The sequence below is a fragment of the Saccostrea cucullata genome, unplaced genomic scaffold (assembly GCF_032062105.1).
Source record: "Saccostrea cucullata isolate Sc308-1 unplaced genomic scaffold, CSIRO_AGI_Scuc_v1 ctg1768, whole genome shotgun sequence".
NCBI lineage: Eukaryota > Metazoa > Mollusca > Bivalvia > Ostreida > Ostreidae > Saccostrea > Saccostrea cuccullata.
In genome coordinates, this window is record NW_026917877.1 from 60,245 (window position 1) to 132,333 (window position 72,089).

At 31.8% G+C, this 72,089-nt stretch overlaps 5 protein-coding genes across 6 annotated transcripts; 3 read left to right on the forward strand and 2 right to left on the reverse strand.

Annotated features, from left to right (window-relative positions):
- Positions 1 to 3,728: 3,728 nt before the first annotated feature.
- LOC134250001 (uncharacterized) lies at positions 3,729 to 7,971 on the reverse strand. Its single transcript, XM_062732667.1, has 5 exons — positions 7,862 to 7,971; positions 7,529 to 7,679; positions 6,570 to 6,694; positions 4,148 to 4,271; positions 3,729 to 4,051 (listed from the first exon to the last, which is right to left on the reverse strand). Exons 1-5 carry the CDS (start codon positions 7,923 to 7,925, stop codon positions 3,787 to 3,789), a joined length of 729 nt encoding a protein of 242 aa, XP_062588651.1. The 5' UTR covers positions 7,926 to 7,971; the 3' UTR covers positions 3,729 to 3,786.
- A 9,652-nt stretch (positions 7,972 to 17,623) lies between these two features.
- LOC134251867 (fucolectin-4-like) lies at positions 17,624 to 23,982 on the forward strand. Its single transcript, XM_062734610.1, has 2 exons — positions 17,624 to 17,959; positions 23,755 to 23,982. Exons 1-2 carry the CDS (start codon positions 17,770 to 17,772, stop codon positions 23,961 to 23,963), a joined length of 399 nt encoding a protein of 132 aa, XP_062590594.1. The 5' UTR covers positions 17,624 to 17,769; the 3' UTR covers positions 23,964 to 23,982.
- Positions 23,983 to 29,054: 5,072 nt separating this feature from the next.
- Positions 29,055 to 35,947, reverse strand: LOC134249033 (uncharacterized). Its single transcript, XM_062731716.1, has 5 exons — positions 35,851 to 35,947; positions 35,577 to 35,727; positions 33,611 to 33,735; positions 29,515 to 29,638; positions 29,055 to 29,414 (listed from the first exon to the last, which is right to left on the reverse strand). Exons 1-5 carry the CDS (start codon positions 35,912 to 35,914, stop codon positions 29,144 to 29,146), a joined length of 735 nt encoding a protein of 244 aa, XP_062587700.1. The 5' UTR covers positions 35,915 to 35,947; the 3' UTR covers positions 29,055 to 29,143.
- A 23,837-nt stretch (positions 35,948 to 59,784) lies between these two features.
- Positions 59,785 to 63,368, forward strand: LOC134250921 (fucolectin-like). Its single transcript, XM_062733624.1, has 4 exons — positions 59,785 to 59,955; positions 60,117 to 60,138; positions 61,836 to 62,057; positions 62,982 to 63,368. The coding sequence occupies exons 1-4, from the start codon at positions 59,899 to 59,901 to the stop codon at positions 63,194 to 63,196; spliced, it is 516 nt and encodes a 171-aa protein (XP_062589608.1). The 5' UTR covers positions 59,785 to 59,898; the 3' UTR covers positions 63,197 to 63,368.
- A 2,186-nt stretch (positions 63,369 to 65,554) lies between these two features.
- Positions 65,555 to 68,385, forward strand: LOC134246502 (multiple epidermal growth factor-like domains protein 10). 2 transcript variants are annotated; one of them, XM_062729172.1, is made up of 6 exons: positions 65,555 to 65,671; positions 65,826 to 65,887; positions 66,005 to 66,163; positions 66,459 to 66,584; positions 66,827 to 66,904; positions 68,044 to 68,385. In XM_062729172.1, exons 1-6 carry the CDS (start codon positions 65,586 to 65,588, stop codon positions 68,232 to 68,234), a joined length of 702 nt encoding a protein of 233 aa, XP_062585156.1. In that variant the 5' UTR covers positions 65,555 to 65,585; the 3' UTR covers positions 68,235 to 68,385. The 2 variants fall into 2 exon arrangements, with proteins under 2 accessions (XP_062585156.1, XP_062585800.1); XM_062729816.1 differs by having other exon boundaries at positions 66,026 to 66,163.
- The last annotated feature ends 3,704 nt before the right edge of the window (positions 68,386 to 72,089 follow it).

A 72,089-nucleotide genomic window follows, 5' to 3' on the forward strand; every position in this document is an offset into this window, starting at 1 on the left:
TACATGCCTTAAAGCAACTCACACAAAAATAATACTCAATTATAAATAGTTCCCTCATATGATAGTTATAAAAATCGTTCAGCTAATATGGAGAATATTTTTAAAATTTTAAAAAAAATGACAAACTGTAGGAAAAGACCACCCTAAACCAGAAAAATAACTTCTGAATAATTTAATTTCGATATGACTGCACTTCATTACGCTTAGATAAATTTGGTTAAAGGTGGTCTTTATATTGAAAATGTTGAAAATATGTATTTAATTTTTCACCTAGAATTATTTTAAAATTCAACAACCTGTCTTAATTTTATCCAATTGATAACCAAGACTTCCTAGCATAGTGGTATGATTGCTGGATTGGAGATATAATGATCATGAGTTCGAGTCTCACAGTACGTGTACTATGATTCTATTTTTTTTCTCATGTGCATTTTCTTATGATTTCTTTTATTTATTATTTTATAATACATGTATAAATAATTTTTAAAAGAGATATATAATGCAACATTACACATCTTGGGGAAAGGCAGTCTTAAACTATTTTAATGACCTAAAGTCATAGCTGCTAGCCTGTGTTATTTTTAAAATTTTTAAACAATCTTGTTTAGAATAAAAGTATTGGACAAGTAAAATTACTGTCATGCAACAAACTAACAACTATGAAAATATAACACTGGTTCACAAATGATTACATACATGTGGATTGATTTTGATTTGAAAAGGTACACGTATCCTATAAATAGTAACAGGTGATTTCCTTTTAAATACTTGTGTAGGCCGAGTCGTCGGAAAGGCAGCTATGGCTCTTTATGCAGATGATTTACATGTATTAGTTATTTCAAACGTCATGCTCTAGTTATGATTCTTGCCAAATGGTACGAGGTTGCCATTGGATCAACACAATATCTCTTCTAAGAAAAATATGGAGATAATGAATAGTATTCAATCTCAAAGTCCATAAAACAATACAAAATGAGAGCAGAGCAAACATGGACCTCCAAAACATCAGAGGTGGGATCAGGTGCCATGGAAGAGTAAGCATCAACTGCTGACCGTAATATATGAATGAAATTAAAATATAATATCCGCATGACCTTTTAATTAACATTTTATTCTTCACCCTTTATAATTATGTTTTATCAATAAATTTTGATTATTTATATAGGAGGACGACTACATGATGTAAGCGTAAGTTTCATTGACAATGGACGTAATGTTTCATGCGGTTTCTACCCCGGGCCAGCAGCCAATGGAGACCGTATCCTGTTTCTGTGTGAAAAGGAAACGAGGGGGAGTGGTGTTACCATTTCTATTTTATCACCAAACGGACAAAATGATACTCTTACCGTTTGCGAAATAGAAATATATGGTCAATCTTAAGAAAAAAAAATATTCTAACAAACCTTACTAATTAAATAAAATATGTTTTTAACGAGTTTTTATATGGACAATACCTGAATTATGCATTGGATTACATTTAGTATTCAAGCATTATTCAAAAGGAGCCACTAGCTATCATACATGAATATAGGTTCAGCGATTTTAAATATAATTGTAAAACGCCATTATTTTTTTTTTAACAAAGCATTTCGAGAAAGAGGGATATGTGCTTATATAAATAAAACTTACGTTAAATGTCACTTCTGTAGCAAAAATGTGTAAACAGATATTGATTGATATTTTATATTATGTTGTCGTTGTTTTTAGATATTGGTATCTAATGGTACAAGAGTTTTTATGTACCTTATTTTTTATTTGTTTTTGCTGACAAATTCTTATCAATAAATTATTTTCTTTGTGTTTGTTTGTTTATGTTCTTACTTCCTTTTGTTCTGCCAATTCTGTGTAAACATTGTTCAAAATAACGTCGATACTGAGAATTACTGGCGTTTACATGTACAAAGACTATTGACATAACGTTAAACTTTTAAATGGACATGAAAATACGAGACAACTTAAAATTACTCTTTATGTCCTCCATTTATCTTCTGTTAGACAAATGCCTGTACGGTAAAAAAAGTGCAATAAATCAGTTCTTACATGTACCTTCATAAAAGACTACAGTCAAAAAAAGAGAAAATTACTTTATATAGTTCCCATAATTCAACTGCGGGACGCTGCTTTCTACACATGGAAGAAAAATATCTTATTTTAAAAAAATGTATTCATTTCGTTTTTAAGTAAATATTTTTCTTCCAGATTTTTTAAATATTATTCTTCTTTGCTTTCCCATCTTCCTTTAACTGAAAGACAATAATAAAAAAAAATCCTTCGGATTTTCTGAAGAAAGTTACAGATAAAACATAATAGCAGTGAACAATTTTTTTTAATTTTAGATGTAAACAATAATTTTCAAGTTCCAAGGATTCTTCGTATCATCTTATAATTGAAACATATGAGATTTGAATGTTTAATAAAGTATTTAAATTAAGAAAAAAAAAATCTTTAATCGTTGTTTTTGTTGTTTAAAGTCCTTCTGGATAAAGTTTTCACTTATATGGATATGTCATCACTTGCCGGTGGAGAGCTGCAAATTTTGATCTGTACTCTGCATTCAGGACAATTGAGGAGCGAGGAATCCTTTACAAGCCAGCATTTATTGCAATACGGGACCTTGATTGGTATGGTCTCATCGGAAGGTTTTCTGCTGGTTTTGTTCTTGTATTTCTTCTTCTTTAAGATTAACTTTAATAGTTTATCCGATTCTATTCCACTATTTTTCTCACAGTCAGTCACATTCGAGATTTGATTTATATTTCAGAATTAATTACCAAAAAAGGGTCTACGAAACGCCCTTTCTTCAAAACTTTTATAAAATATTGATAGAATTACAAAAATTTTTAAACACACAATCTTTTGTATCTGTAAATTCGAGTAACATGGCGTACGATCAACCGTGCATAATCACTCAAGTAATCTTCATTTGTAAACGACAATTGTCAAATAAACGTAATTTTTTTCTATAAATAATAGCGTATCAGGTGGCACTCAGTGGTTATTTTCATTTCGAATTTGCTCTGTGAAGAAAATAATGGTTTGAAAATGAATAGACTGGTTCATCGTTATGTATCATAATGTAATGATTAAATAAAATTATGACTTTCTAAAATATTATTTCACTAAATCTACATAAATATCTCTCCGTTGAAAATGTTTTGACCAATAAATGCTTATAAATGCAAAGTATTCTTTTAAGTGTGGAATTGTATATCAACATAGGATTACGAAAAAAAGTTCAGAAATCATTGTTTATTGCAGTGTTGTACTTAGTTTCATCACGGTCCAATCAAATCTCTAAACGGATATCAAAGAAATCATAAATATTTTATAAATTTAGGTCATCTTTAGAAAATTGTTTGATTGTCCTCTCCAGGCTTTTTTTTTACTCCGGAAACGATATCTTTATTTTTTCCAACCTTTATTCATTCCATCAAGATCTATGTTGAATACTTCTAGGAAAAAAATTCAACACCTACGTAGCAAACCAATGTTTTACCCTGAATCGGGAGAGGGCAAGCAAACGTCATATTTAAAATGGCGTTACTTGCTATATCTTCATTGTTCTAGTTATGCAGTTAACGACCTTCAAAAGTGCTTAATTAATTCTAATTGTACCGAAAACACTTCTTATGGCAATTCTATAGTGAATCAAAATGAGAATAGCATTCATGAAACATACTACAATTTCTTTAAACCTATTCACAAATAACAATGGAAAATATATACTAATGCTTTGTTATATTTTATTCCATGCTTGATTGATGAATCAGAAAACATGAGCCAGAACTACAGGCCAAGCAGAGATCGAACGATCTTGGGGGTCCCAATGACTGAAGCTCGTCTGGTGAGGGAACTCTGGGCTGCTGACGTCACTTCCTTAAACTCATCTTTGCAAATAAATATGTATTCCGAATCATTCTCCATTAATTGCAAATAATCTTGTAGTTTGTCTGCCAACTCGTTCATGTACTGCAAAAGGGCTCGCAGACCATCATGGTCGCAATAACCCGAAAGCTTCGTCATAGTGGCACGAATAACTGACTTCATTTCACTAAAATGATATATTTTGGGAAATTTAGTGGCCATTTTCATGACGGGATAAAACAAAATAATGATAAGATACATTGAAAAACCAGTAGTTATTAACCTGCATACGTTAGAGTCATTTCTTTTCAATTTATTCATAAGGGAGACAACTTTCAACTTCAGGTCGCCAAAAAACATTTTCTGGACATCGCCATTGTTCATACAGTCGATCAACTTGTCCAGCCCTGTAAAGGATTAAATATGACAATTTATTATAGCAAACAACATTTTTTTTTGCTAACTGCTAACTTTTGACATATATAGTTTTTTTTTTCTAATACCGCATTAATAGAATTTGTAGGGAGATAAACATTTTGCGATTTTTCATAACAGTATATCGTTTAATTAAAAAAAAAGTAAGTTTAAAAATTTGTGATGTCAATAATGGTTCAGTTGTGGATTTCTGCGTCAGAATGAACTGTTAGAAATGTTCTAATATTAAGTCCTTAACACCGTCGTTAAGACAGCTTTAATTGTCTCACTAATTAAAACTTCTGATTATACAGTACATATATCTACATGTATCAAACCTTATTTATTTAATGTTTTTCGCAATTGATTTTCATTAAATATAAACATTATTTGAAGAAAAAAAGGGTATTGCGCTGGAAAAAATGTCTTCTTTTTTTTTTTAAAGGAAAAAATGTCATTTAATATTTTTTATATTAGTTTCATATTAGTTTCTATATCAAATTAGTACATTCCACGTATTGTAATGTAGCTATATCAATGGGTTTCTCTTTAAGGAATAAAACCACACCATACAGTATCAAAGCTGAATTGCGACTCTTCATGTTTAGAAATCCAACATTTTCTCCATAATTTGTATTCTAAGCATTGATAAGAAATTTGCCAATATGAACACGTATCTCTTTTTTTAAAATTCTGAATTTAAATAAGTTTAAAATTCTAAAACGCAAATTGAGTATTTCCTTCAAAAACTCAAAAACAAAGCTTTATAATTTCCAATTAATATCTATTATTCAATATTTGAAAATTAATATTAAAACTGAAGTCCCTTTTTTTGATAAAGTGTTAAAATGTCGAAAGGCAAAGCTTACTGAAATATTGCACAGGACTTAGATATATAATATAAGCATGATATAATCATGGTAAAACCCGTCGTGTTTACATTTCATGTGTTCGGAGAAAAATCTATGACGTCACATAAAACAAAAAAGCGAAATAAGAAATATCTACGAAAGATTTATTTCAATAGCCACGTGCACGTTAAAACATTTTCATGTTAATTTACAAAATACCCTACCTGATGATGGTCATGATCCCTCTAATGCAATAAAACTGCCATTGTATTCAATAAAAATGATTTTGAAATTCTAGCGAAATTGCACAAAATGAAATAATAAAAAAGAGAAATGTTATATAGACAAATTGAATTATTGTCACTCTAACTATGAGTTCACCTTGAACGCTGGCACTAATTTTGTTTCAAATCTGATTTCATGACTGTGCTGGGTATTCCTACCATTGCTTTATTCATATTCCATTGAACATAAGAAAAAAATGTAATTTTTTTGGCTTTTTGTTTTTGTTATTTCTTATTGTTTTTCAAACTCAAATTTTCACAGAAAAAAAAGAATATTCAAAATGTCTCCATAATTTCCATATGTAGCGAAATCAGGCACATGCATATGTTGATAAAATGCGGTCATCGTTATTTATAAATTAATGAAAAATATGAATTTTAGTCCATTTGTGAGGTATTAAGGGAAACAGGAATCAAAATGATAATTATTGCTCAGATGTTTGCAGATCAATTTTGGTTTTAAATCCTAAACACTATTTCTTGCAAATGTTTAACTTGATGTCATAGTTATCTTCCCTAGAAATGTCAACATACGGGGCTTTTATCACGCTTACGTTTTGATTCATAATAACGTTTGCTATATTGGACCCAGTTACACCTTCCGATATCTCAACAGTTTATTATTGAAATGAAAAACGATCATTTAGTCGTGATTTTAACAGCGTTTTCTGACAGATTTTCCCACAAATTTACTTTAAAAGTTGTTTATTGTAATAACCTAAAAAGTAATTATTCAATACATAAACAAAGGGAGATTAAAAATGCTTAAATATTTTTAATCTGAATTTATACATTAATATTTAAAGGATGCATGTCTTTCTTCATATATATTTTATTTTTATTTGTACTTCATGTTATTAACTCAGTAAAGGACCTATAAATATAAAATATCAAAATCCCATTCCCTGCTTCACTTTGGAAACGATTATGAGTTCTAGCCATTTTTATAAATCAGACAATATAATGTTTCTTTCGATATCGATGAAGGTGTAAATGACATTTGGTTTGAAGAGAAAGAATAAAATAAAAGAAAACATATTAGCATTTATTTGCTTATTTTTTTCTAAGCTTAGTTTAGTTTCAAGGGGAAACATTCACTCCAGCTATTACTATGTTTAACTAATTTTTTAAAAGATCAAACTATCATCTTCCTTACTATCAGCTTTGGAACACGTGATGCTGTCATAAGCTTCAAGAAGTTCCTTCGCTTTCTTTCGGTACTGTATGGGAATACATGGATTCATCCCCGTAGGTACACAAGCCTTGTACATGTCGATGTACCTAAAAGAGTTATGAGAAGGTATAGTAATTAAGCTATATTGATACTTGTAAAGAGAAAATATATGAACTTGTTTTTCTTAATGATATAAAATTTTCAAGGTTTCATGTTTGTTATATTATGGACAAAGTTTATATCGTAGGACTTTGAAGAAAAATAGCAAGAAGCAGCTGTCCAATCCTTTTATTATCTCAGACTAGATGACATTTTGACGAAAAATATTTCCGTGGTCCGTGTTATATGTATGTACTCTTAAAGAGTTGTAATGCTGTTTAATTTCATTTTGATCGACCTCTGTTCGTTATGTTCATCATTTTTTTATTTCATTTCATACATTCAATTTTAATGTAGATAATGGAACAAGTAAGTTTAGCTTAATTTTTTTCAATGTCCTTAAAACTAGAGATTTATATTAGATTAAGATATATCAAAAGATATCTCAAGGTCATTAATATATACATCTTATAAATATGCATGTAAAGATTTGTTCAATATATCATTTACAATGTACACCTAAATTTAACACTTTCCAATCCCTGTATCAGCTGTTTTCTGTGCATGTTGTTTCCAAAAAAAAAAAAAAACAAAAAAAAAAAAAACAAACAACAAACAAAATACTTTAAGAAATCTTATTAAAAATAAACACTAATACTCTTGATCTTGAATACTGTTCGTTATCTCCACATTTTTCATCAAATCATCAGAAAAATGGGATTAAATCTATTGTGAAAACACCAGATTGCCAAATCTGCTACATGTACTAACTATACAAATCAATAATGAAACATGAAATGTACACATTCTTTAGATATCAGACATCTTTTAACTTAACCAACCTGCATTCAAAACTGAAGAGCCCGGGTTTGAAGCGAACTCCTTCTATATCTCCATCGGGTCCAGATGTAACATTTATTCTTTCGCTCAGTTCTCTCTGAATATCAATTTTACTGTCCATGCACACTCTGGTTGGACAATTGATTTGGGTTGCTAGATATTTTAAAAAAAGTTTTAGTTAAAAGCATAAAACAAGTATACCTCGTTTATTCTAATTGACTTTATTTATAACGTCAGTAATACACACACAGAGAGAGAGAGAGAGAGAGAGAGAGAGAGAGAGAGAGAGAGAGAGAGAGAGAGAGAGAGAGAGAGAGAGAGAGAGAGAGACTTACCTTCATAGATGTCAAAATATAGTGTTGCAGTAAAAACTACAGTGAGCAATCGAAAAGGAAACATTTTGAAAACAAGCTTTTCTATTCCTCCTTCAGTTCTTCAGTGAAATATATATTTTGATTCAAGTTTATTTAAAACAAAACACTTTCTAGAATTATGCAATCTGGAATGCGGTGGGAAATAGAGCCAAATTACCTAATTGCATCGTCAATCGGACATTTTGAAGCCATCTGTTGCATTAAATTAATCATATTATAATTTTAAATCATCTTTGTCAAAGTATGTATTCACTATGACAAAAGAATTGACCTATACGAAAGAACAATTTCCAGGAAAAAGTGACATTTAAATGTTAATCTTTATTTGTTGTTTTCTACCATATATGTCTAAATTTTTCAAATTTGTATTTTTATACCTGAAATTTATTATTTACAACTTAACAATAAACCTCCAAAGTTGGCCAAAACACCATTTTTCCGTAAAAGCGTTGATTTTGGCATGAATTTTGGCCTAGAAGTCCTTCAGGGCAGGCCTGCCCCTAAATTAAATTGTGATAATTTGATAGGTTAGAATGTCAGGTATAATTTAAGATATGATTTTTTAGGGGCACCCCTGCCCGAGGGTCGAAATTCACAAAAAAAAACTACAAAAAATAAGGAAACCTGATTTTCATAATCTGCTTCAAATTTATAGCTTTTATTCTTACAGTCAGACTAGCTCAGTTTATATATGTGGTCATTTTTAACACCGTGGAAACTTTCTTCTTTCAAGTCGGGGGATCAAATCCACCTGGTACCACAATTTCAAAGTTTTAAATTTCACCTTTTCAAAGACTATTTCAATTTTTTTACATAGACTTGTGTATATTCCTTCACTTATCTATGATTTATGCCTATTCTTGAAATTAGAAGCAATAGAGAGATATCAAATCGTAGCAATCCAATGTACAGTTGTCAGTCAGGTGGAACAAACCTAAAAGCACACTTTCTCCGAGGACAAGAATAACTCACTATGTGTTACTTGATACAGGTATTCTTGGCAGCATTGAGCTGCCAAGAATTTTAATTGTATATATTCCTTAGAACTTAATCACATTAATTTTGGCTACATATATCAGTAACTGTACTCCCTTGGATTTCACTTAGACCAATTTAATTTGCACACATTAATGACATGTTTTATTATATCATCGAATAAATAGCCTAGACATAAGGACGCAGCACTGTTAAAATGCCTACTAAGAGAAATCAACAGAAAATAGACGTGCAAAAACGGGGATTTTTTCAAAACTGAATACCCGTGGGGATCTGGGTTAGAATAGGTCCGCAGTATCTCCTTGCTTGTCGTAAAAGGCGACTAAATGGGGCGGTCTTTCGGATGAGACCGTATAAATAGAGGCCCCGTGTCACAGCAGGTGTGGCACGATAAAGATCCCTCCCTGCTCAAAGGCCGTAAGTGCCGAGCATAGGCTTAAATTTGCAGCCCTTCACCGGCAATGGTGACGTCTCCATATCAGTGAAATATTCTGGAGAGGGACGTTAAACAGTATGCAATCAATCAATCAATCAAAACTGAATTTATTTTAATAAAGCTGTTTATTATCACATAACTACTTATGGAAATAGCATAATATAACTCACTCTATACTGTATGAAGTTTGGTCCCATCGATGGACAGTCACGTGATGAATGCTTAGTTCGTGTACTGAATGTAGGTATGAACAAATTTCAATATCGCAAGGGCATACCCTAGTTGAAATTAAAAATTCAAGCTATTAATTGTTTCTGCATACTTTGTAGTTATTGAAAAGTGCTGCAACTTTGAATAGAATTCACGTTTTAATAGTTATTTCATTAGGTACATGTAAATAAGAAAATGTCGAAATATATTTGACTTTTACCAAATATTTTATGTATTTATGAAATCACAACCTCGATTTAAAGAAAGCAGCAGCACTTTTCAAGTTAAGAAATATATCCTTTATCTGTATGCAAAAATGGTTAAGATCTATAAAGGATATACCCTTGCGAAAGAACAATTTTATGAGGCATCTCATTGGAAAATGTACATAACCTGTACATAAAAACACGACATAATTAATAAAATACATTCTCTTGATAGTTATAAATAATCACACTAAAGAAAGGATATACATTGGTATTAATCGACCGTTTAAAACATGTAAATGATATTCCGTTCAATAATAAACCGCATTTTTCATTGTTTAAAAATCCCTCAATCTGCCTCTCAGAGCACATGAAATACGTCATTTCAACCAAAATGACGTCATGTTTACAAGTTCATCGCGATCAGTGCTACATGGGATTTAACTAGCAATTGTTTTTAATGCATTGATAAGTTTTATTGATGTTTATAATGGTAATGCAGTAAAAAGTTGCAAATCATTTCATTTTCAGGTATTATGAGAAATACATAAAAGTCATATTTTTATCTGACGTCACAGTAAACTTTTCCCGTATAAATTAGGCCCCGTCCCCTTTTTCGAGCCTTAACAATGCTGCGGAGTAAAATTTCAGAGACAGTAGTCATTTCATTATGCACAATGAAAAGTAAAGACAAATATCACTTATTACATTTGGAGGTTAAAAAAAAAAGATCAGAAAATCAATGACAGGGTTCCTCCTATTTCTTCTCACTGAAATAAAGATTTAGGAAAAACAATTTGTTATATGGATTCAGCCTAATTTCATTAATCGGAACGAAAATGGACAAGCTTTTTGTAAAGAAAAAGCCCGGTTGTATAGGTCAGTTCCCTATTTATGATGAAGTGATCCTTTATTTGAAAATGCTATACCTTCTTATTGGTACATGTATATGACAATAATGAAATATTCTGCAAACTAAATTTTAAACAGACTATACATTTAATAGTGCATAATACTTTGTAAAATTGAAGGTCAGGAGTTTAAAACAGATAAAATGACATAACTTAATGAAAGTTAAAAATAGTTAAAAAGCATTCTATAGCGAATTCTTTAGTTATCAAAATTTAAATCTTAGAATATTGAAGTGCCAATGTAAAGAAAAAGCCCGGTTGTATAGGTCAGATCCCTATTTATGATGAAGTGATCCTTTATTTGAAAATGCTATACCATTTCTTGATAACTCTTCTTATTGGTACATGTGTAAGACAATAATGAAATATTCTGCAAACTAAATTTTAAACAGACTGTACATTTAATAGCGCATAATACTTTGTAAAATTGAAGGTCAGGAGATTAAAACAGATAAAAAGACATAACTTAGTGAAAGTTAAAAATAGTTAAAAAAAACATTCTATAGCGAATTCTTTAGTTATCAAAATTTAAATCTTAGAATATTGAAATGCTTCAGTATTTATATTCGAAATTCAGTTCATCTGAAAATGTTCGTTCTCCCGAATTAGTCTTATATTCCTATGAACACATTCAGCTGTCATACTTTAAGGGAAAAAATTAGTATTGCAATGAGATTTCTTTTACCCGTATGGAGACGCCCAATTTAAATTTGAACGAATTTCGAATTTTTTACATGGATATATCAAATTATTGGATAAACAAAGTAAATTCACGGGTTCTTTGACATTCGCTAATAACTTTTATTGTGCTGTATAAGCAATTATACTCCTTCTCGATCGGCATTTGTTGCTTCTCTTACATTTTTACTTCTAAGTCCAAAACTCATCATTCCAAAAAACTTTACTTTCAGATTAACAGACACTCCAGCAGATATACGGATGGATAGAAAGACATACTACAATGTCCTGAGTCTTATAAAAATTATTTAGCCAAAAATTTCATAAACTTGAAAATCTACTATAATCATGCTCTGATATACTTCAGACGCATCAAGAGCGGGAAGAAACTCTTTACAAACTCAACAATTGAATTCCACTAGTATTGAAGATCTTTTGGAACATGTGAAGAAAATGCAAGAGGATAATGTTATATAGAAGACTGTTATCACACGTTCCATTGTGTAAGGCTAAACCTATCGATTCTAGCTTGAGTCTTTGATATTTCATAGTAAGAAAGAAAATAATGTAGATTTGTTTTTTAATTAAATGGAAAAAAATGAAGCAAGCTAAACATAGTGTACACGGAATCATGGCATATGTATACGGTACATGCATAAATAATGATCACCTTATTCGTGACCTCATGCCTTTTGATCGAATATTTGCCAAGTGAAAATAAAACAAGTCGAGAATATTTAAAAAGTTTAAAAGAACATACTGTGAAATATCATATGTGATGTATATAGAGAATAATACATATCTTTTTCCAGATCACATCCTGTATCAGCCCGAGACACCAATATTAGCCAGAGGGCCAAAGTCCCTTTGGCTGATATAGGTGTCTCGGGCTGATACACGATTTGATGTGGAAAAGGATATGTTTTATTATGTTTAGAACATGCTTAGTAATAAAATCGAAACACATTAAGTTAATTAGAGGAAAATGAATAAATAATCATACGTCTTACATGTACACGATTTATTGTCTCATACGGTTTTTTTTCCTACGTCTATTAGCTTAAGGTTGGCAAGGGTTTATTTGAAAGTTTGGGATAATTATTCTTATATGACAGACGGGTGAAATTCTAGCATTACTTGCATTCCGAATTTCATGAAATACAAATAGAAATTATCGCCAGTGAAGTCTTGAACTTTTCACTTTTATTAACACATCTTTCTCCCTTCATAGTCGTCATGTAATTATGTCATTTTGAATTAATACTTAACGCCTACGATTTATCGCGACTTCCATATTTCAGATGATAATAATATATGACTTTTCTGGTATATCAATGTAAAATTGTGCTTTTGAAAATGTTCATTTCCTAAATAATGATCCCAATGCTGTCTAAACTTACATGCTTTAAAGAGATAAATTTGACATTTTGTTAAATTCCGACAGCATACCATTTGAGAAATCGAAACAATTTTTTTATATCATATATTCATGGTATTAATACCCAGGATTAATTCTAGTTTAATTTTTTTAATATAAAATCTAGTTTCCTGTAACCGTATGTTTAAGTACATAATACCAAAGGCATATTGCATTTAAATATATTGTTTTAGTTTAGTGTCTGTAGAATAAGAAAGTCGGATTTTATCTTTTTCAGTTTTTGCTAAATAAAAATGTCAAGCAATTGAAGCTGCTGAATTTACAAAAAACAGTTGGATCCCTTATTAAACGCTTTTAAGTTTAATGATGAGAAAATATGTATTTATATATTTGATATATTACATGGATGGTCATGAGCTCCTGGGTCAGATTATATAAATATATATTATATATACATAATATAGTTCTTATCAAAATTATATGAACAGTACAATAAGACAACCTTAATTTTCATATCGCTCAAACCGTGACACTTCATTTTTGACAACGTTAGACATACACTATCGAACGTTTAAGTCGTTCAACCTCCAATCGTCCGGTCTTTCTGTCCTCAGCTGATCATTCAATGACCCATGATTCACCAAAAATCGCTGAAACCATCAATAAACAAGTCTCTTTTTTACATTCTTTCCTCTGTGAGTCTGAGTAATCATCGTAACTGTCTCTACAGGGGATATCCCGATTTCAAGGAAAAATGCATTGCAGCTCGTTTCGGCGTTTTATTCCTTTTTGACATTTCCTTTGTTCAATACATCAGATATATAAAACGATGTTTACGATCAAAAAAGCAATGACGTCATCTTATTCTTAAATAAAGACTAGAAAATGTCGCAAATTTTTTAAGATGCTTTTTAAATGTGTCCGTTCTTTTTCATTCTAACAATATACACTTTAAAACGTGACGTTTAGTTGTGACGCGAAGACAACCCTTATGTTTATTATAAACGTCTAAAAAATAAATTCAATTAAACATTATCAAATAAAAATTTTAATTTCAATTATATTTATTTTTATGCATCTTTTGGTGCATTATACCGTATAAGCAGAATTTTTAGCGAGGATTTAAATTTGGCATTGTAAGCGAGCGTGTTGAGATCGCTAAAATTGAATATCGCTTAAAATTAATTGTGTTGTATTTGTAATGTATTCTCTTTTGAATATCGCCAAAAATACATCCCGCTATAAATAAATTACCCATTAGATGTATGGACACAGTGATATTACTTTTGGATCAACCCTCGTAATTTCAAACTTTTTATTTTTTTATTGCGCTGGGATTATCGAATTTAAAAAAAATAATTCTTGGCAATTTTCTCATTATATTAGTAGCTTTGACTTTTAGATAAATGTGCAGTTTTGCAATGTTTTTGCCAACGATATTATTTTGATTCATGATGACATTTGGAGTTCAAGATTTCAAGGCGAAGAGGTGTAATAGTGTAGCAAATGTATCGCATAATTTGCACAATTTTAAATCATTACATACTAATGCATCTCTTTACATTGGGTACCTACTTTCACCAGTAAATGGAAACATTTCTAAATCAATTCTTGTGAAATCAATTTTAAAACCCTAATTCTGTATCACTATCGATGTTTATTAAGTATATCTACCGTCAGCAGATTTCACATTACGAGGGCTGTAAAAAAAATGTCCTGAGCTCTATTACACACAATATAGAAATCATATGACATTAAGCTTGACTTTCTCTCGTGAATAAATCCTTAGTTAATTGATTACTGTTTATCTGACCACTTTTCATCACATAGCTTTATTGCGAGAAACTGGAAAATATGAATTGTTTGAGACAATGCATTAAAAATGAATGGTAAGGTATCAGTAAACAAGAGCGAAATTTAACGCTTCATGAAAGCTGCTGTAAAACTCGCAAAGAATACCAAAGAAATATTCTCTGAAATATGTGAAATTTACAGCAACTGATGTCTGTTTTATAGATACATAAGCAGATAGATTTCAATAAACAAAAATGATAAAATGGACATCAATAATGGGTACCATCCATGGCGACAAATACTTACAACAACCAATGTAATGTTTGCAAAAATTCATCAAATAATTATTGATGATGTTTGATTGAATTTAAAACACATAGCAAAATTGATAGGCATTATTTTAAGGGTAGTTTACAATGTTTTAAAGAAACATATGACAGTAAAAAAGCTTTGTACTCACTGGTCACATTATTTTTTGAAAAACGAGTGATAATAATAGCGTGTAAGAATATCTTAACAATTATTTTTAAAAAACCAAAAATTGAAGTCATCCACGTTTGTCTGAACTTCAAACAGATAGTGAAACTCAATTTCATTGCTTTAAACCATCAAAACAAAAATTAATTTACAATCAGATGCACTTGACAAAAACAGCCAAAGTCTGAAAAAGGCAACGAATTTCAAAAGCACAAAAATATTTTTATATGTCATTTTCTTAAATAACAGTGGTCCTCTTGTTCAAATTCTTATTTGGGAAGTCAGTTCAATATCTGGAGAAGTCTACAAAGAAACCTTTTGCAGAAATAATCAAAGGGTTTATGAGAGGATGGAAACAGAATCAGGAATCCACTAATTTAAATTTCGTCATGACAGCGAGTTCTAACCTACAGGCCATGAAGAGAAAATTAGTTTTGTGTCCAAACCCACAGGCCATGAAGAGAAAATTAGTTTTGGGGATAAATATAAAGTTAATGTTTTGTCAAACCAACAATATTTGCCAGATTCTTCAACTGGCATCGGAGTTTCATAAATATTATGAATTCCGTTGAAAATTACTCCAGACGATAGGCCAGATATGAAAAAGAAGACGTTGACACCTTGTCAGAATGGATTAAATGTATCAGATCCATATTAAAGTCGCGTATTAAAATATTGAGGGGCAATATGAAAACCATCTATCCTTCTGTGTTCAATAACTTAGAAGTGAAAAAGGAATTAGATAGATTTCATGATCAGTACGTTCTGGTCCCTGCCGTTAAAGCACGTAACAACATTGTCTTCGTTTGTAAGGACCGTTATATAAACTGTAGTTTAGAGGAACTTGATTCTACAAGTGGTAATCCTACTTATACTCATACTTCCCTTTCTAAGGAAGAAATTCTTCAAAATTATATGTCAGTTTCAAATATTTTTAATATTCTACAGAGCCAAAATGAATTTGAACTACCCTAAATATATTTGATTCCGAAACTTCATTAAGATTTTTACAAACAAAGATACATTGCAGGTTCCAGTAAATTTTCAACCAAGTCTCTTTCGTTACTCCTCACTAAGATATTGACAGTAGTGAAGGAAAAACTTCAAGAGTACTGTGCAACAATATATTCAATAAGCGGTTTGAATCAGATGTGAATGCTGAAAAATTCCAAAGAACTTTTGGACAATTTGAAATCACAACATTTAACGAAAATCAACATCTTAAAAACTTACGACTTTTAAACTTTATACGTAACCTTTCCCACGGTAAGTTATAGTCCAAGCCTTTTTATATCATTGACAGCTGCTTTTTTGATAAAAATGGAACTCGTTAATTTACTGGTCATTGGTCATGTGTCAGCAAATACAATTTTATTATTGAGTCAAATGCTGACTCACGTTTTTCATACTAATTGTTAGTCCATTATTTATACACTAAATTAACGAGGGATTTTTCCATTATTTCCTGATCATGACAAGGAACACACGGCGGGTGTGACCGGTCAGCAGGGTTTGCTCACTCCCCCATGGCACCTGATCCCACTTTTGGTGATTCGGAGGTCCGTGTTTGCTCTGCTCTTATTTTGTATTGTTTTATGGACTTTGGGATTGAATACTGTTTGTTATCTCCATATCTATCTTTCATTCCTTTACTTTTTCATTTAAAAAAACGCCATTCGGAAAGAAGAAACAAGTCAAAGATATCATAGGATTTGCCATATTCCAGTATACGGAGGGCAATACTCAAAAATACGTTTGAAAAACAATCAGAAACTTGACTTAATTTTTATTTAACTTTGATTTAACTTTGATTTAACTTTTCTATCGTCAGCTTCCCTTACTTATGAATATACTATCATCACCCGCATACTGAGTTAATATATATCTCAGTCGATTCGGTACGGAGAAGCAAATTGTAAACTCTGAAATATTCTTTTGAATACAATAAACATTATACATACTCTTTTGAGTGTATCAGATCTTGTACTGTAAATGTACTTTTTCCACCGTGTCATTATTTTGTAAAGTCCCAAAGTTTACTTAAAAATATTTTGTACGAATAACGATTTCGTCCATACACATAGGTATGCTGGGACAAATTTCACCGGAAAAGGTGATGGTTCGTTTATTTGTTGTTTAACCTCCCCTCGAGAACGTTTCACCCATTTTGACACGCCGCCACTTGTTGATTTAAGGCTGCATTTTAATAAGTACACTCGGCACTCAAAGCCATTGAGCAATGGGTATTTTATTCGCGCCAGCACGTAAGGATCAGCTCACTACTCAGCGACATTAAAGCAGACGCTCTAAGGACTACACCATGCGGGCCATCGAAAAAATTTTAACCGAGTACCTGGCGTGCTCAATATACGGAAAACAGTTCCATAGTATATGTATTTATATTGCTCATCCCCCATAACCCTACCTTATAAAATACCTCCCTACACACACACACCATACACACACACACACACACACACACACACACCCTCACACACACACACACTCACACACACACACACACACACACTCATCCTTAAACACGAACACACACATGTACAAACGCCCACAGATAGTATGTCGGAAATCAGTAAAAAGTCACATATACTTGCATCAAATATATTTTTTACCTTCATGTGAACATGTCATAGATATCGTTTAATACGACAAGATTAGAGCTTCCTCTTCAAATTGTTTAAAATGACTTTTAAATTGATAATTTAAAAGTGTATGTTTATAATTTCTTTGGTAATTGATGCATCTTTTTATTTACAAAAGTTGCAATGACAGCTAATGCAAGTTCAGAGTATGGGGACTTATGGAAAGCAGCCAATGCAGTAGATGGAAAAACAGAATGTGGAACAACGGATGTTGCTATAACCAATTTTCAGATAAATCCCTGGCTGAAAGTCAATCTATACAACACTAGCACTGTGGATAGAGTTTTGATTTACAATAGGCAAGACTGCTGTGGTAAGAATTATTTAAAAACTTGAGATACCAATATTTTTTAAGACCATTACATGTCAATGAAATGCAGATTTTCCCATAAAGATAATTCCATGGAAAATTTACGTGTTGCCCATGCCCATTTCACTGACTTAAACTAATAAATGGAATGTCATCTTTTTTATGAAAGATTCAAAATTTAGCTAGTTCCGAATAAAATTCCGTTTTGCCGATTTGACAGTGCTATAAATATACACGGGCGTTCTTTTAAATCTAACTTGTTTGTCACAATAGTCAATATACAGATATACCTCTTAATTTAAATGTAGATGTAACATATTTAATTCTTCCTAATTTATCTTAACAAATAAACTTGAATAGTTGACCATTTGGGAATAGACCGACGGTTTCCATAAAAATTGATTCTACAGAGGAAAATAATTGCCCAATACATCATATAATCGACCTTCCTGAATATTGTTAAAAATAAATATTTCATTTCTAATTATTTTCTCTGTTGTAACTCTTTGGAAGACAGTTATATTGATTTCTTGATCATTCTACCGGAATGTAAAATCGCCAAGTGAAATCCTGGGAGTTAATGCCTAAGTCACATTTCAGGGTCGATGGCCGTAGACCGGTGGTTATCGCTTATAATAAATCCGTGGTGTGAGCGATTCCCCAACATCAGTCCAAATCGGCCTAGTAGTCCTTTTAATATCAGTCACATTATCAAGCGATGGGGTAAATGTTGGACAACCAATGCGTTTTTATTTTATAAAAAATTGCGTGGTTGCCGGCCGGACTTACAAAGGCCCAGCGATGCATTGCTAATCATAAAACAATGTTACAGGGTAATCTGCCGATGTATATTACATCGCTCATACATAGGTGAATATCGTTCGTATGTCTGTCGACTATGGGCCATAGTTTGGTCAACCATCTGTTGCCATCAACCTTGAGAGATGTGTTTATTATCGGTAGCCGATAAGGAGCGATGTTGGGCATCGGTGGATTCATCGCTAATTTTTAACTACAACTGATTTTCTACTGATGACCTCTCACCGATTCGCCAAATGGCCTCAGTCACCCTAAGATTACTACAAGTGTCCGGCCGGAAACCACGCAATTTTATCAAAAACGCATCGGTTTCTCATAGTATACACCATTGCTGGATAAAGTGACTAATACTTGAGAGGAAAACTGTTTATAAATGATCCCTGCCAAGAAAAGGAAAATAACAGCGTACGTGAAAACTATGCTTTTTGAATAAATCACCCAAGAACTCATATTTAAAATATGATTTTATATGTAAAAAAAGGGTTATCTTTAATGGTGTATACTTTTCAGATGGATACTATAACTTAGAAGAAAAAAAGAATTAAATTATTACAATCAATCTGGCCGATTGAAATTGGGGAGGGGGGGGACCAAAAAATATCGATGTTATGAGCCACATGAAATCTGAAAATGCTTAATTGCCATGGAAAGACGTCGGTAAATTACTAAACATTGAAATATCATATCATTATGTAGAACTTTGACAAAGAAAAAAAATTAACAATATTTCTATCAGATAGATGCCCTATTTTCTTAGAAATACCTTAGAGAAAACATGCAGAAAATATAGCAACGGTCTATTTAAAAAGGATGTTTTTAACAGAAGATTTGATAAACTTGCTTGATAAATGACAAAACGTAGGAAACTTTTTATAGCCGAAAAACAAAATTAATAAAAAAAATGTAGAATAAAAGAAAAGGTGTCATTTTATTATGATAAAGAGAAGCAAATGCTCCAAGCATGTACATGTTTTATTAGTTTTCGTGTTTTTAGAGAGAACCATTAGAACATGTTCATATATCCAAAGTAAGGACTAACAATGCTACTTTTTATGTTCGAATTGCGCCAAGTAAAGTTGATTTCCTGCAAGTCAGAAATTTCGGTGACTAGGGCATTTTTCCTGTGTCTGACAACGCAGTTGCATATAAGCTTAGAGAAATAAATAAGATCTTGAAGAAAATAAGGTGAACTGAACTTTTCCATCTGTCATATTAGATAGATCAAAGACATTGTGAAATCTTTTAATTCTCAAAACACATGAAAACAATCAAAGGAAGATTGCACAATGTCAAAAATGCCATGGGAAATAATATGCGTCAGAGCCATAATTTGGGCCATTCCTGAAGATGAGTATGCTGAGGTTTTCTGTGCATGGATACAAAGACATAATACATGTGTAAAGGGTAACAGGGAATTGAATCGGAAAAGGATTGAATCTATTCAGAATATGTATTATGTGCTTTTTTCATATTTGCAGATGACATGTTGCATTATTTATTGAACGACCCTCGTAATGCTAAGGAAATCAAAGATAGTAAGAAACGTGGGAGAATTTACATATATGCATAACAGCTTCGCCAACTATCGTAGATCCCTGGAATACTCTACTAACTAGACAGTTATTCCTCAAATATCCAGATGTAAGCCTTATTTCCCAATACATTTATAGAATTAGAAAAAAAAACACATTCAAGAATAGGGTAAAGAAAAAATTTGAAGAATTATTAAACATGATTATTTTCTCAATTCAAACATATTTATAGAACATATTGCATCATTTAACGTTAAAAATCATATTTGAAATGTATCAAAAAAACAAATAACATAAAATACTGCAATTGAAAAAAATGCTCTGCATCAGTATTTCTTGTTTTAAATCATATTTTGAAATTAATTACAACAATAAAATGTTATAATATTGAATAAACTATTCTTTGCATCGTTGAATGTTGTTTTTTTTAAATACATGTAGGTGATATAAAGAAAGAGGCAAATCGCATGAAAAATACTGCAAGGAATGAAACTGTTGATACTGTTTCTTGGTATTTGAAACTGTAAAATGAGTTCTTAAAAAATTTATACATGTACTTTAACATATCATTATAATGCACTAATATACATGTAAATAAATGGGGAAAAAGTCTTCAAAACAGATTTGTCTGGAATGGAATTAAATAAAATATTAATTTAAGGAAAATATTTTTGGGGCACGGCCATGCAGACATTTAATTTGGGGCAGTTTCAACTACAAAAAATTCCTTTACAAGCAAAAAAAAAAAGCATTATGCAACTGGTAATGTTTTTAAGAGGGCACAAGCCTATCGTAGTGGATTTTTCTACAGTATTCTATGTGTTGGTAAAATACTTGGAGGATCCCTCCCCCGTATTAACATACGGTATTTTTTATTTTACATTCATAGATACAATTGAAATATTACATTACTTCTTCCTTATCGGGATCGTTCAAATGAATATTTCACGGAACAGAGGATATAAACCCACAACATAGAAAGGATAATAAATGTCATCAAAATATAATCAAAAGTTTAATTTCTATAGATTATGTCATGTGCAATGAATTTTGAAAGGGAGGGTTCCTAACAATTTTAAAAGGAGCCAATAGACAAAAATACTAATATTTAAAAACACAGCAGAAACCATTTGTATTAGGTAATAACTTTTAAATTTTCATTTATAAATTCTTTAGCTTAATTCTTCAATATAATTTTCTTGGACAAAATATTATTGTCTATTGATTGAAGAGACATTAGTTCATTGTATCCTTATCCTATAATATATTGAAAACTTTCGATTGGTGGTATGAAACATGACTCTTGACTTTCTTTATTGTTCAGATGAAGACTCCAATTCCCCTACGTGACCCCCCTCCAGTGCGTTTTCGCCGGATATCTTGTTTTGTCAATTAAATTTAATAGAGATTTAAAGAATTTGTTTTAAGACAACTGGAAAATCACATATCTGATGTTTTAACAAGTTTTAAACGCTATTGATTTAGTTTATTTGTATCATCCGTATATTTTTTTCTTATAATTTAAGTAAATATTCTTAATTATGATTTATTTTGTAACATTAAAAAGAAAAATGCTACAAATTAAGATTTTGTTGTTTTTAAACTGGCATACTACAAAACCTGACCTGATCCTTTTTTTTGCCTCTAATTTGGCTTCAAACCATTTTTGGTTACAAAAGTTGGCCTGGTCTCAAATTTTGCCTTTGAAAAAAATGGCTTTAATTTTGGTCTTAACCAAAAATATTTAGATATCAGTTATAAAATAGGTATAATATACAATCATGTATCTATCACATATCTAATCCAAAAAAATACAGGCATACATGCAACAGAAATACAAAACTATACAGTGCAGTGTGTGAATGGTGATGATCCATCAATAAAAAGTGGGACTTTGTTTAAATTATCAATGACATTTGATATTAATATCATAATTAATATTATACCGAATGTTAATAATTTGAAAAATACAAACTAAGGCCAAAGAATTAAAACAGGCAAAATTTGATGTCAGTCCAGCTTTAAATGCCATAATGAGTACGCAATTTTCTCTATCCAAATGCAATGTGATAATTAAAAGAAGAAGGTACAGTTTCAATACAAAGAAAGCCCGATATTTTTCTAAAATATGAAAGTGATATAAGAAATCAAAACTCATTCTTTCTGATAATAGGAATTCCGTGCAATACGTAAATACAAATTATTTTTCTCTTATGACCTCCTTAATGCTGATTGTGACGTCATTACTTGTACATTTTCCCGTATTTTCTTAAAAAGTTTCAGAGGACATCAATTTTCAGTGGAATTTTCTTACATAAAGAAAGAAAACATACTCTGCCACCGTCACCCAAAAAGATTTTGAGATATTTGATTTTTCATAGCAGTTTACATAGTATATCCAAAAATTAAAGTGGGCGACGGTGACAGACACTATTTTCTAAAGAAAAATTGTTATTATGGACAGAATAATGTACACGTGTATATGGATAATAAAAACTTCAGTTAGGCACCCTAGGGCATGGACTTTGTCAACTAATTTTTCTAAAATAAGGTAAGAAACTTAATGATAGAACTCCATTAAGATATAAAGCCCATACTAAATTAATAATATTCATATGTCCCTACTTCTCTTTAATTTATTCTCCTAACTTACTTGATAGTCAAAGCATGCCCCGAGTGCGATCAAATTTCAAGTCAGGGCAGGCTTCTGACGCAAAAGTTAATATCACAGGGATCTCAACAACTCGTTTTAAGTCGATATTTTTGTAAATTCTATTGTCGTTTTAAAGATCTCATTAGCAAATATAACCTATGATTGGGTCGTATTTTGGCTGATTAGTTTCATAATTTTAATTGTTAGGCTTTTGATTTTATTATAAATTTAACTACGGAATACTCTGTCTACCTGATAAAAACACAGGGTTCATGCTGGATGTGCACGGTCAACAGAGAATGCTTTCTCCTTCTAGGCATCCGATTTCTAAAGGTCCGTGTCTTATGTCCTTAGCTCCATATATATGTATTGTTAATATATGTTTTTCAAATCAATCACTGTTCGTCATCTTTTTTAATCACTTATATTTTTCATAAAAAAAGAAACAGTTTGTAAAACAAAAATCAGATTATGAAAAGAGAAGTAAGCAAAAGAAGCTTTATAACAGCTAGTATAACGCTTAAATTCTGGCTTCAAACTGTTTTATGTAGATTGAATCAAATTGATGCAGATGATGTACATGTATTAGTTATTTCAAACGTAATGCTCAAAGTAGTTATTCTTGCCAAATGGTACGAGGTTGCCAAGGGATCACCTTAATATCTCTATAAACCAACATTACATATAATGAAATTAATAAAAAAAAAAAACATCCGCATGACCTTTTATTTAACATTTTATGCATCACCCTTTATAATTATGTTTTGACCAATAAATTGTGATTATTTATATAGGAGGACGATTACATGATGTAAGCGTAAGTGTCATTGACAATGGACGTAACGTTTCGTGTGGTTTCTACCCCGGGCCAGCAGCCAGTGAAAACCGTATCCTGTTTCTGTGTGAGAAGGAGACCAACGGGAATGGAGTTACCATTTCTATTTTATCAAGAAATGGACAAAATGATTCTCTTAGTGTTTGCAAGGTTGAGATATATGGTTAATCTTCAGAAAAAATGAATTCAATAATTCAGAAAGGAGAAAATATGTTTCTTGACGAGTTTTATATAAACAACACCTGTATGATGCATTGGTTTACATTTGCTATTTAAGCGTAATTCAAAATGAGTCACTAGCTATTATGCATGTATATAGGTTCAGCGATTTTAAATATCATTGTAAAGGCCATAAATCTTTTTAACAAAGCAATTCAAGAAAGAGGGATATATGCTCATATAAATAATACTTACGTCGAATGTCACTTCTGTAGCAAAAATGAGTTAACAGATAATGATTGATAATTTATATTATGCTGTCGTTGTTGATAAATACTGCTATCTTATGGTATCAGAGTTTTTATGTACTTTTTCATATTTTTTAGTTTATGCTGACAAATTCTAATTAATAAATTATTTTCTTTGTTTGTTTGTTCTTTTTTGTTCCATCTTTTTTTCTACCAATTCTATCTAAGAAGGATATAGAGATAACGAACAGTATTCAATCTCAACGTCCATTAAAAAATATACAAAATAAGAGCAGAGCAAACACGGACCTCCGAAACAACAGAGGTGGGATCAGGTGCCATGGAGGAGTGAGCATCCCCTGCCGACCGGACACACCCGCCGTGTGCTCGCTGTCATGATCAGGAAATAACGGAAAAAATCCGTCGTCAATTCAAATCAATAATTCAATGTAAACATTGTTCAAAATACTGTCGATACTGAGAATTCCTGGCATATACATGCACCAAGGCTTTTGAAATAAAATCATTTTTTTTTAAATTGACACGAAAATACGAGGCATCTTAAAATTACCCTTTACGTCATCTATTTATCTTCTGTTGGACAAATACCTATACAGTAAAAAATGTGCAGTAAATACGAAAGCCCAGAAGGCTTATTCGAGATTCGAGCTTCGAAATACGAGATTCGAGTTTCGAGATTCAAATTCCAAACTAACCAATCAAAAGGCAGGTTCAACATTTGATTACTCCCCTTTATTACGTTTTTACTATTAAGAAATCGTTGAATATATTTATAACAAATGGGTCATTTGCTTAAATAATAATGCAAGAAAAAATGATATATGTATTAAAATGAAATCAAATTGAATTTTGGGTTACACTTTGAAAAATATATATAAAATCTTATTTTTCCTCATTAAACAAAACAATAGATACGTAAATAGAATAATATATGGTCTTATCGTTGAATTGCGGAAGTTGTAGGCCGACAATTGTTTTTAATGAGAACAATGATGAGGGAGAAAATTATTATTTATATGAAATACTAATGAGGGTACATTTCATTACATTGTGCCGCCCCCCCCCCCCCCCAATAATTTTGCCGATATATAGAACACTAAAGAAAACATAACTACTATATGTTTGTGCCCCCTCAATAAAAACGTCCAATAAACTTTTTTTGCTTTTTTTGGCTGTCAAGAAATTTTTGTATTATGAAAACTGAAAATGTATGGCAGTGCCCCCCCCCCTCCAAATGAAATGAGCGTTATGGTTTTATACTAGTTTATTTTAGTCTTTGACCATAACACTATGGGCAGAGACTAAAATATAAAGCCACAACGCCACAGTCCTGCAGCTAAGCTAGACTCATCTTCTATTTGATATGGAATGACAAATTCCAGTCTGTATTGTATCTATAATTTTTAATCAAAGCCTTAGAAAAGATAAGTAATTGAAAACTGATTTTTTATGTATTTCCACTATTACGAAACCTTAAAAAAATTGTGTGCCCTAGAAAAACGAAATCACATCAATAAGAATATCAACAACTTGATTAATAATGATGGTAAATATGTAAACAAACAACAAGAGATCTTGGAAGAAGTAAGAAAATATTATAAAAATCTGCATGAAAATAAAGATCAAGAACTCGATGATGTTAATATTGAAGATGTATGAACTTGTGTATTGTTTGGTGATGTATCTTGCGAGACCCGAGCGGTTTCCTATAAATAATTATTGAATATATTTATTTTGTTCACGCATCGCAAGGTTGACAATGAATGTTCATAACCACACATTTGCACCCCCCTCCCCCCATTTACCATTCCCCTAATACTTTTCCGATATAATGTACTATAGAAAATATAGTAACTTTAGCTTATGTCCATTAAAAAAACGTCCAAAAACCATGATAACCCCTATTTTTCGGGGTGGGGTGGGGGCAGGGGGATTTTCAATGATTTTTTTTTTTTCTTATTCCCAATGGGTCTGAAAAAAAAATCATTATCTTTATTAAGAATGCATGTTTCATCCATCAGTATTTAAGGGGCTGTCTATTTGTTTTATAAACTTGGTCACTGGCCACTTTCTCATACCCTGTCAGAAACTCTAACCACCTTGAAACCCGTAGTACTAATTATTACAAAGACGTAGCATCGATTTTGAAAGAGGGCAGACAAAAATATTATATCAAACCTGAAAAAAAAAACTGACAGAAAAATATGTGCAAACCCGAGAATTCCATTTCGGGGCGTGAAGGGGGGGGGGGGGGGGGGGCGCGGGAATCAAACTTCATTTAGTACCTAATTTCTTTTAATACACTACCACTTAACCTTCTTTCACTATACCGCACCGAGGGCTGGCAATTGACCTTTCGATAAACATTTTCAATAGTAAAACAAGATGTGCTTGTGAAACAGTACGCGCTCGGCGGCAACAAAGTTCGGAAAAAAGCTATTTTTAGCATTAAGGTCACAGTCAAGGTCACAAGGTCATTGACCTTGGTGTCATTTGGAAGAACCTGATTAGTGGAGTTTTTTTTACCAAATATGAAGTCTCTATCTTTCACGGTTCAAAAGTTATGGCGAAGCTTAAAGTTTGCAAAAAAAAGCTATTTTTAGCATATCGGCCACAGTCAAGGCCACAAGGTTATTGACCTTGGTGTCTTTTGAAAGAGCTTAATTAGTGGAGTATGCATACCAAATATTAGGTCTCTATCTTTCATGGTTCAAACGTTATGGTGAAGGTTAAAGTTCGGGACAAACAAACAAACAAACAAACAGACAGACAGACAGACAGACAGGACAAAAACAATATACGCCCTGGATCTGTCGATCCAGGCGCATAAAAATATGTTTGGAAAAAAAGGGAAGGCTTGTACTGTTAATCTAAGTTTACTATTATGTCATCAACCTTGTAACCAAAATAGATAATCCGAAATATATATATTCTTGATGTAAATCTATTATAACCTTTGAGAAGCTATTATAAATTTAAGCATATCTTGCAAACCAAAATTCAATATTTCTTTAAATCTCGTTCTGATAATATATAACACTTTTTCTTGCGTTGTAATTTAATCAAATGGCCTCTTGTATAAATATACTCAACGATTTCTTGATAGTAAAAAAATAACAAAGGGGAGTAATTGAATCTCAAACCGCCTATTGATTGGTTGGTTTGGATCTTAAATCTCAAAACTCGAATTTCGAATCTCGAATTTCGTATCTCGTATTTCGAATCTCGAATGAGCCTTCTGGGCTTTCGTAAGTAAACCAGTTCCAACTTCGTCCCATAGCTTGTTAATTTTTTTACTTCCATAAAACAGTTCAAACAATGATCAAGAGAAAATGACTTTATAGTCTCTAAATTCAGTAGCGGAACGCTGCTCTCCACACATGAAAGAAAAATATCTTCTTTTTTTAATGTATTTATTTTGTTTTAAAGTAAATATTTTTCTTCCAGATTTTTGTAAATATCATTCCTCTTAGCATTTCCATCTTCCCTTAACTAAAAGATAATAATAAAATATTCTTAAGATTTTCTGAATAAAATTACAAACAAAACATACTAGCACTGGACTATTTTTCAATTTTAGATGTAAACTGTAATTTTCAAGTTCCAAGGATTCTTTGTATTATCACTTGCTGATGGAGAGCTGCAAATTTTGATATTTACTCGGCATTAAGGACACTTTAGGAGCGAGGAATCCTTTACGAGCCAGCATTTATTGCAATACAGGAACCTTGATTTGTACGGTCTCATCGGAAGGTTTTCTGCTGGTTTTTGTTCTTGTATTTTTTCTTCTTAAAGATTGATTTTAATAGTTCACTCGATCCTATTCCACCTTTTTTACAGTCAGGCAGATTCGAGATTTGACTTAAATTTTAGACCTGATTTAGACCAAAAAAGATCTACGAAATGTCCCCTTTCTTCCAGACTTTTATAAAATATTTATAGAATTACAAATGAAACATTTTTAAACACACAATCTTTTATCTTTAAATTCGAGTAACATGGCATACGATTCAACCGTGCACAATCACCCGAAGAATCTTCGCTTGTAAACGAGAGTTGTCAAATAAACGCAATCTATAAATGATAACGTACCGGGTGGCACCCTTTGGTTTTTTTCGTTCCGAGTTTGCTATGTGAAGAAAATAATGGTTTGAAAATGAATGTACTGGTTCATCGTAATGTATCATACTGTAATGATTAAGTATCATTGTCATTTTCTAAAATATTATTTCACTAAACCTACATAAAAATTTGTCCGTTAAAGATGTTTTGACAAATAAATGCTTATAAATGCAAAGTGTTCTTTTCAGTCTGGAATTTTACACAGGATTACGTAAGAAATTCGTAAATCATGGTTTATTGCAGTGTTGTACTTAGTTTCATCATCCAATCCAATCTCTAAACGGATATCAAAGAAATCATATTTACATACTATAAATTTAGGATATCTTTAGAAAATTGTTCGTTTATCCTCTCCCGACTATTTTTTTTTAACTCTGGAAATGATATCTTTATTTTTTCCGATCTTTATTCTTTCCATCAATATCAATGTTGAATTTTTAAGGAAAAAAAATCCAACATCTACCTAGCAAACCAATATTTTACCCTGAGTCGGGAGAGGGCAAGCAAACGTTATGTTAAAGATGGCGTTACTTGCCATATCTTCATTGTTTTAGTGAGTTGACGACCTTCAAAAGTGCTTAAATAATTCTAAATCTACCGAAAACACTCCTTATAGCAATTCTATAGTGATTGGAAATAAGAATAGCATTTATGAAACATACTATAATTTCTTCAAACATATTCACAAATAATATTGGAAAATATACACTTTAGTTTTGCAATATTTTATTCAATGCTTGATTGATAAATCAGAAAACATGAGTCGGAACTACAGGCCAAGCAAAGATCGGACCGGAACTACAGACCAAGCAGAGATCGCACGATCCGGGGGGTCTCCATGACGGAAGCTCGTCTGGTGAGGGAACTCTGGGCTGCTGACGTCACTTCCTGAAACTCGTCTTTGCAAATATATAGGTTTTCCGAATCAATTACCACCGGTAAAAATTCCAAATAATCTTGTAGTTTGTCTGCCAACTCGTTCATGTACTGCAAAAGGGCTCGCAGACCATCATGGTCGCAATAACCCGAGAGCTTCGTCACAGTGGCACGAACAACTGACTTCATTTCACTAAAAAGATATATTTTGTGGAACTTTACTTGCCATATTTATGACGGAATAAAACAAAAAAAATGATAAGATATATAAAAAAAATGCAGTACTTATTAACCTGCATACGTTAGAGTCATTTCCTTTCAATTTATTCAGGAGGGAAACAGCTTTCGACTTCAGGTCGCCTAAGAACATTTTCTGAACATCGTCATTGTTCATGCAGTCGATCAACTTGTCCAGCCCTGTAAAGGGAGAAACATGGCAATAGTATTATACATGTAGCACAAACATCCTTTTTTTCCTAATAGCTAACTTTTGACATATGTATTTTTTCTAATACCATTTTAATAGAATTTTTGGGAGATAAACATTTTGCGATTTTTCATAACAATATATCGTGTAATTTAAACGAAAAGTAATTTTTGTAATTTGTGTTGTCAAGAATGGTTGTTCATTTAACAGTGAATTTCTGCGTCGGAATGAATTGTTACAAATGTTCAAATGTAAAGATTTCAACACCGTCGTTAAAACAGCTTTAGTTGTATCCTCACTAATTAAAACTTCTGATTATACAGTACATATATTTATCAAACCTAAATTATATATGTATTTTGCAATAGATTTTCATCAAACATAAACATAATTTGAAGAGAAGAAAAGTATTCAGCTGAAAAAATGTCATTTAATATTTTTCATAGTTTCTATATCAATAAAATTAGCACGTTCCACGTATTGTAATGTAGTTATATCAATAGGTTTCTCTTTAAGAGATAAAACCACACCATACAGTATCAAAATTGAGTTGCAACACTTCATGTTTAGAAACCCACCATTTTCTGTATAATCTGTATTCTAAGCATTGATTTAAAATTTGCCATTGAACATGTATCTCTTTAATAAATTATGAATTTGGATAAGTTTAAAATTCTAAAACGTAAATTGAGTATTTCTTTCAAAAACTTAAAAACAAAGGTTACTTAAATTTCCAAACAAAATCTGTTATTCAATATTTGAAAATTAATATATTGAAACTGAAGTCCCTTGTTTTGTTGATAAAGTGTTGAAATGTCGAAAGGCAAAGCTTACGGAAATATTGCACAGGACTTAGTTTGATATAAGCATGGTAAAATCCGTCATGTTTACATTCCATGTGTTCGGAGAAAAAAAATCTATGACGTCACATATAAACAAAAAAGCGAAATAAGAAATATCTACGAATGATTTATCTCAATAGCCACGTGCACGTTAAAATATTTTCATGTTAATTTACAAAATACTCTAACTGATGATGATTATGATCCTTTTATTGCAATAAACTGCCCTTGCTTTCAGTAAAAATGGTTTTGAAATTCTACTGAAATTGCACAAAATGAAATAAAAAAAAATGTTATATAGACAAATTGAATTATCGTCGCTCTAACTATGAGTTCACCTTGAACGCTGGCACTATTTAGATTTTTTCTAATCTGATTTCATGATTGTGCTGGGTATTCCTACCATTGATTCAATCATATTCCACTTCACAGAGGGAAAATGTAAATCTTTTTTGCTTTTTGTTTTTGTTATTTCTTGTTGTTTTTCAAATCAAAATTTTTACAGAAAAAAAAGAATATACACAATGTCTCCATAATTTCCATTTGGAGCGAAATCAAGCACATGCATATGTTGATTAAATGCGGTCATCGTTATTAATAAATTAATGAAGCATATTAATTTTAGTCCCTTTTCAGAGAAACAGGAAACGAAATGATAATCATTGCTCAGATGTTTGCAGATTATATTTGTATTTTTAAATCTTAAAAACTATGTTTTGCAAATATTTAACTTGATGTCATAGTTATCTTCCTTAGAAATGTAAACATACAGGGCTTTTATCACGCTTACGTTGTGTTTGATAATGACGTGTGCTATATTGGACTCAGCACCACCTTCCGATATTTCTACAGTTTATTACTGAAATGAAGGAAGTTCATTTAGTCGTGAATTTAATTGTTTTCTGACAGAATTTCACACAAATTTACTTTTAATACTGTACATTGTAGATGCCTAAAAAGTGGTTTTTCTATCTATATGCAGAGAGGGGACAAAATTCTTAAATAATGTTAAACTTAATTTATTTATTTATATCTAAGAGATACATGTCTTTGTTTTATTTTAATGTTTACTTAAACTTCACGTAATTAACACAGTAATGGGCCTGTAAAAATAAAATATTAAAATCCCATGTCCTGCTCCACTTTGAAAACAATTACGAAGCCTAGCGAATTTTTATTCATCAGATATTATTATGCTTCCTGTCAGCTTGTCTCTATATAACCCATACCTTACTATTCTCGCAAAGTGTTCTAATGATTTATATAGCTATACTATGCCGAAATAGTGCAAAGTGACAACGCCCATTCGAGATTGTCATTCCAACGCGCTACTGATTACGCCAGAGACGCCGTTATCTATAGTACTGTTCGAGGGCCATTCAAAAATTACACGGACCTGTTGCACAGAAAAATATTTGACGACATAATCGCGCAAAATGTCACACATAATATAAAATAAAATACTTATATGGTCTTCAAAATTTCATATCAAAATGTTGTTAATTGATATCAATTTTGAGTGCTTTTTCAGGACATATCATTAAGTCACGGAGCAGCAGAATCTTCTACGTCAAAGGCATTATAAAAAATATGCTATTGAGCTGTCATTTTTCAACATTTTTTTTCAAGAGTATTTGTACGGTTTGAGTTACCTTATCTACTCAACATCCAAACACCATTTCTTGTCAAGCTTAAAATCTGTTAAACAAGTACAGAATATTCTTTTAATGTTTTAAAACCAAAAACTACAGGTATTTATGAGATATATTATGATATTGGTGACTCTCAATCACGTTCTTAACAGTCCGGATAAAGTTTTTGTCGATAATCTTCTTCCTGTCCTCCCATTTAGACTTTTTACAAAGGTCTAACCATGTCTAACGGCCTAAAATTTCAATTTGCTTTCCGTGGACGCATGTCACGAATTCCCTAGTTTACTACATGTTTTATTATGCATATTTTGGATATATGTTAGCGATATCTCGACCATTGCACATGATTTAACAAAATTGCGGTGCGCCGTCAATTCAGGAGACGTCATTTTCACAGTCGTTTTTACGGGAATCGCGTCAGAGAAAAATCACAATATTTCTGTTAGTACTTCAAATATCACGTCAGAAATCTAAATACATAATAATAGAACAATTTAAATATTCATTTGAGAAAATTGTCGAAAAATATCGCGAATTATAGAAAATTAATGAGTTAAATTTTGGATCCCGCATGCCTTTGCTTCAAATTTTTTGTCGTGCTCCGTACCTCTCCATCAGCGATATCAATTACCGATAATTTTAGTAGATTTTTTTTTGAATACAGAAATTTTGTCCAAAATTTATTGAAATCTTTAAGATACATATTTCTGTGAATTACTATATGACTTCTGTATGAGTAAAATTTATAATACCACAGTCTGCGTAATTTTGAACTGCCCTCGTACTATAAAATACATAAACTTAGTTTCAAATATTTTACACGAAAAATTAAAAATAAACAAAATAATTCTTCTAAAATAGTTTTTTGCAATCCCGCTTCCTTCACTCAAATGCCATTCTCTAAAACTATCTGTAGATTATACCTAAAGCATGGATTGTTAAAAATTTTAAGTAAAAAGATTATGACGTACATGTTGCACAAGGTGGCGTCATAATAGAGTAGACGAATGTAACGGGTGATGAAACATTGGAATGGAGAAAATATTGCCGTTTTTGTACAGTAACAACAGTCAGCATTATAATAACAATAGTGTTTTGTTTTGCGTGCACTATGCCTAAATAGTAGTCAGGCTTTGACACATGATGCAGGACCCGGAAACAATAGCCTCAGGCTCGTGCACCATGTGTAAAACCCTGACTACTTTTTAGGCACAGTGCACGCAAAACCCAACACTATTATATCAATAAAATGTTTCTTTCGATATGGATGAAGGTGTAAATGAAATTGGGTTTGACATTATTGATTCCGCAAAAAGAAAACCCATAAAATAAAAGAAAAAAAAATATGAGCATTTATTTAATTGCTTAATATTTTCCTAGCTTAGTTTAGTTTCAAGGGGAAACATTTACTACAGCTATAACTATGTTCAACTTATTTTTCAAAAGATCAAACTATCATTTTCCTTACTATCAGCTTTAGTACACGTGATGCTGTAATAAGATTCAAGAAGTTCCTTCGCTTTCTGTCGGTACTCTATGGGAATACATGGATTCATCCCCGTGGGTACACAAGCCTTGTACATGTCGATGTACCTAAAAGAGTTACGAGAAGGTATAGTTATTAAGTAAAGAGAAAATATATGAACGTGTTTTTCTTAATAATATATAATTTTCAAGGTTTCATGTTTGTTACATTATGGACAAAGTTTATATCCAAAGATTTTGAAAAATAATAACAAGAGGCAGTTGTCTGCTACTTTTAATGGAAGTTTCAAATCCAAAATAATCTTACTTAGAATAGATGACATTTTGACAAAAAAAATATTTCCGGGGTCCATGTTATACGTATGTACTCTTATAGAGTTGTAATGCTGATTAATTTCATTTCGATCGACCTCTGCTTGTTATGTTCATCAATTTCTATTTCATTTATTACATTCAACTCTAATGTAGATAATGGACAAATAAGTTTAGCTTAATTTTTTTTTTCAATGTCCTATGAAGTAAAGAAAAAGAACTATAGATTCATATTATAAATAAATGTCAAAGAGTATCTCAAGTTCTTTAAAATATACATACATACACACACATATATTATATAAATATTGCATGTAGTTGAGTGTTTCACCCCCCGAAAACCATTGTCAACTTCGGCTGCGCCTCGGTTGACAATGGTTTTCTTGGGGTGCAAATTTTCAATGTTACACTCAACTACATGCAATATCTATTATATTATACTGAATGTTTTATTCAAATACATATAACAGTGAACCGTGCGCGCATATATTCTGCGCAGTTGCTATTTTTTGGAATACCACACGTCGTCAAGCAATGTTTACTGTTGCTACGCTGGAAGGCGTGGCTTCATTTTTCAACGTGTAGTAGCGTTTTTTAACAAATGTTTTTCGACCAATCAGATTCAACTAATTTTACATGAAGTATTATATATATATATATATATATATATATATATATATATATATATATATATATATATATATATATATATATATATATATATATATATATATATATATATATATATATATATACTCGCATATATAGATTTGTTCAATATACCATTTACAACTTAATTTAACACATTCCAATCCATGTATCAACTGTTTTCTTTATATGTTGTTTCCAGAAAGACGTAAGATACTTTAAGAAATCTTATTAAAAAAAACTACTAAGACACTTACTGTATCTATTTCATTTTTACATTCATAAAAGTCTTTCCTAAACTGTGTATATGAGTATATGGGTAAAAAAAATACGTTAATGGTAATCGAACATCCAAACTCTATGATAAATGTGATGACTGTATCTTTTCTATCGTCAACATCCTTACTTATGCAGCAATATACCTTCATCACCTGCATACAGAGTTTATGTATCCCAGTTTATTCAATAGGCAAGAGCATGCTCTACGTATGAACAATTTCTTAAATGAGATAAATTATTGACAAACCAGTTGATGAAACGATAATATTAGCAGTATGGTTTAGAGTCATCATTTCGTAAGTTCTAGGGTCGATTTAATGACCTTTTCAGCAAATACAATGTATTATTGAGTCGAATGTTGACTGGAATTTTTCGTAATTACTGTTAGTCCAATATTTATACACTGAATTGACAACAAATTTTTGCGGTCTGGAAGAGATGCTTACTCCTCTTTGGCACCTGATCCCACTTAAGATGTTTTGGAGGTCCATATTTGCTATGCTCCTATTGCATTGTTTGAGGGACTTTTGATCTTGAATATTGTTCATTATCTCCACATCTTTCATCAAATCTTCAGAAACATGGGATTTGATCTATTGTGAAAACACAAGATTGCCAAATCTGCTACATGTACTTAACTAGTAAAATCAAAAATGAAACATGAATAGATCACATGCTTAATCTATCAAACATCTTTTAACTTAACCAACCTGCATTCAAAACTGAAGAGCCCGGGTTTGAAGCGAACTCCCTCTACATCTCCATCTGGTCCATATGTAACATTTATTCTTTCGCTCAGTTCTCTCTGAATATCAATTTTACTTTCCATGCACACTCTGGCTGGACAATTAATTTGGGTTGCTAGAGATTTTTAAAAAGTGTTAGTTATAAGTATACTTCGTTTATTCTATTTGAATTTATATCTAACTTCAGTTAGCTCCTGCAAATACATAGAGAGAGAGAGGGGGAGAGAGAGAGACTTACCTTCATAGATATCAAAATAAAGTGTTGCAATAAATACTACTGTGAGTAATCGAAAAGAAACCATTTTGAAACAAACTTTTCTATTCCTCCTTCAGTTCTTCAGTGAAATATACATTTTGATTCAAATTTATTTATAACAAAACACTTTCTAGAATTATGCAATCTGGAATGCGGTGGGCAATAGAGCCAAATTATCTAATTTCATCGTCAATCGGACATTTTGAAGTCATGTGTTGCATTTAAGTAATTTTTATATAATTTTAAATTATCTTTGTCAAATTTATTTGAAAATGTCATGCCGTTTCTTGATAACTCTTCTTATTGGTACATGTGTATGACATTAATGAAATATTCTGCAAACTAAATTTTAAAAAGGCTATACATTAAATAGTGTAAAAGTGAAGGTCGGGAGTTTAAAACAGATAATAACTGAAAAAGATAAGAAAACAAGAGGCCAAGGGGCCACATCATTCACCTGAGCAATTGGCTAGAAAAAAGAACATATCAGATCAGAACTGAAAGTTAACTGAGGGTGGGGAGGGGGGGGGGGGAGGGCTTGAATTTTAACCCACCAGGGGGTCATGATTTGAACAAACTAAAATCTACAATACCTGAGGATGATTCCCTATAAATATCACTAAGCTTTGAAGTACTTGAAAAGAAGATTTTAAAAGGTTTCCCTTTATATTCCTATTTAAAACTTTTAACGGCCATTTGGCCCCACCCTACCCGGGGTCATGATTTGAACAAACTTGAATCTACACTACCTGAAGATGATTGCACATGAGTTTCATCTTTCAATGGTTCTTGACAAGAAGATTTTTTTCTATATATTCCTATGTAAAAGTTTGATTGGCCATTTTGGCCCCACCCTACCCCCGGGGGTCATGATTTGAACAAACTTGAATCTTCACTACCTGAGGATGATTCCACATGAGTTTTATCTTTCCTGGCCCAGTGGTTCTTGAGAAGAAGATTTTTAAAAGATTTTTCCTATATATTCCTATGTAAAACTTTGATCGGCCATTTTGGACCCACCCTACCCCCAGGGTCATGATTTGAACAAACTTGAATCTACACTACCTGAGGATGACTCCACATGAGTTTCATCTTTCCTGGCCAAGTGGTTCTTGAGAAGAAGATTTTTAAAGATTTTTCCTATATATTCCTATGTAAAACTTTGATCAGCCATTGTGGCCCCACCCTACCCCTGGGGGTCATGATTTATACAAATTTGAATTTACACTGCCTGAGGATGATTCCACATGAGTTTCATCTTTCCTGGCCCAGTGGTTCTTGAGAAGAAGATTTTTAAAGATTTTTCCTATATATTCCTATGTAAAACTTTGATCGGCCATTTTGGCCCCACCCTACCCCCGGGGGTCATGATTTGAACAAATTTGAATTTACACTACCTGAGGATGATTTCACATGAGTTTCATCTTTCCTGGCCCAGTGGTTCTTGAGAAGAAGATTTTTAAAGATTTTTCCTATATATTCCTATGTAAAATTTTCATCGGCCATATTGGACCCACCCTACCCCCGGGGGTCATGATTTGAACAAACTTAAATCTACACTACCTGATGATGATTCCACATGAGTTTCATCTTTCCTGACCCAGTGGTTCTTGAGAAGAAGATTTTTTAAAAATGCCATTAATTTTTTTCTAATTCATAATTATCTCCCCTTGGAAAAGGGCATGGCCCTTCATTTGAACAAACTTGAATCCCCTTTACCCAAGGATACTTTGTAGCAAGTTTGGTTGAAATTGGCCCAGTGGTCCTTGAGAAGAAGATGAAAATGTGAAAAGTTTACAACAACAACAACAACGACAACGACTACGACGACAACGATGACAACGACAGACAACGGACAAATTTTGATCAGAAAAGCTCACTTGAGCCTTTGGCTCAGGTGAGCTAAAAATATAACTCAGTGGAAGTTAAAAATAGCCGAACTTTCTATATTAGCGAACTTTGAAGATTTTAAAATCTATATCCTATAACATTGAAATTCAATTCATCTAAAAATGTTTGTACTCTCAAAGTAGTCTTGTTTTTAATATTTCCGTGAACACATTCGGCTGTCATACTTCATGGAAATAAGTATTGCTATGATATTTTTTTACTCATATGGAGAAGCCCAATGTACATTTAAACGAATTTTTTAAACGGATATATCAAATTATTGATGGATAAACAAAGTAAATTCACGGTTTCCTGTAAGTTCGCTATAACTTTTTTTGTACCGAAAAAGCAATTACACTCCTTGATAGGCATTTGTTGCTCCTCTTAAATTTTAACTTCTAAGTCCAAAACTGATCATTCCAACAAAAACTCACTGTCAGATTAACAGAGACTCCGGTAGATAAACAGATGGATGGAAAGGCATACTACCTTGTCCTAAGTCATAAAAATCATTATTTAGCAGATGCCTTCAGAAACTTGAAAATATACTAAAGAAGAATATGGAGATAACGAACAGTATTCAATCTCAAAGTCCATAAAACAATACAAAATAAGAGCAGATGAAAAACGTACCCTCGAAACATCAGAGGTGGGATCAGGTGCCATGGAGGAGTGAGCATCCCCTGCCGACCGGTCACACCCAGAATGTGATCCTTGTCATGATCAGGAGATAACGGAAAAAATCCGTCGTAAATTCAGTGTATAAATAATGAACTAACAATTGCAATTGACCAGTATGAAAAACGTCAGTCAGCATTTGACTCAATGATAAATTGTATTTGCTGACAAGGTCATTGTATCGACCATAGAACTTACGAATGATGACTTTAAACGAGACTGCTGATATTCTTGTTTCATCAACTTGCTTGTCAATAATTTACCTCGTTTTAGAAATTTTTCATACGTGGAGCATGCTCTTGCGTATCGAATCAATTGAGATATACATGTGTATATACTCCGTATCCAGGTGATGAAGGTATATTGCTGCATAAGTAAGGGAAGTTGACGATAGAAAAGTTAAAGTCATTACGTTTATCGTATAGCTAAAATCATACTCTGATATACTTCGAACACATCAAGAGCAGGAAGAAACTCTTTACAAACTGAACTGTTGAATTCCACTACATAGCTAGAACTGAAGCTCTTTTGGAACATGTGAAGAAAGTGCAAGAGGATATTGTTATTTGGAAAACTGTTATCACACGTTTTATCACACGAAAAAAAAATTGAAGCAAGCAAAACATGGTGTACACGGAATCATGGCATATTTATACGGTACATGTATAAATAAAGATCACCTTATTCTTGACGTCATGCTTTTTAATCAAATATTTGCCAAGTGAAAATAAATCAAGACGAGAATATTTTAAATAGTTTAAAAGAACATACTGTGAATATCATATGTGATGTATATAGAAAAAATGCATATCATTTTCCAGATCACATCTTGTATCAGACCGAGACACCAATATTAGCCAGAGGGCCGAAGTCCCTCTCGTTTCAAGATAGTTTTTTTTTTCCATTTGAAATCATGCAACAATCAGCTATAATTGTTTGTCTATCATATAAATAAGAAATAAACGTTATGAAAGTCGAAAAAAGTTTTATTTGATATCATAGGCATTGATACTATGGATTAATTCTAGATTAAACATTTTATGATAAAATCTAGTTTCAATTTAACCACATTTAAGTGTGGATTTATGTTTAAGTACAATTGTTTTAGTTAAGTGCCTGTAGAATAAGAAATCGGGTTTTATCTTTTTCAGTTTTGGCTGAATAAAAATGTCAAGCAATTGAAGCTGTCAAATTTACAAAAAAGGTGGATCCCTTAATAACTATGTTCCATTTTTGAGGCATAATGTTGAGACAATATGTATTTGTTGGGAACTGTCTGAATGTTTTTGTTAAAGAATATGTGCACTGTTTCATGTTTGATATATTACATGCATGGTTCCTGGGTCACTTCAGAACATGAAAACAACAAAAGGAAAAAGCGTTATTTACGTAATTACGTATTTGACAGTCTTTTAAGCACATTTCTTTCCGTATATTTTTTCATTTAAATTTCTTCTAATAGAATATCTTATTGGTTGATAAATGGTCACACAAAAAGAAATTTCTAAGCATCAATATTGAGTTGACAGTGTTAGAGGAATTTTTTAGCTCTAGATATGTGGTTAATTGGTTATGTACCTGTTAATAACTAGTGTAATCATTTAGAGTTCAATTAAGGCAAAGTAAAACATTTAAACATTTAAAAAAATTAAACATTAAAGCTATTGCTGCAGAGGAGGTAGCAAACAAATTTTTGTTTTCCTAGCAACATTTTCCCATGACCTAGAGTGCGTCATATACAAAGGTTGATCCACAAATAATGTCACAACTTCGACAATATTGCCACTGGTCGACGTAATAACAAAATTATACATGATAGAAGCTATATGCATTTCAAATCAGTCCTGAAAAATTCAAATTACATTGTTTATACTTCTCAAAATATCGGTTTTTATACAAAGTCCGATTATGGTAGTCGCCGCACCTAAATAACGTCATATGACAGACATGCACTGCCAAATAGTGGATCAGTCTAATTACATCGAAATGTGCTTTTATATAATTAAGTGTGAAGTGTAGGAAAAGACTACATCTACTATCAAGTAAACAATGATCTCATATTATGGAACGATGCTTTAATATTTTACAGTTATTTTCTGATATCCAAAAATGACTTTTTGAAATCAGATTGATTAATCATATACATTGCTTAACGACGAGTCGGCACAATATTTTTCAGCATTGATATCAAAAATTCGATTTTTTGATATAAAAATTATTTTCTGATGTCAGAATATAATTATAAGAGTATATAAGAGTACATATAATTATAAGAGTATTGATATCAATGATTATGAGGTTTTAATATTTTTGAGGTATTTTCTGATTTATTTTTATGCATCATTTGGTACATTACATTTGATAATATGACGCCGAATATTAAATATACGCACACAGTTGCATTACATTTGGATCAACCCTCGTAATTTCGAATTGTTTGTCTGTTTATCACGCTGGGATTGTCGATTTTTTTTAATGTAAAATCATGACAATTTTCTCATTATGTTAGTAGCTTTGACTTTTAGAAAAATGCGCAGTTTGGCCAAAGATATTATTTTGATTCATTGAAACATTTGGAGTTCAAGATTTCAAGGCTACGAGATGTAATAGAGTCGCAAATGTATCGCGTAACCTTTCACAAATTGAAATCATTACATACTAGTTACATACTAATTGCATGTCTTTACATAGTGTACCTGCTTTCATCAGTGAAGGGAAACATTTCTAAATCAATTGTTGTGAAATCAATGTTATAACCATAATTTCATATCACTATCGATATAACCATAATTTCATATCACTATCGATGTTTATTAAGTAGTTTTGCCGTCAGTAGATTCCACATTATAAGCTAACATTAGTCAAATTTCCAAAAGAAGAAAGACTACATTTAGATATATCGAAACCTATTGTCAATTCCTATTTCTATGTCAATACGATATATTCTGGTGACCTTTAGATAAAAGATACCACAAAGTCTGACACATCTGTTTTATACTTGGATTTTATACTTGAAAAAGACGGTAATTGTAATCTAACGACAAAGCCATTTGATAAACGTTTATATCCACAGCTTTTCCACTAATAAAAGTAACTTTCACAATATGAAAAGCCTTTCCGTAGCTTGTTCTTGTTACTTGAAAACTAGTGAAGACACGAGAACTTGAGTTGAGTGTAAATGTCATTTATTGACCAGATAAATGACGAAAGTGAACAAAAACACATATATATACAATATTACATACAATCATGTAAATTATAGCTGGGATAAGGCCAAATAATGATTAGTTTCAACTTAGATATGATATATTGCGACTTAGTGCTTATCCCAGCTATTGTTATATAATGATTACCAAGTTTGTGTAACAAGAAGGTGGCGTAAACAAAGAGGCCACACAGCATGCAAAATGCTTGCATGAAGCATGCAGCGCCACCCAAGGAAAGGCATTTCATAAATTATATACTGCTCAATATTAATTGTAGCAAACATGTGTTCTTTAACAGATAATAACATTGTGAACTGAATATCATGTAACCGTATGGACTAAATAAGCATAAACATTAATAACCCACATAAGCACAAAGTTATATCTGAACTAGTGCTAATTGTAAAGGACAAAGGTTACTAAACCTGTGAATAACAAACGCTCCCCAACTCCCTTTTGGTGCCATATTCCCTGTAAGCTTCATTAAATAAGACAAACTCGATGCATTTGAGACTTTAACAACGTTTACCCAGAAGTGTACAAAGTTCATTCAAATTTTAGCATTCCACGCGTGCGCATGTGAATGCATGTGCGTCCTGACCATATCACCTTGTCCACACAATCTATATATTTTAATATACTAAATATCTAAGTATTAAAGTATTTATTCCAAAAGTATTAAAAAGATACGATCATTCAAGTGTTTTTTTGATTTTGCTCATTTCACATGCACGCACGTGCATACATGAGCATGGTGACCATATTTTCTTGTACATGTCCGTAACATCTATCTATGTTCTAAATCTCACCTCGTTTGGTTGAAAACCAAGGGAGTTATAGCTGTTTAAAGTTTCAGCCAATCAGATTGCAGTGCATGTACATGCACGTGTATGCATGTGCATGGTGACCATATTTTCTTTTAGTAGTCCAGTATATCTATCTATGTTCCAAGTCCCATCCTGTTTGGTTGAAAATCAAGGGAGTTATAGCTATTTAAAGTTTAAGCCAATCAGATTGCAGCGCATGTGCATGCACGTGTTTTCATGATAATTGCTACATATCATGTTGTAGGATATCATAATGCATGGCAATTTTCAAAATTTCAAAGGATTTCGTCAAAAAACAAAAAAGATATTGAGACTTTAGTTTCAGCCAATCAGAGCAAAGCGCACGTGCATGCGCGTGAGATTTTGCTATTTTGACCATGTCATATTGTCTATGCTTCTAATATATCCTTATATTATAGGTTTCAAAGCATTTCATCAAAAATTTTAAAAGTTACGCCTATATCAATAAAATCGGTCATTTCACATGTTGCACGTGCACGCTCTTGCAAGCACGTGCGCGCAAAGGGACCTTTGTTCCGCAAATCTACATAACATGTCTACTGACCCTAAAAACATTTCACCTAAGTCGGATGTATAGTTTACGAGATCATTCCCGGACAAAAAAGTACCCAGGAAGAAGAAGAAGAAGAAAAATAATAATAATAAGAAACAGAGTAAAAACAATATGTTCCCCAACTTCGTTTGGGGAACATAATAAGTAACAAAATATAAAGGACAAAGGTTACTAAACCTGTGAATAACATAAGGTTAACGAGACTAAAAAAGAGACCATATGCTACCTCATAAACAACATGAGCTCATTTTTACAATTAATATTTTATGAACATCCATATGCTGAACTTATGCACAAAATTCAGAACAAAATCCTGCTGAGTTCAAACTAACATACAGTTTTTATAAGCAGCTGTTCGCTGACCTGATACACAAATTTTTGAACTTCTAAGCTCATGACATGATACAATTTTGTAAACCGACATATGCTGACCTGATACACAATTCTCAAGACCAAAATTAAAGCTGAATTCCAACTAACATACATAAATTTTATGAGCAGCTGGGTGCTGTCCTTAAGTATATTAGCTCGCAAATTTAAGGCCAATATGAAGAGTAAAATGTGCATCTAACTAGCACTTAATTTTCAAAGCGAACACTTTGCAAGATCACTGACCAAAGTAATATTTTATTTAAGCAGCTAAATGCTGACCTCGGAAGGTTTAAATTTGTTTGTTTTTTTGTTTTTTTTTGATAGGTTGCTTTAAAATTTTACAATGTATCACAGCAACCATTAGCTGGCCTAATAGACTTGATTTATACGTTTAATTACTGAAATGGATGTAAAAAGTTTATCAGATTCTAATTAAATTCTGGAAAAAAAAACAAAAACAACCATATGCTGACTTCTCTCTTTGGATAGTCGATGGCAGTACATGTATAAGGGGAAACATTTAGTTTGGAATTGATTTATACGTTTAATCACTGAAATGGATGTAAAAAGTTTATCAGATCCTATTTCAATTCTGAAGAAAAACAACCATATGCTGACTTCTCTCTTTCAATAGTCGATGGCAGTACATGTTTAAGGGGAACATTTAGTTTGGAACTGATTTATATGTTAAATCACTGAAATTGGATGTAAAAAGTTTATCAGATCCTAATTAAATTCTGGAGAGAAACAACCATATGCTCACTTCTCTCTTATCATAGTCAATGACAGTACATGTATAAGGGAAACATTTAGTTTAGAATTCTTAACATCAATTGTGGAATTTAAAACCTGACTGCATTTATTTTAATGTAACGTCTTTTGAGTGCCAACGACCGAGTTGTTGGATTACAATTTCAGATAAACCATTCTAAGCTGCCACTAGCAGTACAAAATTTGCAGTACAAACACAAAAACTATGACCAAAGTAAAGCAATCAGTTGAAAACTTATATTGCATGTTTTGATTGGAATCCCACAAAACTGTACTTAACTGGTTCATCAGATTTGAAGGTGAATAAAGGACTAGATGTGTGTTTATGTTAAGTAATGTATACTTTTAAGGCATGAACTGGACAAAATTGACATTTTAAGTCATTGGCTGTTAAAGTAAGTATCACTGGATGCCTATCATTCATAGTTTGGAATATCTCATTGTTATCTAAAGTGAATTATCATCAAAGAAATATTATGGCTTGTCTTTGAATTACTTTTGAGTTGTATGTGTTGTTTATAGGAACGAGTTTGCCTAAGTGCATAAAAATGTTAAAGGCAAGAAGGAAGACTGCTGATAGTTGGTTCTTGTATCTGCTTCTTGAAAAGTGTGAAATAAGTCAGATACTAATTTATCAAGATGGGTTTTGTGATTGGAAGCTCTGGGCTCTTTTGACAACTTTCCTAGCATAGAGGAGTATTTGGTTCATAAAATTAAAAATTGCAAATAATTCTTTCTATAGATGGAAGATAAAACAGTAAACTATGAGTTTTGAAGGTATAACTGCTGTATTATCAGCTAAAAGGCAAATTTTGATAGCTGAAATATGGGACCCAAATGTCTACTAGCAAAATGATTGAAAGAACTTTAAGATAAATTTGACAATCTATATGAATATCTAACTAAGATTTAGCAGACCATTTTAAACTTTATACAGTTTCTTAACCCAAAGCACCAGATGCATCTATCTACTTATAAATGTAGCTTCTGTAAAAAACACCACTAATACTGATGAAATATTGACTTGCCACAAAAATGATCTATATTAAAAGGCTACATTGCCGTAATTCTAAATGTTCCTTAGCAGTTGATTTTCTATGTTATGGTTTGGTTTGTAATTGAACTCAGGAGTCAAATCTATAAAGAGTCTCAAACAATGCACGACCAGGTGTGACCACTTGACAGGCAAATTTTGAACATTTATCCTGGACTATCCTTCTCAACATTTGTCTAATATTAATGAGTTTGTTCTCATGTCTTAGATAATCTAATTCCTATAGGAATAGAATCTACCTCGATTCCATATATAGTCAAAAAAGTTATTGAGAAGACAGTTTTTGTTTCTCTAGAGGAAAATATACTCTCAAACGTAAACGTTTGAAGTTTCTAACATCAGAGAGACATTCTGAGATATTGGCCTGATTTTTATTCCAACATAAACCATTACAAGGACCTGTTTAAAACGTAAACAAAACTGACAAGATGAACTAGCACCCATTGGTTAACATTTATCAAATAATATTAATTGTTAAATGATAGTCTGAAGGTGCTTTGGGATATTTCTAAAATCATCTCCTATGTCTAGCTTAGCCATAAGTGCCTCTCAGATATAATCTGTAATACATTTTCATTAATGTCACATTGCACAACTTATTTTTCACAAAATGTCTTCATTTACTGATAATACACTATATCGCCAAATTATCTATATATATTTATATGTATTTGTATGTTTTTGAGAATGAAATGATTTAAAAATAAGAATATAATAGCACTTTTAATAGTGTTCACCAAATGACATGGTAAATCTGCACATACATGCACTTGCAAGAACACGAAATGAGTAAAATGACAAATATATTTAATATAGCCAATTTTCAATTATTTATGATGAATTGCTTTTAAAATGGATGCATTAAAAGTGTAAACATTTTGATATGGTCATTATGTATGTGCATGTATTTGTGTGTGTGTAAACCCTAAAATGACTAAAATACTAGATTGCCTTATTTTATGAAGCTTGCCGGGAATAAGACACCAAGAAGGACATAAGGAACTTGGGAGAGCATTTAGAGAACATCTGAAATGGTTTCCATTACAATTAAAACTAGTTGACTGAGGATTAAAGATTAACATTATTTTCTATCTGAATTGAAATATTTTTCTATTCTAAATTTAGAAGTAAACTTTTGAGGTCAATGAAATGATCATTAAAGATTTTATTTATTTATTTATTTATTTATTTTTTTTTTTATTTGTCTACTGATAATGGGACAGAATCTAGTTGTTACTGTTAAATGTATCTGCCACCGAAAACCTGAAAAACAATGCAACTGTTATAAGGAAAAACAATGCAACTGTTATAAGGGTGTTTACCAAATAGGAACTATTCAAATCAGTAGAAGATGTAATAGAAGTCTGCGGTGCAGTGGTGCAGCCTTTGAAGCGATCTTGTCTGTAGAAGCATTGCTGGGAGTCAAGGCTGTTGCTGTTGTCTAAGATTTGCTGCTGCCAGCTGAATTTTTGGAGCAGCCACTTGAGTCGATGATCAATTGGAATCCATCGAATTGCCCAAACTGAATCCACAGAGAGCAATTGAGCCGGTTGACTGCGTAACTTCACCTTTTTGGGAGGCTTCGGACCCATCACATTTTCCTCTTTTTTGGTGGCATTTTATTCTACAATAAGTCTAAGCAGTTGTAATTGCCATAGGTGATAATATAATAGAATTAATAACTTTCTTTGCCACCAAGCTATAAACACATGGTAGATAGGAGCAAACATGCTTACATTTTTCATCTTTATCATTTGTTATTGAACTCTTCACAATGCATGTTGCCAATCTATTATCATATACAAGTGTCGGCTCAGCTTAAAATAGGTCAGTTCATCATGGTCATCATAAAATTCAACAACCGTGACATAAAAGTGACAGGCAACCCATTTTTTTTATAAATAAATAAAAAGATCTTCCAACCTTCATTAGATACATGGAAGATTAAGAAAAACAAACTGGAGCCAAGATTCACATAGTCACATGCAAAAAAGACATTGATAGGCAAACCACTTATAAATAAATAAACAGATCCTCCCAACCTTCATTAGATATTGGGAAGATTAAGAAAAACAAATACCTTTTTTGAAATAAAGAAACAGATCGTCCCAACCTTCATCAGATATTGGGCGATTAAGAAAAACAAAACAAACGGTAGCCTACACATAATATGATGGAATCAATTGACGATTCCGATAATCATACTGGAATCAATTGACGATTCCCAACATCAATTGGAATCAATTGACGATTCCCATACTGACCAGAACTGACACTGACAAAAACAGCTGGAGCCTTCACATACAAAAAACATTGATAGGCAACCATTTTTTAATAAATAAACAAATCGTCCCAACCTCCATTAGATATTGGGAAGATTAAGAAAAACAAATTGGAGCCTTCACATAATATGATGGAATCTATTGGCGATTCCCAAAATTTTGACAAGTGCTGACATTGACAGCAAATTATTAATTCATGTAAGGCCTAAAAAAAAAATATGTTTGTTTCCTGTAACCCGACCGACCCATTCAAATTATCCCCGGGTGGATTTTTTTTTTCTGACAAATGGCAAAACTTCGTTTGATCAATCAGCTGATTCCATTTATTAAATTAAAAAAAATAGCTTGTAGCTTAATTTGAGACATAAAATATGTCAACTTAGTGTACATTTACCTTAAATATAAAGAGTAATCATTATTGTAACAACCGTTTCCCCCTACAACTTTCTGAAGTTTGTTTTCTGCCGCTTGGCAGCCATTTTGGATGCCATATTGGGTGTCCACTGTAAATATAACAACAGGTATTTTCGGTCCCGGGATGTTTGACCATTCATAAGCCAAAAAAAAAAAAAAAAAAAATTCCGACCTACCGACCCTTGATTTTTTGGGAATGTTACAGGAAACAAACTTTTTTTTTTTTAAGCCTAACATAATGTGCAGAGACATGTCGAGGTTTACGTTGAAATTAAATAAGCACTAATACAATGTCATATTTTTGTGTAACATGCGACATGACATATTGCGGCATTAGCCAGAATCTTTATCACATGCATTCAGTGTTTTCCCTAAGAGCCGGCAATCAGGTAAATTGACCACTTTAAATGACAAAATTGTCGCTTTAGAATAACAATTTGTTGTAAGATCCACAGAGATTTTGTGATCTCTAATCCTTTACTTTGAAATAAATGGAAAACACTGATGCATAACAATCTATCATCATATGTGCAATGTACTACTTATCATTATTCTCCCATCCAATCAGATGGGAGGCATGGAGGGCAGCACTTTTTATGTTCTGAAGGTACTTCATGAACCGGTGGTCGCAGCTGCTGTCTTCAGGTGAACCCCATCACTTGCCAAGTATTTCATGTCTGGGTTCCAGAAACTGCAGTGGTGCCAAATTTAATTATTTCTGGTAAACTGGTGATATTGATGGTGTAAAAGTTTATTATTATCAATCACTGTCGCCTACTTGGATGGATGTCTGCAGTCGAGTAATATTCTCTTGAGCTGGCTAGCTCGCGGGTCTTGAGACCGCCCCTGGTTCATGTAAACAATTTAAATGTATGTTTCTGTAGCCGTGAATTATCGAAATCTGGTTCATTCAGTTAAAAAACACAAAGCAACTCTTCAAAGAAGGACTGACCTATCTGCACTATAGTGCGCGGTTTGGGATATCAGGTTTTTACCTCCATGCTGACTAATCCGAAATCGATTAAGACAATTGCACAATCCATCAAACTGTTCAAACTGATAACGCATCTGAGGTGGTGTCACAGGAGTAGAAAATATAGCTTTAAATCAGAGAAATTTGAATATTTCTCTAAATTGATTCCAACCTCATGTTTGCGTAAAATCAAATTAATTGAACACTCGATCCCGATCAAGCCGAACCCGATCCAAACATGAGTTCGATCCCGATCCAGTCGACCCCACTCTTTTTACATTAAAAATCAGTAACAACTGCAATTTTAATCTAAATTTGTCAAAAACAATGTAAAAAAGATTGTATATAAATCATTTTATGAGACATAAAATTGTATTTACTTATGACTTTAACTTTTCTATCGTCAATTTCCCTTACTGATGTTACAATATGATATCTTATGTTCTAAATTCACCAGTTCAAACGAACATAAATTATTTATAAATAAAACTCAAAAACACTTTATATAGGATGAGCTCGCATGCGCGAGTGCAACAGACTTTAATGAAGTGTATACAGTATACAAAGCACAGTCTTTAACTTAACTTCTGAAATCCAAATCATTCTACAAAAGAAAAAGAAACAAATAAAGCGACAGTCAACATTAAAACGAACATTTTAACAAGTATATCGATCATACTGGAAGGGGTGGGTGGGGTGGGGGATAAGTCTGTTGCAATATAGCAGCGAACTTCGAATAACTTAAAACACCCGAAAATCTACCTTATACGTGTCTGAATCATGCGTAGCACGGATTCAACCTATTCACCCGTAAACAAATAAACAACCAATCGATCTCCTTTATCGATGGACTTAATCTGCATACAAAACAAACACACGTGTTTTACCATAACTTTTATAAATATATTTATGTTCTAAATTTCAAACGAACATAAATGAGCTCGCATGCGCGAGTGCAACAGACTTCGACGATAAAGAAAGCATTGACATAAAATTATCGAAACGTGTATGACCCCACCCCTAGATATCAAGACTTCAAGGTAATCCAATTATTACGTTTTTCAAACCAGGCCTTGAATAATTAAAAATTATCATAAAAATGTCGCAGAATTCTCAAAGTGATGCGTATTTACCCACATTGATCATTCTTCAAACTTCATAAAGAAAAGTTAATATTATTTAGGAGAATAAAAATATAACTTTTCAGGAAATGAATTCACCTATAACATGCATTTTCCAAACGAAAGTTTTTCGACAATTATATCTATGTTAAAAATTATAGGTTTCCAAGCATTTGAAGAAAACTCCACAGATTTTTATACTGAGTTCTATGTTACTTTAATTTCTTCTATGTATACTGCACAATTATTATTATGCATAAATACTGTAGTTTATAAAGCGTTTGCTATGAATGCTAAACTTCATAAATCAATTATAAATTTATATCAAACTTAAAAATTGGTATTTAAGGCTAAATCGAGGACATTTGTATAAAAATGTTCAAAGAACTTTCAATTACATTAAGATTCATAAACACTCAGTCTGTTCACTGGTATGAAATGTTGCTTGAACCTAAATGATTTTCCAAAAAAGAAATGTATTTATAAGTAAAATACATGCAATTAGACAAAAAAAGACACTTGCAAATCTATAAAGGAATATTAGACATTTATGTCATTCAGAGTTATCTCTCCTATCATAGTATCAATGAACCTTAAGTTGCATGAAATTCAATTTGTTATATATAAAGATTTCAATTACAAGCTTCCTTTGGAGACTTTCATGACTTTTTGAATAAATCATTAAATAAAAGAGTTATCCTTCCTGGCTGAAGAGTGTTTTCTTTTCCTTTTTATCATGACGTCTTCAGATGAACTCAAAAAGCCTTCTACGTTGATTTTTTTTTTTTTTTTTTTTTTTTTTTTTAGTGAATCATACATATCAGCATTTGCAGTTCAGATAGCAACCCCGTTAAAACACTGTGAAGAATAAAATTACTTATATAAACTTAAAAGTTTGAGTGCTTACAGAATTTCTCTGTTTCTTGTACAAGATTGTGACTTCCAGATACACAAGAATAACTTTTACAATACAAAATAAATTTAAATCAATCATAAATTATACTCATCTGATCAAACTCAATTATTAACCTTTTCTAAACATCCCTTGGTTATTAGCAATAGGACAAAAGAACTGAACTTCACCTACCAGAATGTAAACATTATTCCTCTTTGATTTTGACTAGAGGTGATTTGTCCGAACCTTGATTTTAAACACAGCTTTGGAAGTCTTCAGACAAATCCTTCAATGAAAGTTTTGCAAAACATCTGGTCCGTGTGTCCTGACTAAAGATACCTGAAAAAACTTTGCTCCAAAAATTTCAAAATCAGATTGTGATATCAAACTGCTTTATTATTCCCAAATCGTTTTCTAAACGCTTAGAATCCAATCCAACAGAGTATGTGATTATAAGAAGCACAGTTACAATTTGGCCTCCTGTACAGAATAAACAAGACAATGCTATATTAGTATTTAAGCTATTAAAATATAAATACGCAATTCAAGTACAGTAGTTTCGCTTTGTCAATTGAAATTTCAAATATGTCTGCAAATACATCTCAAACAAATTGCACTTTTGTATATCTTTTGAAGTTTATGTACTTGCATTTATCGATAAAATGAGTTTCCTGCTTCAATGAGATACTATAATTTTACACATCTTCAAAAGACAAGAAGGCAACTATATTTAAGGTCATGTCAACTTCGAAAATACTTACAAATCCAACAAAGAGAATTGTCTGCATAATCATACATCTCTGAATTTTCCAGCTTCATCAAGATACTTACAGGTCTTTTGAAGGTCTTTTGCTAAATATACTAGTCAATACTACATTCCAAAAATGTTAACTTCTTCGAAAATTTTAAAAATTTCAAAAATAATTTATGATCAATGTACATGATGAACCATTCAAGCATTCCAGCTTCATCTAAGCTACCTACAGAATTTGAAAGGGTCTTGCCTGCATCATACTACATCTGAAACCATGCCAGATTCTTCAAGCTACTATAACTGAATTTTAAGTGGTTTTGTCTGTATCAAACCCTCTCAAACATGCCAGTTTCTTCAAGCTACTAACTGAATTTTATATGGTCGTTTCTTTGTAAAACTACATCTCAAACCATGCCAGCTTCTTCGAACTACTTACTGAATTCTCTATGGTCTTGTCTGTATCAATCTACATCTCAAACCATGCAAGCTTCAAGCTAATTACAGAACTTGAAAAGGGCCTTGTCTGCATCATACTACATCTCAGACCATGCCAGCTTCTTCAAGCTACTTACAGAACTTGAAAAGGGCCTCGTCTGCATCATACTACATCTCAGAGCATGCCAGCTTCATCAAGTTACTTACGGAACTTGAAAAGGGCCTTGTCTGCATCATACTACATCTCAGACCATGCCATCTTCATCAAGCTACTTACGGAACATGATTTTAAAGGGGCCTCGTCTGCATCATACTACATCTCAGACCATGCCAGCTTCTTCAAGCTTCTTACAGAACTTGAAAATGGCCTTGTCTGCATTATACTACATGCCAGACCCTGCCAGCTTCTTCAAGCTACTTACAGGACTTGAAAAGGGCCTCGTCTGCATCATATTACATCTCAGACTATGCCAGCTTCTTCAAGCTTGGAAAGGGTCTTGTCTGCATCATACTACATGCCAGACCATGCCAGCTTCATCAAGCTACTTACAGAACTTCCAAAGGGCCTTGTCTGCATCATACTTCATGCCAGACCCTGCCAGCTTCTTCAAGCTACTTACAGAACTTCAAAAGGGCCTTGTATGCATCATACTACTTCTCATACCATGCCAGCTTCTTCAAGCTACTTTCAGAACTTCAAAAGGGGCCTTGTCTGCACCATACTACATGCCAGACCATGCCAGCTTCTTCAAGCTACTTACAGAACTTTAAAAGGGCCTTGTCTGCAATGCATCAATACATGTGGCAATAGGTCTTGCGAATATCATCATGATATCAACTCTTGAGTCGTATTTTCTTCATAACAGATAGAAAACACTAAATTAGGACATGCAAAATGCATAATGAAGGCTATTATAAACACTGTCTTAAATTGATACTCTATAATATTTATCAGCATCGGAATACATTATGTACAAATTATGGAGCATCAATAATATGCATTTATCTTATGTTCTTCATTTCTACGTATTTTAAAATACATTGTACAACGTCCACAATTAGGAGCATAAAAACCACTGTGGCTAAACAAAGGTTTTATTGAATAAAAATTTTTACTAAAATAAAACGATGTTTCATCATTTTTCGAGTTTATATCAGGAACATCAGGAACTATATATTCAATTACATGTACACTGTACATTATTTCCAAGATTTGAAAACAACTTCAGAAAAATGAACCAGCTATATGCAGTTCTATGCATCAATGTGTCACAGTACAATGTAGAATTGTAAAATTTTAGGACTGTTCAAACCATATCATGAAATTCAAATACAATTAGCTTCCAAAATAGTGTGTCTCGTTACTAGAAATTAGAAACAGTGGAACTTTGTTCATAATTGCTACCAAATTCCAACCCATCATATAGATATAAAATTATATATACATGTACCAGGTACGTACGTGTATTAATTACTACCGTGACTTTACTAGAATTATATTCATTCTCAAGTAACACGTGTTTGGTTTTTTTTTGTTTTTTGTTTGTTTTTTTATTTTTTTTATTTTTTACAAAGCTAAATTCAAGCTGAAAAACGGACATAAATCTGTGTCCAAATGCTTACCAGATTCTCTGTTCTGCGCGTGCCTCTATCTGCTGTAAGAGTCGTAGCCGTAGCTTACATAGTCCTATGGTCTATGAGGCTTAGTAACAATTAAAGAAACAAAACTGGCAGAAGATTAGACGTTGACAAACGTTTTAATCACTCAAGCTTTCAGGAATTACGATTAACAGAATGAAATTTTGTTGCCTTAATGTGAAAGACACAGGGTGCTTACATGTATATGGTCCTTTACCCTATCGTAAATAATATAAACAGTGTTTAAAATTCAAATGTTATTTTTATACTTTCGTTCTTTCTTTGAGGAAGTCGCAAATAAGAAATTACCAGTTTGTAGCTGCACCTTCAAATGTGCCAATTTTCACCCACATGGAGTCCAAACGTGTCAGAGATGCCCGGAACCTCGGCTCTGTTTGTTTGTGCATAATCAGCAACTGTTTCTACATGAAGCTAGGCGCTCGTCTAGTATAGACTGATTTTTATCTCCGATCTAAGCGAACATAAGTCTGTTGCAATGTAGCAGCGAACTTCGAATAACTTAAAACACCCGAAAATCTACCTTATACGTGTCTGAATCATGCGTAGCACGGATTCAACCTATTCACCCGTAAACAAATAAACAACCAATCGATCTCCTTTATCGATGGACTTAATCTGCATACAAAACAAACACACGTGTTATACCATAACTTTTATAAATATATATACCCGCATACAAAGTTTATATATCTCAGTCAATTCGATACGCAAGAACATGCACTGAGTATGAGCACGTTCTAAAACGGGGTAAATTATTGACGAGTTTATGAAACAAGAATAATAACAGCCCTGTTAAGTCATCATTTCGTTACTTTAATAGTCGATACAATGACACTGTCAGCAAAACAATTTATTATTGAGTCTAATGCTGACAGGCGTTTTTCATACTAATTGTTAGTTCATTATTCATACACTGAGTTTACGATGGATTTTCCTGTTATTTACCGACAAGGAGCATACGGCGGGTGAGACAATTCGGTAGGGGAAGCTCACTCCTCCATGGGACCTGATAGCACCTCTGATGTTTCGGAGGTCCGTGTTTGCTCTGCTCCCATTTTGTATTGTTTTATGGACTTTGATATTGAATACTGTTGTTATCTTCATATCCAAATCACTATAAGAACACTTGCAAAACGCTAAATTTTCAGAAATAAATTTCATTGATTTCAATAAATTTTAAGTGACCTTGAAGGCAAGCTTAATTTATTTCGTATATTAGTCCAATTATTGCATTTTCGCAAATATCAGCTTGGTAAGTAGATTTCCTGATGGAGAATGTATCAATTTTAGAACATGTTTATTTGCAAGAGTCATTCAAAAAGGATTACTGCAATTTACATTGTGTTTTGGGTCTTTATGGGTTGCTTCTGTTGCTTGTAAATCTTGAACTAGGTTCACTTTTCTATATTTACTACAGTGGTCTCTCAATTAGATACCCAATTTAAATGTTAAAAATTATTTTAGACTGTAATGCAATAATTCATTTGGATGTTTTTGTCCTTACGGTTTTCCAAATACAGACAATGTACACTTACCTGTTCTTTATATGTATGAGAGGCGGGGTTACCATATCGTAATCAAAGTACTCAGAAGTACAGAGAGCCGGGCTCATTTACAGAGTAGAATGGATTTCTTACATGAATCATGTTTATATTCTGATGAAAAAATTATTTTAAAGCTATGTATCAATATAAATGATAAGACACTGACAGTGAGTTTTTCAATCCTAATACCACGGTCCGATTTTGTCAGAATCAAAATTAATCTGGTACCGCAGCTGAATGTAAACAAATAGGCCAGTCTGGTTCCCTCTCCTGCTTTACCTCGTATGTGTAGAGAACTACGGTAACACTGATTATCAAAAATCCTTACGCTAATGAACTATGTTCTTTGACTTATGAAGTTTTCAAAGTCATCACTACTAATGTTTATTTTATATAGATAAAACTTCGTTTTATTTTTGTTGCTTTATTTAGCGTTTGTATTATCTCAAAAGCGGCTGAGAGTAAGAACTATATTTTTGCACGTAACTTTGAAATGGCGACTATGGGGTTAACATCCTGCCTTGAACAGGATCACATAAGCCGGCAATTGCTCGTTGAGCAATAAGCCCGGCTAAAAATGAATCTAAAATTAGACTGGATGAACACCAATGAAATGTATTTTTAAAAAATACGAGATCATTATTTTCCATCTTCCTATTTAATCTGTGTGACAAAGGTAAAATATTTACAAGGGTTCGAGCTCATCAGTGTACGTAAAGAATATTTCAAATCAATGGATTATTATTTAACGTATTCGAACACAGTCTCCTAGTTAGCTTAACATGCTATCTATAAGTCACCTGACGGAAAATTACCTGAGGTAAGATATCACGTGGTAAATCAAAATATTTAACGTGTCACGGCCCTTGGTTAAAATAGAGAGAGCGAATGTAAGAAGAAGCAGGTTTTTTTCTCTTTAAACCATGGGCGCATGTTTGTCTATTCATCCCCTTTAAACACAACATTACTAAATGCAAATAAACAACTACTGTTGAAAGGAGAACAATAGACAAACATGCTCATAATATGTATAAAGTTTGTAAAAAAAGTGGACGCCCTTATTATTGTACTAAGATAACAGAACCTGTGATAACACACACCTCAGAAAACAGATTCGTATATCGTAGATACATACTTTTATTTATTATAATTGAGTAAAGTTGTAGATAAGATGCTGATCATTCCCGCAATAAAAGAAAATTGTCTATTTTGAAAGTTTATTTTCACGTTAATTTCGCAGATCCTAAAGTGCAGTCATCCTTTGTGGACAATGTACCTCATCATCACATTTTTATAATGTTTATGATCGACCCATTTTCACACGAGGAAACATCCATTTTGTTATTGTATGAAGCATCATCAAGGTATGAAATAAATTTGCTATGCTGTCCGCATATGCACCAGTTTTTGCATTAAATTACAAATTAAGCAATCAGTTACACTACATAGAAAAATATCATCTTTCCAACTTTGTCAAAAACATTATGAGTTACAAATGAGTTGTAGAGTTACGTAATAAATTGTATAATGCAATCAATACTTTCTGATTATTTTTCCCAAATTGTTTTGTCTGACAATATGACAGACAGAACAGACAAACAGACAGAATTAAGATGTATATTGGATCTAAAATGTTTCTAATGAATCTTAAAAATAAAATTATATACATACTTTTCAGAATATGAATCAAATGTGGATACTCAAAATTCTAAAGAACATTTGGACAATTTGAAATCACAAGAATTTTCCAAAATCAACAGCTTAAAAACCCACGACTTTTCAACTTTATACACAACCATTCCCCATGATAAATTAAAGTCCAGGCTTTTTGATATCATTGACAGCTGCTTTTATTTTTAATTTACTTACCTGTTCATTGGTCATTTGCAAAATTATTTTGTTAAAACAAATTCTGATTGCACACATAAGAACTCTTAAGTTGACATCAAAAAGATTCTTGAGTTTCTTATTGACAATATCTATATGGTTTTTGGAGACCAGGTATACCAACAATCTATTGGAATTGCCATAGGTACCAATTACGCTCCGTTATAAGCAGACCTATTTTTATATTTATATGAAGCAGAATTTGTCCAAAATCTAATGCATGAAAAGAAGAAAACAGTTGCTGTGGCCTTCAACTCGACATTTAGATATATCGACGACGCATTGTCAATTAACAACGCGGGTTTGTTAAGGCAGCACATGGATCAGAATTCGGCGAATTAACACTTTTTTATAATTATGCAACACTAATAAATCGGAAAAGTCAAGGATAAAACTTTTACAATAATTATGTATTCTATAGACTTCAATGGAACTTGTACTATAGGAGGCACTTCACCACGACGTCACCACGTGACGTCTATAATTAGAAAATATGCCTTAATGAAAAAGTGAAAAGTTTAACACTACCCCGGGGATAATTAGTTCCAATTTATATTAATAGTTATGTTAAAACATTTCTGTAACATGAAAAGTGCTGCTAGAATCCTACTGTCCTCTTATAGAAATAATTATTCAACAATTTCGGACGAAACCTTCCCAAAATTTTTACATCTTGTTCATAACATCGAAAAAAAATGCATCATTTCCCGTAACCCAAACGATTCTAGCAGCACTTTCCAAAAACAAAAGAATAAGAACTTTAGATAGAAACAAAAATTAAGTTTCAAGGTATGCGGCGTAGTGTTGAACTTTTGCATCTTTTTTGTTACGAACGACAGAGGAAAGGCTGATCGGCAAGTAAACACCCTCCCTGCTTTAATTTTACGAAGAAATTGCAGAATTATATTACCATACCTTATTCATACGCTTTATTCGCACAAGAATCACACATGATATTCATTCTAAATGCTTTGAAACTCCGATTTCTTGTGTTTGTTTACATCAATTTTCGTTACTTTTCACTTTCACTCTGCTACTGCATGATCAACAGTTATGACGTCACGGGTTTGGTATGTAACCCATGTGATAACTACAGAGGCCCAAGAACGACAAAATTCCGTTGATATTAATCCTCTGCTTATTTTGGTTCATTTTTTACGACCTCAAATCAATCTTAGATATCGAAATTGTTATCTCTAAATCTCACGTCATGTAGCTTATTATGACGTCATAGCATATAGGCAAGTAGAATATTTGGTTGTAACCTTAACCTACCTGCGAATTGTTATTCCCATTCTTACGTCGATACGATATATCCTGGTGAGCTTGAGATAAAAGATACCATAGAATCTGACACATCTGTTTCATACTTTAATATTTTACTTGAAAAAGACGTTAACGGTAATCTAACAACCAAGTTATATGATAAACGTGATGACTTTAACTTTTCCCTTACCTATGCAGCAACATACGTTTAACACCTGCATACGGAGTCTATATATCTAAGTTGATTCAATACGCAAGAGCATGCTCTACGTATGAACAATTTCTAAAACGAGGTTCATTATTAACAAGCAAGTTGTTGAAACAAGAATATCAACAATCTCGATTAAAGTTATCATTTCGTAAATTCTATGGTCGATACGACCTTTTCAGCAAATACAATTTATCATTGAGACAAATGCTTACAGACGTTTTTCACACTAATTGTTAGTCCATTATTCATACACTGAATTTACGACGGATTTCCGTTATTTCCCGATCATGACAAGGAGCTCATGGCGGGTGTGACCGGTCAGCAGGGTATGCTCATTCCTCCATGCCACCTGATTCCACCTCTGATGTTTCGGAGGTCCGTGTTTGCTCTGCTCCTATTTTGTATTGTTTTATGTACTTTGGTGTTGAATACTGTTCGTTATCTCTCTATCCTTCTTCATTCATTTTAAATGTTTTAGTATAGGAGAAACATTCTTGAATAAAAATCGTTTCAATAAGAAATGTGATTCAAGATCGTTTGTTATCATCCACGCTATTTTCAATATATTACATGTTTGCAGGTTTGAATTGTTTGAAGATTGTTTGAGATCAATAACTAGAATTAACCAGAATTGAAAACATACGAAATAGTCAAACGGGTGAATACATGTAATTACAATGTATATGATTACAATAAAAATATACATAATTAAACAATCATTCTTGTTTTCTAATTGTTAACATATTGCCAGCAAACTTTTATGCACTTCAAAGTATTGATTTTCATTTCACCGATAAAAACTCTTATAATTTTTGATTACTCAGAACAAAATTCCTCATCTAATAACTTCCTTCTAGGGGACTCGGCGTTTTGCCTCACATGCGCAATAACCAATTTTACTGAACAAAAGTCTGTAGCACCTCAATTTTAATGATCTTTTAAAAATGGGAAGCATCATGATTAATATGTTTTCCCCACTTTTTATATTTTTGGAGGTGGCCTCCCAGCAAACCTATTACCACAGGAACTTTCGTTTTAAATTTTCCGAAAAGCTTTCTAACACAGATTCCCAAACCATTTTCTCGGCAGAAGGAGTGTCTTATGGGAATACGTTAAGTGTGTGTACTAAGTTTTGCACCGAAAATTTTCGGTGTGTAGGAATAGAAATTTGTCAAGTAAGAGAGGACTTATTCCAGTGCCGAGTCTGCTGTGAATGGATGAAGATAGAGGGGAACTACACCACAAAACAGCCCGAATGTAAATACCTCGAAATGGTATTATTTTCATAATATTTTTTTTTAATATTTCTGTATTAAATCAGCCTTAAGACATTAAAATACTTGTGATTTTTTTCCAATAATATGCTAGCCAGCCAAAAAATAATCAGAAAAGAATGTATAGTATAATTTGTAAATTATATTTTTCCTTTTAATAGGAGTATGAAAAAGGACAAAACCGTAAGTAATATTTTAAGACAAAGGTTTAGCATAAATAAAGTCAAACAAAACTTAAAATCTAAGATGTTCCTGAGAATGTAATAGGCTGAAAACATACTCTTTTAATTGTTCAAGATATAATACAGTTTATATGCTTAATCATGAGGTCATGATTTAGCAAAATCAAAATACATGTATCTGTTTTATCTTGCGTCATAAACTTTTGCTGATTTCTAAGATTGGCACTATATGCCAAGCACATTGGCTTTAAATATGCTGAGACATGATTCCCCGCAATTTTATTTCTTCTGTTTGCTAATTAGTTGTTTAACATCCCTCTCGAAAAGTTTTCACTCATATGGAGACACCATCATTTGCCGATGGGAAGCTGCAAATTTTTACGCAGTTATGATAAGGCTGTCCGAAGGCTTAAAATGTCTTAAAACATACATTTTATTTTGAACTAGATTTTAATTTCAATATGTTATCCTTGTTTGAAATTGCAGTCAACTTGAGATAACAGTTTAATCAGGTATTATAATAAAGCATTTCTGTGATGTCAGATGACTGTGTTGATCACGTGACGGACATTTTTGATAAAAAAAATGTTGCACAAAAATCGCATCGGCACAAGTGCATAACACAATTATTGTGCAAAGTTTGTTATATAGATCAATTCATCGTGATCCATGGTACTTAAAAAGTGCTGGGGGCAGGTTTAATTTTTTCTTCTTAAGAAAATAGTTTACGATAAATTAAAATTACCAACGTAAGAAGGGGTATTTTCCACTCATTATCGCGATTTATACAAAAGCGGATAAAATACATACGATCCCCCAGCAAAGTTCAGTTAGAAGACATACTTCTCTTTTAGATTCACGCAAAATATCTTCAATTTATCCTCGTCTTTCACTTGTGCCAGTCCAATATAAACACGATTCATAAATTCTAACTCTGTCTACGGAAGTGTAAGGGGAGCGTTTCAAACAGAAATTTTTGCTTTTGCTTGAATATATGCAAATCGGACAAGCAAAAGGAATAGAGATATTTAAATATCAAATGTTAAACATTATAACAACACTCACAAGCTTAAAAAACAAACCTTACATTTGAATTAATCAACAAGTCCCCAGAATAAATCTACATGCCGTGTAACAATTATGACACTTTCCCCGTCATGTCAGCTCAAGTATGCAGTGACTTGACGTCATATTCTATTATGACGTCATATCTAGGTAGTTCAGGGAAGTTACTACAGTTTGAACAGTTTGATATTTTACGGGCAGCCTTATCCTAGCTGCGTACCTATACCCCGCACTCAGGGTCATTTAGCAGTGAGGGATCTGTATCGATCCAACACTTCATATACACGGGACTTCGGTATAGAAAAGAGAAAGAATGCTTAAATTCGCACATATTAGAATCATGTCTTCATATTGACAATTTAAAAAAAAAATAGATAATTAAAAAAGTTTTTTTTTTTCTGATTCCTGATGACAATATGTCAATATGTTTGTTTGTTTATTCATTTATTCTTCAAGCTGAAGCCATATGGTTCATCGAAATACATAATCAGCTTATATAATTACAAAATACAGAATTTAAAGCACATAACGAATAAACATACATACTAAATATTCATATATACTTGTTTAAATAAGTAGACTTTAATATGGATTTATCTATTTACTAATTATATTGTATTTCATTTCCAAAAGTGGTGGCGACAACAGCTAGTTTAAGTTCAGTGTTTGGTGACTTTAGTAACTATGCCTTATTTAAGGCTTCGAATGCAATAGATGGAACAAAAAGATGTGAAGAAGGCAATACTACTAATGTAGCTCACTCCAAACCGCAGATTAATCCCTGGCTTAAACTCAACCTTATCAACACCAGCATTGTTGAAAGAGTTTTGATTTACAATAGACAACACTGCTGTGGTAAGAATTATACTTAAATACTTGGGTAAAAAAATACATATGATTATTATATGTAAGTGAAATACAAAATTGATACATAATGATGTTTCACCATGAAAGATTGCTACGTCCAGTTCTCTGATTCTATAATAACAAAAATGATTTATTATATTATTTACTTATTATTTACTTGTTAAAGATTGATATGTATCATTTTAGTTCTATTTAAAGGATGAGTTGTTTCTATGACTCTCTTCAGTTATTGATTATGACATTAGATAAATCAACTTATTTTCTTAATTTAATTGTTGAATTTTTTTTCTAGTTGGTATTTTTTGCATGATTTTATCTCAAAAATTAAAACTCTATCTTTTGTTTCTTATTTCCACAATTTTTATTGAAAATCAAATTACAATTGCCGGCATGGGACTAGGAATGCTTATGTAATACTATAAAATGTTTAGTTCTAAAGAGTAATGTATAATGGATTAACAATGTCAATAGATAAAAAAATAAAAATACGACATGTTTAATAAAACAACAGAACCAATTGTATTAAATAATGATTTTTATTCTTTATCTATGACTGGGAAAGCTCAGTGTTTCTATTGTCTGAAAACCATGGTCTTTTGACAAACCAGACATTAAATACTGTGTTATGTAAAAGAAAACTGTCCGGCAATCAAGCAGATCAATTTTTGAGTTTCTATGAAAAGTTTTATAAATTGACTTGTTTTCCTCTGAAATAAATTTCATGGGTAGAATTTTATTACACTGTATATGAAACAGAAGTAAACAAAATAAGTCCTTCACAAGACTTTCTTAATTAATAATAATTATAAGAAATAAAAATAAATATATAAATAATATTTTCAACACAACATTCCCTGCGGCACTCCATTCTAATATCTTCAAAAATATTCAGCTTTATTTTTTTTTTTACAGGAGAACGACTACATGATGTACAGGTAGATGTCGTAGACAATGGAAGAAATGTTTCATGTGGTTTCTATCCCGGGCCGGCCGCCATTGGAGATCGTATCCTGTTTCTGTGTGAGAGGGAAACCAGAGGAAATGGAGTTACCGTCTCTATATTATCAAAAGACGGACAACCCGACACTCTTCATGTTTGTGAAGTAGAGGTCTATGGCCGATCTTGAGAAAAACTTAATATTCACTTGGTGATGTTGATAAAAAACAGTTTGTACAATTATGTACGGTACCTGTTTTATGCAGTGGATTACATTAAAATTTAAGCGCATTTTAACAGGTTTTTGATTATCATTTAGGTAGTGCGATTTTAATGTTATTATAAAGGTCATGAATCCTTCTGAAGAGAGAAATGTGCTCACGTTAAGTATGCAAGCGTTAAATGACATTAAAAAAAAATCACAATGTTAATAACCTAAATGTTTACTGGTATTATGTCGTCGTTGTTGATAAATAATGATCCATGCATTAATTAATGTTATTTATTCAACTTAATTGGTAATTATTTTAGTTTTTGCTGACGAGTTCAAATAAAAAAATACTTCTTTATGTTCTTGTTTCGTTTGTTTGCTTTGTTGTTCTAATTTCCTATTCTTCTTGCAATCCATTGAAAACGTAGTTGAAAATACTATAGGTGCTGTGAATTCTGGCATTTATTTTGACTATTAATATAAAGTTCATTTTTTACGGACATGACAATAAAGGGTTATTAATTTGACGTCACAATAGCGACGTCTTTTATTCCTGTTGACTTTTTAAACTGTGTTATAGGCCTATCATTGCTAACAGTCAATAACGTATACAGTTTACAAAAAGAAAAAATAAACCTATTAAGAATTAATAACAGCTTTGTTTGATTTCTAGAATTTCTTTAAATTAGAATTCTCTTCCGTTGGTAGATAATTGAAAACAATTTCAAAACCCCGAAAATATGCTGGTATAAGGGCAAAAGGATATCATAAAATTCAGCAAAAGATAGCGACTTAAATCAGGAAAATATATTTACGTTTATATTTAAGAATTACAAAGTACTAATTTTATTGCCCCAATCCATGAGCTTTTTAATAACCACTCGTATTTCATAACGTTTAAATTTCATGATCATTATCTCCAATGAATTGATCAAAACTAAATGTACCATAAAGTTTAACCTCCTGGAACTAGGAAATATCTAAATGGACTACTGAAAAAAATTGAAATGCATTCAAAGTATTTGTTTTCATATGCCAAAAATATAAGAGAGACGAGATATGTACATTAAAAGTCATTGTCGATTTGTGGACAGTGTGTTTAAAGTTTGTTACGTCGTTAACTGACGTTGGTCATGTGTGATAGATGTTGAAGTCCGATAAGCAAACATGCTGTTATAATCATGTGAGAGTCTTTCACTATACATAGATTTATTTACAAAATTATATGCATTAAAATCAGCTGTTCATGACATTGTACAATTAATTAAAACAGGCCCGGTTTAAATATTCAATAATTATAAGGAATTTCATCAAGATAAGTATATGATGTTGAAAATGCTGACTCAAGAATAATTACGTCATGAAACTCAATGGCGACAGCGACGGGTGAACATATAATGCCTTCTTTATTTTAGGATAATTTGATAAATATTCAGGGTATCAAGCTAAAATTTTCAACATTTCTTTATCTTTTGTTGTTTGATGTTCCTTTAAAAATAATTCTGTAAGCATAATATTAATTTTATTGCATCAGTCAACAATTTTTTTAACACTCTAGGTAGATTTCTACTGTTGTCATAGTTTTATTTTATAATATCATTACTTAAAGATACCATTTTTTGTCACTTCAAAGTGCACATCAAGTCATGACAAAATTTAAAATTTCAAAAGTAGACAACACTTTCAAAATTCAAAAGTCAATAAATAAATTGTTTATATCTAAAGAAGGGAATTTTCACTTGGATTACACATGGGAAATATGACGGCCCTGGAACAAGAAGTTATTTCCAAAGTTGTGTAAATTCTTTCAAAATTGGGTCATCCTCAAAGTCACAAGGTCAATGTTTAAATGTATGGACAATGTTCAAGCTTCTATGGACAACAGACAACCAGATTGACATACAGACAGACGGATTGGCAGGATAAAAACGTCCATAAACATAAGGATATTTTTGTTAGCGATGGGAGATTTTCATAATCTTTACTAGCTTTTCAAAAAAATATAACTTTTTAATGAAAAACACTTGTAAAATACTAAACAATATTTTAAGTATTTATAGACATACTAGAATTACATGCATTTATAGATGTGTTTGTTGTTCATATCGTAGAGAGAGAGGGGGAGTAGAGGTGGATAAGGATAGAGAGCATGTGTGTCGGTGGATCGGGAATTTGCACAATATTTGATACCAGTCTTTATTATTATGCCTTATCGGATATAAACATTGTACTTGTATATATCAAGTCAACTGTTTAAATTCTAATTATAATCCTTGAGGAAGGAAATCGGTCATAAAGATTGTCAATAACGATTGCAATATAGCCAAACTACAAGCGGGCATTGAATTTAACACTGTGATTTTTGGTGATGAAAAGTACAATAATGTTATTCTGGAACATTTATACTTTATATTCGACCTCGTTCTTCGTCTTCGACATTATACTAGGCAAAAGGTGAATAATTCTCTTGATTAATTATATTTTTTTAAAAGGAAAAAGAGTGAGACAATATGGATTTTTGAAATTTCATACTGTTTTATGATAAACAATTTAATGTCACGAATGATATCGATAAATTTCATTGTTATTTGCTTATGTGAAATTTTAGACAAGGGGGATTGCAATGTTCCTATGGACATGAATGGGACTATACACTGGAAAAATGTGTTTGTAAGTACATATATATATATATAATCATAGATATAATAACATTGAAAGATCAGAATTTGTTTTCAAATTACACATGAAAGGATTATTGTAAGCAAATGACATATAATTCTAATTAAGCGAGGAAGTCTATTTCAAAAGCTTGCAAAGACGGATTTTATGGAGCAGATTGCAATACACCCTGTTCAAATGGACGATATGGTAAACATTGTGAGCTGATATGTACGTGTGCAGAACAGGACTGTCACCACATTTACGGCTGCAAAAAAAATCCATCGGGTAACATCTGTTATTATATTACCATTAACATTAAAATATCTTGCATTTTGTTTTATTTCATTTTGTTGAAAAAATATTATTTATACGCTATTTTCATGATACATGTATCTTACTTTTTTCGAAATTTTTTTACATAAAGAACTTTTTTCTTAAATTTGATACTTATCTAGGTTGCTTTGTGTGTTGGATTTGTAATGTTATATAATGCTATTTACCATAAAAGCCCTAGTTGTTTTTGGATTGTTTTGTTTTCACGTAATAAAGACATATTTGCATTTTTTTCGATGTTGAATAGAATGTGAAGTTGGGAAAATCGGTCTTTATTGTGAGCTACCATGTCCGTATCCAGCTTTTGGGAAGCAGTGCCAGAGAAAATGCGATTGTGGGCAGCAGCATTGTGATACAAAACATGGATGTATAGGTTGTATATTTTTTTCAAGCAATAATGATTGATAAATAGTAATATGTCAAATACACTAAATGTAATCACAAAAAGCATGTTTTTCCGAAGGTTTGTAGCACTAAAAGTTAATATAATTATCTTATTTGATTAAGCCACCATTGATCATTTTCGAAGCCCAGGTAAAACAATATTGCTTTTCTATACAGTATTGTCAGTGCAGATATAGTTCTCATTTTTTATTGCTATGATATCTTACTTAGGTGCATCAACTCTTAATAAAGAACACATCACGAGTACCAGATTTCATGTTTTTTCTTCTATCAGCCAGAAAACAGAAGGTAAAGTTAATGCACTCAGATCAGGACATCAGTAGTAAACACTCTACTAAGATTTTAACACAATTAAATATAATAATAAAATGAATGCTTTGACATATAGACCAACATAAATTTGTAAAGAAATTACGCCTGTTAATTAGATTTGAAGAACTCATTGTTATAGCGAGCGCAGCGAGCGTCGAAAAGCGACGATCGTCACTGCGAGTTCTTAAAGCAACGCATGTGCGAACAGAAAATTCGGACTACTGCACACTCATTCGATAGAATTTTTGACGCAGTAATTTGGACCCACAAGGCATCACTTGTTTTAGCTACGTTCTCGCAAAAAAAACGGCAAATGTTTAACAAAAAGTTTACTCGCCTTGATTTAATGGATACATAATGAAAATAAATAGTAAACGAAACGTTTTTCATTAACTTTCAGCACTTTTCAGTTTTTTCTTGGTATTGCAACTTATCACGTACGACGTCATGTGAAGTCAGAATCTAGACGCACCAAATGTCGCGTGCGGTTTGTCGAGCCCGATCTAAATTAAAAGAATAGAAGTGTTTACGCTCTCTGTAACGGTCGCACGTCAACATATTAACTTAAACAATATAATTCTTAAAGATCTCACTTAAAATACCAATTGATCTGAATAAGACGTAATGATGCAAAAGTTAAAAAGTTTTTGCACCCCGTACAAAACTTTCACTGATTAAGACGTTATCTATACCGGTGAAGGGCTTTTACATAACACCCGTACGCAGTACTCAGGGCCATTGAGCAGTTTTATTAGGATCATTAGAGTGCCAATTTCTAGCGTGATAAGTGGCCTCAGGTTTTTTTTTTTAAATTCTCATCCGAAAGACCCATAACCTTTATTTGAAGAACATATGATACAAAAAAGAAATCAATACCTAGATTGGTATCTATATTAAGGGTTTCACTGTCTAGCTCGTTAGTTTGTTGGAACATCAATTGAAATAGGAGATAATTTGCATTCTTGGACGCTATAGGCAAATCTTATGCCTTTGTGGCACCTGACTTCACCCTTGAAATTTCGATAAGTCAGTATTCTTACAAGATAATTTGATTTTTTTCTGATTTCTAATAATGCATTATTTTAATTAAGTTTGAAAATGTCTTTAATTGACAGAAAATGCATCGGAAAACCTCGGGAACCATCCCATGTCTGCTATAATGTCTGAGAATGCGACTGAAAGCACGAAAAAAGTACTACTGACTGTTATTATGGTTCTTATGGTTATTGCTTCAATATTACTGGTGGTATATGTGTGGACATTTTTCTGGAAAGTTCCTTCTGAATCAGTTCCTTACAATGTCTGAGTACTTTGTTATAAATAGACAGGTTATTATTGTCAAAAAGATTATACGTTATCATATGAAAAAAAAAATTCTATTCACTTCACTCTCAGGTATGTACATAATTGTAAAAGCATTTCCATCGACAATATTACTTATTTCAATACAAAGTTCAACAAACTTGCAATGTACAAATTTACCATTTTTTTATTCAAAAGTTTTGTTACAATTATTGTCTGATACTACCAGTGCCACAAAGGTTAATTATTATTTATTCAACAAATTTTTGTACAAATTTACAACACATTAAGCTTATCATTTTTAATTTGAAGTAAGTTTTAATTTGAAAGGTCATTTGTTAATTACGATGTCTTTTTCAGTTAAATAAAACGTTGGATTGACAATAAGCCTGCAAACTTCTATGATAATAACACTTGAACTTCTTACTTGGGTTTAAAGCAATAAGCATAGGAGACAATCAAATTAAAGTGCCAAAATATTGATTTGTTTAATTCTCTAAATTTTCAATCCAAAAATGGTTTTTATTCCGCAGCATAATTTTCACTGATTAAGGTTACAAATGTAACAAAGCAATTGAATACCCATAGAAATTGTAATACAATGTATCCATAATGGATAGGACTGGGCCCTACACAGTACCAATGCTCTGAATTCACAGATATAAAAAAATGTAATGTTTTAAATCAACATGTTGGGGACATTTTTATTTTTTTATTTACTTGTCTTATACTTGCAGTTTAGAGGTCATCTATAAATTTTGATATTGCAAGGGAAACCAAGTTAAAAATTTTAATTTATAATTCTTTTCAACAATATATAGTTTGTGAAAATGCTGGAAACCTATATAGATTTCCCTTTTTTAATTGCTAAAATTTATGTAAAACGACTTCACCCTTGAAACGTTACATTAAATATAGCTATAATTAATTTATTTGCAAGATTTCATAGGTAATCGCAGCACTTTTCAAATATCTTAATGATTAAGTTTGTACACAATGAGGGTATGCCCTTGCAATAAATCAATTAGGGCCCTTCCATTACTTTTTCAATGCATCTGCATACAAACACACGACAGTATATGTAGTACAGTTTATAAATAAAATACTCAAATAGACATCAAAAGTTAACGGCTTTTTAAACTGTGCCAAAAAAGTGATTGAGCCTCTTTGTTTCATTGACGTCATTACAAATTGCGATCGATGCATCGTTTATATACTAACAAACGACAAAACTGCAAATAGTAAGTTTTTTGTAAATATCAGCTGTTTGAAAAAGCAAATAATTTCAAATTTTGACAATATTATATTAATACGTCAGTAAACATTTCCCGTATTCAAAGTTTGTTAGACCCCGCCTTCTTATTGTAACCTTAACTGTGCTGCCACAAAGGTTAATTATTTTAATTATGAATTCTGTCATGATACAACCGAATGATTTTTTTTATAATAAACAAATCTTATAAATTCATTTGTATTTGTAATATTGGAACGTTAAGATTTTTTATGTCAAGGGATTTAATATTGTATTGTAATTGTATTTTAAACGTTGAATAAAATTGTTTTTATAAACTTAATTTCAACAATTCTAAATATATAAGGGCTGAGAATATTGCATTAGCTAATTCATTTTTCCCAATCAATTTGAATCAATTAAAAATTTATTTGTAATTGTAATATGTTAATTTCGTTAAGATTGTTCATAATTTTTGGTCAGTAATGTCAAGGAATTTAATGTTGTATTGAAATTGAATAAAATGCAAACTTCCTCCATACATAATCAATGTTTAGTATAATAATATACTAAATTATAAAAATCAAAATTAGCAGAAAAAAATGCGGAAATTCAATACCAAAAGAGACCATAATCGATCATAGTATACGTTGTATATGAATTTAGAGTAACTAAAGCAATAACTGTTTTATAAAAATTGAAGTCATTTTTATTTTATTTTTCTTATTACTCCTTAATTAAATTGATTATATTTTGTTTTTACATTTTAAATTTAATTCGATTTGGAATTTTTTTCTAAAGAGATCAATAATAAGGCATAAAAGTGTGTGTACCCGGAGAGAATGGAGACGTCGATTCCTTTCCATTTACACCCGACCCCATCTAAAACTTGTTGTTGGCAGGCAGTCGAGATTTGAAACTGTTTTTAATAATTTCTTCTGTTAAGATTTTAGGAAATTGTTAATTTGTTTTTTGTTATCTTTACTTTTTTCAGTAAGAGATTTATTTAGAAATTCTGCCAAAATTGTTAAGAAAAGGATTTTATTTCAATTCTAGCATGCAGACATTATTTTCCTTAACATTTAATTCCTGGCAAAGTCAACTCTTTAAACTTTTATTTCACTGTAGTACATGTATGTTCTATTTTGGGCACTGGTAGGGATTGATTTTTGTTTTATTTCTTAAATTAAAAAAATCGTGACTCTTGTATATTTTCATTGAACATTTGTTAAAGTGGAGGTTTTATTGAGATTTGTATGTATTTTAAAAATATTTTTAGTTTTTAAAAAAAAAAACAACATCTGAATTCCCCGCTCCTAATTATGGCATCACTGCCTAATATACCGAAAATTCTTTACACAAGATAAAAAACAAAATGTATATAAGTTTGTTTTTTTTTTATTTTACAAGGCTCGTGATTTTATTTTACTTTTTGAGTGAAATGACTTTCCTTTTCAGACACTGTTTTATTGCAGAGAAATAAAATAAATTTCCGTGTCTTAATGAATGTTTGTGCATTATCGGAAATGATTTGAAGAGGAAACTATCAACAATTCGACTTAATATTACCAACTCAAAACATATATTTGAAATACAAAAAAATAATAAGGGAATTTTATTTTTTTTTTAAAAATTCATTAATCTCAGAGGAAATTATGCAATGTAGTTTGCAATTTGGGTGGATTAAACTTATTTGGGTTTTCTAAGCATATCAAGAAAAGATTATCCTTCAAAAAAACATCCACACATGTGCAAAACAAATATTTTTTATTATGAATTCACACGCGCAAAAATTAAGGAATATCATAATTTCATTCACATTTACTTTAATTTTCTATCAAATATTATCTCAGACTTGTTATTAAAGTCTACAGGATCATTAATACACAGGAACAGCCTAAATCACTTGAATACACTGATATATATTCATATTATAGTTTTTTTTTTTTATTTTATGGGAAATTTTGCAAGTTCATCTTTGATCAAATTGATGTTAAAACAAATGCTCATAAATTGTTTGCTGAATTTCTGACAATGTCTTTGTAAAATTTCTTTAACTATTGATACTGGATTTTATTTAACAAAAAGTGGCTAGTTCAAATTCATTGATTTTTGAAAACGGAACTGCCATATCGAATACATCTAATGCAGTATATGAAATAACAGAATGTTCAACAGTCGATAACAAACACAAAAGTTAGCATCAGAAAGTATGTACATACTGTTAAGAATATTATCTACTATTATCTACATATATTTGATACTTTCGTATTAAACTAAATAAAAACTAACTCTTGTATGCTAGCAATTTTAGGGTGGCATCTTTTATTTGATTATTTTTTGAATACACAAAGCGGAATAATGTCGTAACAAAAATAAACACTTCAATCGTATATTTCCACATTTACAGAAACGTACAAAATAAGAGGTCATCGTACATGTAAGACGACTTCATCCATTTTTATTTGTATAAGAATAGAAGACACACTCCTGAATATAGTGAGTTACAATAAGGAATGTGATTCAAAATCGTTTGTTATCATCCACGCTATTTTCAATAATAATAGGCTATATATGTCATTTCATCATCACTTTCCTCTCCACAAATCAATTCTCCCAAACTTTTCT

Coding starts and splice junctions, on each gene's coding strand:
- LOC134249033 (XM_062731716.1), bottom strand. CDS start 35,914: ATGGTTTCTTTTCGATTACTCACAGTAGTATTTATTGCAACACTTTAT. Junction 33,736..35,576: donor CTCTTCAGTTTTGAATGCAG/GTTGGTTAAGTT, acceptor TAACTCTTTTAG/GTACATCGACATGTACAAGG. Junction 29,415..29,514: donor AATGACTCTAACGTATGCAG/GTTAATAAGTAC, acceptor ATATCTTTTTAG/TGAAATGAAGTCAGTTGTTC.
- LOC134250921 (XM_062733624.1), top strand. CDS start 59,899: ATGAAGATAGAGGGGAACTACACCACAAAACAGCCCGAATGTAAATAC. Junction 59,956..60,116: donor AATGTAAATACCTCGAAATG/GTATTATTTTCA, acceptor TCCTTTTAATAG/GAGTATGAAAAAGGACAAAA. Junction 60,139..61,835: donor GTATGAAAAAGGACAAAACC/GTAAGTAATATT, acceptor CATTTCCAAAAG/TGGTGGCGACAACAGCTAGT.
- LOC134251867 (XM_062734610.1), top strand. CDS start 17,770: ATGACAGCTAATGCAAGTTCAGAGTATGGGGACTTATGGAAAGCAGCC. Junction 17,960..23,754: donor CAATAGGCAAGACTGCTGTG/GTAAGAATTATT, acceptor TTATTTATATAG/GAGGACGATTACATGATGTA.
- LOC134250001 (XM_062732667.1), bottom strand. CDS start 7,925: ATGTTTCCTTTTCGATTGCTCACTGTAGTTTTTACTGCAACACTATAT. Junction 7,680..7,861: donor ATATTTTGACATCTATGAAG/GTAAGTCTCTCT, acceptor TAAAATATCTAG/CAACCCAAATCAATTGTCCA. Junction 6,695..7,528: donor CTCTTCAGTTTTGAATGCAG/GTTGGTTAAGTT, acceptor TAACTCTTTTAG/GTACATCGACATGTACAAGG.
- LOC134246502 (XM_062729172.1), top strand. CDS start 65,586: ATGAAAAGTACAATAATGTTATTCTGGAACATTTATACTTTATATTCG. Junction 65,672..65,825: donor GACATTATACTAGGCAAAAG/GTGAATAATTCT, acceptor GTGAAATTTTAG/ACAAGGGGGATTGCAATGTT. Junction 65,888..66,004: donor TACACTGGAAAAATGTGTTT/GTAAGTACATAT, acceptor ATTCTAATTAAG/CGAGGAAGTCTATTTCAAAA.